Raw genomic sequence first — 72089 nt, forward strand, 5'->3', positions numbered from 1 at the left:
TCAGGGCAGGAGCTTTGGTCCTTGGTCCCTGTGCTCTGTCCCCACAGCAGGCCTGTTGATTTGGACTAAATTATGACTGCTATGATTCATCTGGTCATCTCAAAAACTCATTAAAACCCAGTTTGCCTAAGTTTTAGTTGTAACACGATCCAGTTGCTTTGTTGAACTTATTTTACTGGGGTAGGGGTGTTGGGAAGAGCAAACTGTGACTTTATGATTAATTGCTGGAAATGGTTGGGAGTTTCTTTCCCACCTCCAGTAATTCTCTTCTTCATGTTAAGACCAAATCCAAGCCAGCATTTCAGAGAAACGAGGCCATTCCTGTGTGATATGGAGACTCTTCTACAGAACTGATGGGTACCTTCCTGGGACACATGAGCTTGTCAATGGTACACTTTGGGTGGTGCTTCACAAGTGTGACTCCCAGGGAGGTGCCTTTAGAGGGCCCTGTCTTCTTCACTGAGACCATACAAGAAGACCAGCAGATATGACAAAGGCCCAGGCCGTATGCCACCTCCCACCCACAGCCCTCTCCAGCACCTTCACCTTTTAGGGGCAGCTCTGCTTCTCAGACAAATGTCTCCCCAGAGATGCTTGCAAGACATATCTTGGGACCAGCTCTGGCCTTCTAGATCATTGTGGCTATTACAATGCTAGCTCTTTGGATTCATGAAGATATAAATATAAGGCCTAGACAGGGGTACTTTTCAATCCTGATGAGCCCAGGGATTACCACTCCTCAGGCCTTCAGTTCTATAGGGTAGGTGGAGAGAGGAGCCCTTCCATTCCCCAGGAGACCCTGGGAAGAGATTTATTGTGATCCTTTGTTTGGGAATATTGTTTTAAAGTGTGTTATTTTTGTTTAGGTTGCATTGTTTAACTCTGTGAAGCTGTGTTTGCCTTTGCCTGTCTAAAACACCTGATGGTCTAATAAAGAGCTGAACAGCCAATAGCGAGGCAGGAGAAAGGATAGGCAGGGCTGGCAGCCAGAGAGAATAAATAGAAGAAGAGATCTGGGAGAAGAGAGATCTAGGAGCAAGAGAAGAAGGAGGATGCTAGGGGCCAGCCACCCAGCCACACAACCAACAATGCAGTAAGAAAGAAAGGTATACAAAAATAGAGAAAGGTAAAAGCCCAGAGGCAAAAGACAGACAGGTTAATTTAAAGTTAAGAAAAGCTGGCAAGAAACAAGCCAAGCTAAGGCCACATATTTATAATTAATAATAATTCTCCATGTGTGATTTATTTGGGAGCTGGGCAGCAGGCCCTACAAAAGAGAAAAAACAAACAACAGTCCTTTGTGCCAAGCATTGGAGGATTTCCAGGAGACTAAACACAGGCTAGCATGGGCTCTAACCCCATTCATGACTTGGAGAACCCAGCATGCTACCACACTGCACACTCTGACCAGAGTGTCCCACCATCCATATAGCCCATAGGAAAAGTGACAGGATGTTTACCCACACAGTAGGTTCTCTTTGGTTCTGTTGGACTTTTGCTCTTGCTGAAGGGCTCTGTTTTCTGTACTTGGCCCACATAAGGCTTCACACACAGCAATCACCAGTGTTTGGTACCATTACCTAAGGAACTTGCTAGATAAGGGGCCTCTGCTGTTCCCTCTACCTCCTCAGCTTCTCTCCTCCGTTCTCCTGGATGGAAGCATCTCTCAGAGTGAGCCTCAGCTCCCTTCCACCTGCAGCTCTACCCACTGTCTCCATCTGAGCCTCAAACCCTGGCATCCGTCAGTCAGGCTCATCATCTTCCCTCCCATCCTCTGGATAGGAGCCTGTGTAGTTCCTGGTTCACCCAGTCTGGAACCCTGGAGCTCCTCCATCAGCATCCTACCCGCCTCCACCCAGCACGTTTATCTGTAGCTCCACTTGTCCATCCCCGGGACCCCTGCCTTAGGTAGAGTCCTTCAACTGCTCCACTGGATGGCTGCCAGGCCTGCCTGCACTGGGGACAGACTATATTCCACAAAGTCCAGCACACACAAAATCAGAGCACCTCCCCTCCCATTTCCAGGTGGTTAGCCTCTTTCTTTCCCTCCTCAGTGTACTTATGTCCTCTGAATTTAGCCAGCAGGCCTCTAATCTCTTTTCTGAATTCTTTGTCTGGCAGTTCTTCTAGGTCATTTTCATTAGGAGCTTACACTGGCTGATTTTGTCAACTTGACACCAGCCAGAGTCATTTGGGTGGAGGCAACTTCAGTTGAGAAAATGTCCCCACCTTTTGGCCTTGGCAAGGTTGTGGGACACTTTCGTAATTGATGATTGATGCGGGTGGTGCCACCCTTGAGCAGGTGGTCCTGGGTGCTAGAAGAACACAGGCTGAGAATGCCATGAGGAGCAAGTCAGTCAGCAGCTCCCCTCCGTGGCCTCTGCTTTAGTTCTTGCCTCCAGGTTCCTGCCCTGACTTCCCTCAGTGATGGACTATCAGCTGTAAGGTGAAATAAACCCTTTCCTCCCCAAGTTGCTTTTGCTCATGGTGTTTACCACGGCAACAGAAACCCGAAGGGAGGGCTGTTATTACAGAATTAGTAATTTGTGGGTTGACCTGTTGTCTTGTCTTGTGTTTTCGGAGTGTTTCTGTTTCTACACTAGCTCTTGCTCATCTGGGGTCCTTTGTTGGCTGAGTTTTTGTTTAGGTCCCCTTTCTTCTTTTAGCACCAGTGGACACACTGTTCAGACGGGACTCTTAGTAAGGCTGAGAGGCTGTTTCCTCCGCGGGGCTGGAGGAGGAAGCTTAGCCAGTCTTCCACTGCCCTTAGTACCATTTGCCCGAAGCATCAGCCATAGCCTGCATGTTCAAGGATGTGTTGGCTTCTTGGACACCAAACCAAGGCCCCTTCTCCCTCACCTCTTCCATCTGCACCTCGAAGCCTCACATGGTATTCCACCTTACTAGGCTTTTTACCCTCCTTGCTATCGCTCAGATGTTTAGATCTGTCTGAGGGTCACTGTTGCCAAAAGCAATTTAGGGAAGAAAAGATTTATTTCAGCTGACGACTTTCGGTCATACTCCATCACTAAAGGATGTCAGGGCAGGAACTCAGGCAGGGACTAGAAGACAGAACTGAAACAGAGGTCATGGAGGAGTGCTGCTCCCCATGACTTGCTCATTCTGCTTTCTTATAGAACGTAGGACCACCAGCCCAGGGATGCCACCACCCACAGTGAGATGGGTCTTCCTACATCAATCATCAACCAAGAACATGCCCCCCAAAGCCTCACCTATAGGCCAATCTAGTGGGGGCATTTCCTCGACTGGGGTTCCCTCTTCTCAGATAACTCTGGCTGATTTCCAGTTCACAAAAATAAAAAGATGATAGATAGATAGATAGATAGATAGATAGATAGATAGATAGATAGATAGATAGATAGATGGATAGATAGATAGATAGACAGACAGAAAGATAAAAAAATCCAACCAGGACAGGATCCCTTCACTAAATTTGTGCCTTGAAAACATCATTCTCCAAATAGTGAGACCATTGTGATATGACCAAGTTCTGATGGTACAGTGCTCATGAGTGGGATTGGTAGCCTAACCACACGGTCCCCAGAGCATTCTCTTGTCCCTTTCAAACTCTCCCAAGCCTTGACCTCCTTCAAACTTTCTCAACTCTCTCATCTTTCCTGCCGTGGGAGGACAATGGAGAGATGCTTCCCCAATGCAGCAGCGAAGCAGTCGTGCCTTGATCTTGGAGTTTTAGCAAGATTTGAAAGAAATAAGCTTCTGTTATTCCCAAGCCGCCAATCTGTGGAGTTCTAAGGGGACAAAGATGCTCTGCTGGAATTTCCTCTTCTTGGTGTCCACTCCAGGGCCCTCTGGTCCACATAAGAGTCTGAACCTCATATGTATAGCATATCACCTTGAGTGACTGGATAAGTTCACCTAGTCAACACGAAATCATGACCTGCTAGAAAAACCAGTTAGACCTTCTGGGAATCATAACCCATTACACATTCCACCAAACTTCAGGCCAGGTACATCCCACCAAGTGGATAGTTGTCAGCACCTTCCAGAGAAGATGAACGCCTTTGAGTGGACAGTTAACACAGTCCTATGTGCATGAAATGTTCTACTTTGAACGCTACCCCCCTAGTGTGACGCTCTATCTTGAGGTTGTTGGCACACACCCGGAAAGAGACACTACCCCAGTACATCCACAAGAACATCCGGCACACCCCTGAAGCTGGAACTTTCACTGTGGGTTCTAACAAAAGGGACCGGAAAACAGAAAGTACGGTGGTCTCCGTTGTTCCCCAGTCAAGGGTGCAGTTAACCATGGGTATAGCTTGCTGGCTACTCAGGACCCCTGTCCTTGCTGATGAAATAGGTTTCAGATCACATTCTATGAGAAACAAGATGGCAGTTTGCATCCTCACTCACACTCTTCCTGGAAGACACCTCCACAGATTCCTAGCTTGCCTCTGTGGCTCATTGTTTGTTTTTTAAGTTTCTTCCTCTGCCTCCTGAGAATGTGAGATTTCACACTTCTTTTCTGAAGTTTTGTTATTTACAGCTAGCCCTCGGCTGTGATGTTTACACCAGTAAATCTTCCTGTCTTCCTGTGTACACTGCCAAATCCCTCCACCTCCAAATAATCCAACCCCAAAAGCGGCATCAGAATTTAATAACCGTGATCATAAATCAAAGCGAAGGTTTTATCCTTTCATCCGGCATTCGACATCCCAGCTAAATGAGCAGCCCAATGCTCACAGGACCCATCAAGCAGGGGGAAAGCTTCCTTAATCAAAGGCGTATTTCATTTCTGAAAAATTCATCAGAATGAGTTTGGAGCGGCTGCACGTTCCGAACCTGGCAGCTGCACATCTGGAAACGCACTGCCCCCCATCATTATATTCGGGAATACAAGTGGGTTTGATTTGCATGCGTAAAGCGGCCCCTTCATCTCTTATCTCCCGTGCCATGTGAATGAATTCCGAGGATCCAAGGCCACAATTACTCATGGGGATTAAGAATGCTGCAATATGCAAATGGCCCCTGTGACCCAGGAGCTGCTGGGAACCCAGCAGCTCAAGCACTGGAAATGTTTCATACAGCCCTGGTGTCTCCCCTGCTTCTGCCTGCTGCCTACAGGCAGAGCTTTTCCAGAGCCATTGGATTTGGAGGTCCCAGGGATGTTGCTGAGGTCTGCCCTCGCTGGTAATCCTCTATCCAGAGCCGCAGTTCCTGAAGCCCTCTTAGCCTGACTCACTCCTTCTACTCTGCCCATCACTGTACCTCTCATGCCGTGGACCTCCGGCTGCTCTTGCCAAGTCCTTTTATGCCCATGGTAAGTGCAGCCACCACCAATCAAGGAAAGACCCCATCATCTGTAATGGGCTTCTTCTTCCTATTCACAATGTCCAACATGCACAAAACAGTGGGTGAGTTGAGGAGTCTGGGATTCCCCAGCACCCTCCAAGGGCAGGACTGTAGGCATCCACAATGACTGTCCTCAGTGGACAACGTCCCTGTCCACTACAGTGATATCCTGTCAGGCTGCTGAGTACCTAAGAAAGCTGAAGATATGTGTATGATTGAATCCATCCCACCGGAGAAGGGGCCAGGAGAACCCCCTTACACTCTCAGATCTCAGTTTCCTATTTTAGATGGTAATATTTTCTAGTATGTTTAGTCCCACAGGCTGCTGTGAGAAAGGATAACAATACACACACACTGACCACAGCCAAGTTCTAGAAGTTGTTAATTCTAAGCCCAGTGGGTCAGCCAGGCCACACTCCTATCCAATCCCAGAGCAGAAGACCCTTTTTTTTTCCTCTCACAGTCCCTGTGTGCTCCTGGACTTGGGGAAACATAGCTCTGGGTCTTCCCCTGAGATTCTTTTCCTCCATGTTCCTGCCCAGAGCTCACTCTCTGAGTGACTGCCTGATTCCAAACTTCCCCTTTTACAAGGTCCAGCCATATTGGATTAGGGTCCACCAGAGTGATCTTAGTTGGTCTTATCTACAAAGGTAACATTGTGAAGTACTTGGGGTCAATACTTGCACCTATGTTGTGGGGGATACCAGTCACCCATTAACTTAGTGTGTAGGTGGTATGAGAGCTCAGATACAGAGTTAGCTCCAGGCTTAACACAATGGTCATGGCTGTTCCCTCCACAGCCCAAAATAGGCAGTCTGGAGTCAGCACTGAGGACTTTCTGTGGCCATGCCTTAAGCAGTGGGGGAGCACTATACTGTGGGGGTTGCAGGCTCAGCGGGTCTCTTAGCTAGACATGCAAGCTCAGCTTCTATGCCCTCCTCACTGCCTGCACAGCTGCCCTCCAAAGGCCTGTTACGATAAGAATCATGTAAGAGTCTGAATTGCGCACAAAACCCACTTTCTTCAGAAATTATGAGCCATTCTCCTCCCTGAATGGGCCAAGATTGTGAATTGTTCTTCACTACAGCGGGGAAGAGAAAGGAATGAATAAAGAGGAATGATTCAAAAAAAATGCTGTGAAGAAAAACGTTAATGGCTAGAGCAAGCGTCAGCTAAAAGCATGTTCCATTTTTAAGATTTATTATTTTTACTTATGTGTGTTTGCCTGGACTCGGGTATGTGCATGTGAATGTGAGTACCATTGGAGGCCGGAAGAGGGCGTCGGATCCCCTGGAACTAGAGTTACAGGCAGTTTGGGGCCACCAAATGTGGATGTTCAGAACCCAGCCCAGGACTTCTGGAAGAGCAGCGAGTATTCTTAAACAATAAAAACCTCTCCAGATTCACATTCTTCTTAAAGGTGACAAGATGGAATCTGTGTTAAGGTCACAACCAGGGTTTCCAGGTTCTTGGTGTGGCTCCTGCAGCTCTGATCACACACACACACACACACACACACACACACACACACACACACACACACACGCATACACGCATACACGCACGCATGCACAGAACCTGTGAATATCTTTGAAGAGTCATTCATAAGCAATACAGTGTCTGTCCCTCTGGAAGAAGAGCTGCCCAACCTCCCAGAAAACAGTTCCCCACACCCCAGCCAGTCTTCCAGCCGTGATTAACACTGCTAGTGAATCATGGTCTCTCGGCAAAACAAACTCTGATTTCAAATGGCTTTGGGAAGTGCTGGGTGCCTGACCTCCCACCTGATAGGGTGTCTGAGATCTTATCCAGGACCACACAGTTTGACTGTCTGGAGGTGGCAGTGGTCTCCATCCCGTTGGTTAGCTACCGCCAGAGGGAATAGCGTGGTGTCAACTTGTCTCAGAGTTAAGTCCTTCTAGCAGGTGTCCTCCAAAAGTGACCTGCCCTAGGGGCAACTGGTGTGCACAGACGGCAGCCCTCACTTCATGCAGGTTTCTCCAATCAGAATTGATGTACTACGGGACTATCCTGGACTTTCTCCTCCAGCCATGACCGTAAAGGTTTTCCAACTAAAGTAATTTCTATAGTGTTCTCAAGGGATTAGGCCCTTGGGGATGCCTCGTTGATCTCAATACACTGTGACATTTGTCAGCAGACCCCTCCATGTACTTTAAGCCGGGAGCTCTTCTCTGCCCAGTCTCCCTAAACAGACACACAACATCACAATTCCTGAGTGTGTGGCTCTGATCTCAGCCAACAGAACGAAATGCTCAGTGTACTTCGGCAGAGACTTTTGTCTGTGGACAGATATACTTCTTCCCAAATGCCCACAAAGAAATCTGTCCTGTCCTCTACAGGTTCTAGAATTTTCCACATGGACTGGATGCTATAATGACTCATTTCCTCCTCCACCACTGACTTCCGCTTTGCCATCCGTCTACATACCTGGGAAGACTTGAGGAACTGGCCCGTGGGCATGTCTTTGGAGGTAATTGTCTTGACTGCTGATTGAGGTAGGAGGATACAGCCCACTGAGGGTGGCGCCATCCCTAGGCATGCCAGCCTGGGCTGTGTAAGAAAGGTAGCTGAGAAAACTAGGAGAAGCAAGCCAGTCAGCAGAACTGCTCCATGGCTTCTGCTTCAGTTCCTTTCTCCACGTTCCTGTCTTCAGCTCTGGCCTGGCCTCCTTCAGTGATGGGCTGTACAAGGAAGCTGAAATAACCTCAGTCCCTCCCAGCCACCCCTCCCCCAGCCAAGCTGCTTTTGGTCATGGTGTTTTTTCACAGCAACAGAAAGCAAACCAAGGCATTAATAAAACTCCTGCTTGTAGACAGTGAAACCATGAGAAAACCCCTCAAGGATGCCACGCTCAACTCTGCAGATGCCCAGTGTGAACCATAGTGTCATGCACACTCTGAGAGAATTTCCGTCCCAGGGGAACTCATCTTTGTTCACTTCAGGAGTATTGCAGTCTAATAATTGATTCAGAATTTTGCTTTCTGCCTCCTACTCAAAAGACTGTAGCTAAAAATTAAGAATAAAGTTCATAAACGTCACATAAAATATATACGAGTCACTCCACAGTAAATTTACTTCCTGTCTTTCTCCCGTGATGGTGCTGGAGAGACCAGGGACACTAGTGGTCCACTCAGGAAGAAGATGATGCACCGGGGATGTGCTTTGTGTGAAACATGGGCTATTTTTCTCGGCTTCGTGTCCCTTCTGTTTGCACACTCATTACCCACAGCCATCCGGTGGGGGGCTCTGACTACTGGTGACAGGTGCCATTGGCTCAAAGGGTGTTGGGAATTATGACAGAAACTTTCCAGTGCTCTGACACCAGACAGGAAAGAGTTGATAGCAGCCTTTCCGGAGGTTTACCAGACATTTCCAACACTTACCTAACCTTGCCATGACCCTGACCATGGGCAGGCTTGAAAAGTTGAAAACCTTCAGACTGTCAGCAAAACAGAACCAGGCAACCGCCCCACTAAAGAGGCCGGGCTTGACTTCCGGTGTCTCTGTAGAAAGAGGCGAGTGAAGTCTGTGGTTAAATCTGGAAACAATCCAGCAGCAGACTGGCAGATGGAAGGGAGACAGGGATGGGTGACAGACAGCTGACATGACTCCTTTTCTGCATTTTATTATATATGTGCTGCTTGCTGGACTTCGAAAATGTATGGCTCTTTAAAATTTAATTTAAGCCTTTAAGTACTTCCCCAATTTAGCATTTGTAATTCTGTCATATTTGGGAGGACCTCACGCTGAACACTGTGACCTGTGTACCCCATCATCAGAATCCTGATGCCCCAAACCCGGGTACCTATCATCTGCTATCCACTTGGTGTCCCAGTGTCCACTTACCACAAGGGACCATGACTGTCAGCTTTGGAGACAAAGAGTGTTATTACCCAGGGCACTCACTACCCTGAGGGGGTGGGGCTGCTTCTCCGAGACTTATGAAGAGCAGTGGTACTGCTTACCCCAAACCTGGCTCACCATTTTCTCCCTTAGCTGAGGTCTGGGGCCCTTCCCAAAACCAAGTAGACTTTAGAGGAACAAGATGGTCCCTGATCGGCAGTGACTGAGTGAGACTGTGGCCACACACACACCTGCCCGGCTTAAGTGGGACCCCTTATTATGTGGACACAAAGTAACCATTTCCCTCCTTCAGCTTCCTAGGCATTTTGCTGGAAGCTGCTCAGACATAGGGGAGCTGAGATGATTTTCCCAAATGAGTATCCAGTGCCAGCCGTAGATTTCTTTGAGTAAAATGGGAAAGTAACTGTCCCACCTTGCTGGGTTACGAGGCATTGACAATCAAATTTCTCTAACACTGTGAGCACAGTGTCCAGAGCTCAGTGAGTGCTCAAGACTCTAGGTGGCTGCTCAAGGTGGTCAGTGTCCCTGTTACTTCAGTATGTGAGACATTTTAAAGCAACAGTCAGACCTAATACTCTACTGACGTCACCCAAAGCATGGACAGAAGCATTTTACAGTACAGAGAAAGCGACAGGGGCCTGCAGAAAGCCAAGCCGTCCCTCACAAGAGCATCCAGCCCTATTCCGGGCCCTCATTAATCCCTTCCGATCCTGAGTGATCCCTTGGCTTACACTCCAGAGGACACCACGAGAAACTTCCAAAAGCAGTGCTTCCACAGAGAAATACTGTGTCTGCAGGAGGCCTTGGCTCTGCAGCTCCAATTTCTCTGTCAAAACAAGGAAATGAAGCTAAGCTCCCATGATGGGCCCTCGCTGAACCCTTGCTGCCGGCAATGATCACCTTCCATCTCGGGGGGTTTATAAACCATCAACTTGAATGTCATTTCTAACCCTGCTGTTAGCTCTGAGGTTGGGGACTTGCTGCCTTCCTCTTCTATAAGAAGGCATTATGTCAGAATTCTCCCGCGAACCGCAAGCTTTCCAGAAATAGCTACCATCAGAGGTGAAGTCGTCTAAAGTGGGGCCAGCCCTACCTAGCAGTGGCCTCCATCCTAATTAGCTGAACAGTTTTCCAGTTGTGCGAAATAGCGTGCTGTCTCCACCTCCTTGTCAGGGCTGAGGGAAAGTGAGTTTCTCAGAAGAGTGATTAAAAATATTCTTGGGTTTGGCTTTGGGGAGTTTTTTTTTTAAACTTAATTACCCCTGGTTCCCTGAGAAGATGGATTTGGACCTGTAGAAGCCAAGAGCCCCATGGGGTTCTTAGCTTCATCATCCTCACAGCTCCGTTCTGGCTGCCATCAAATTCAATCCAGAGCACACAGGGCTGGACCCCGAAGGAGAAAAAGGCTTAGTCACAAGGGCTAGTGTGGACCATGTGGGCCATGTGAGTTTCCAGGCCTGGGGAAATAGAAAAAAATCCACAAGCAACATGTATGGAGAACAGCTGACATTTCATCTGTCCTGTACCCATCCCTTCTTCCCACACAATGTTTCTCCTAGGAACCACGGTCCCTATGCTCACAGGCAAGAGCTAGGTCAGATGAAGCTGTCCCTGTTTTGAGTCACAGAAAAAAGCCCTGAACTAGGACAGGTGGGTAAGTAGTCACTACGATCAACTAACCACCACGATCAACTAAGATGTGAGGCACGTGACCTACCCCAGCCAGCCGCCATTCTGAAGCACACACTGGGATTGCTGAAAAAGACGGACCCAGGATCTCTCATCTTTGGGAGACTAAGAACAAAACCCAAACAAAAGTAGGAGCTAGAGATGAGCATCTTACCACCGTCTGGCTAGCTGCAGCCAGTCCCTTCAAAGCTAGATTTAGTCCTCACTGGAACATCCAGCCAGGTGGCTTAAATGTCAGTAACATTTCTTTCAGCCGGATGAGAAGACTGTCACCTGTCACCAGGTTATCCACAAAGTGTAGAGCACCAGAGCCAGAGTCAAGAGCTTTGGTGGTAGTCACCAGTGACACAGTCACTATACCGCTCCATTCCTTGCCAAGCACCTTAGAGTCCTAAGGAGAAAGTTAAGTGTTGCCTTGCTGCATGCAGATGAATGAGATGGAGTCACAAGATGCACATGTCACTTCCAGAGAGAAACCCAAGAGCAGATGAGCTCCTCAAGAAAGTCTTTCTGCTGCCTTACCCACTATGAAAATACAGAGACAGAGCCTCCTTCCACCTGGGTAGATGAAAAAGGTGTGACTTCCTGCCTCAGCCAGGCAGCTGTGGATGCTTATCATGAGCGGGAGAAAAACAGCAAAGCAAAGATCAAGTGTTGTGATTCACTCATACGACACGCTGGGCTTGTTTGTTACTGTAGCCTGGCTTACCAGATCTGACAGATACAAATATCCAGCGAGAATATCAATAATTATATAGGAGGATATCGGGCAAGGTGATCTTATTCCATGTTGTCTCTGGACAAGCTTGTCCAGAACCTCCATGTGAGGGAGATGGTTAGTGGGGTCTTGATGGACGGATCCCTAAAGGCCATGAGGCAAGGGATGTGAACACACTGCTAAAACACAGACAAAGGTAATCATAGGAGTGGAGAATTGAATCTGTTTGTACCCAGGACACACAGGGAAATGTGTGAGAGTAATCTCAGTCAAAGAGGATGAGAGAAATGGAAACTGAAAACAAATACACAAATGATCATACCTGAAAGACAGAAATGAAATGAAGGAAGTATGCCTTGGCATGCAGCTGTCTGGACAGTGTGGTGAGTCAGAGTCCCGGCCCTCTCACTCCTGTGTGCTGTGCTTGAGACCCAGGGTTACTTAGGAGAATGTGTAAAGATAAGGGTGTGGTCACTGGGACCGGACTCTATGAGGCTTGTCCATAGGGTGATGTGAGGTCCTGGCTGGACACGAGCATCCCTGTGACCATCAGTGTACACGATAATGTGTCCTACTGCTTGTGGATTTGGAAACTGTTCGTCATTTTAGCTGGTTGTTACAGAACTTATTTACTACATTACAGTTTCTGTAGGGCAGGATTCAGATGCAGTTAAGCTAGACAATGTGGCTCAAGTTCTTTCCAGAAGTCACAGTGAAGGTGTGACTGGGGTTATGGTCACCTATGTGAAATCTCAGTTGAGGAATCCATTGTCAAGACAGCTCAGTCTCGTGACTGTTGGGGAAAAAAGAAGAAGAAAAACCATTCATCATCCTATGACCTCTCCATAGAGCCATTTAAACAACCATGCAGATGGCTGGATCCTTGAAGAGACAGCGATTCAAAACAGCAATGAAAAGATTGTATAATGTCTTTTAGTTTTAGGATCTAATCCCAAAATTTAGACCTAGTTTCCAAGAATTCACAAGCCTTCATCTCTGATGCCATCTCTTATTAGGATATAGGCAGAAAGAAGAGAAGCTAGAGGCTGAGAAATAGGCAAAACCATGTGCAAAGTAGAGCAGTGAAAGACGATTTCATTAAGGGTAATGACACCAGCAGACCTGCAGATGCCTGGGGGAAGGATCTAGAAAGAAGAAACAACAAGTCTATGGTGATATTTTATTTGTATTAAAATGTTATTTGTATGTTAATAAATAAAGTTGCCCGGGGGTCAGAGCTATTAGCAAGCTATAGGAAAGCAGGGCAGTGGTGGCATACGCTTGTAATTCCAGCACTTGGTAGGCAGAGCTGGGTAAGTCTCTGTGTGTTCAGGGATACAGCCATTATTGGATACACATGCCTTTAATCTTAATACCAATCATGGAAAACCTGGAGGCCTATACAGACAGGCCGTGAGGAGGCAGTCATGTGGTTGGGTTTACAACCAATGAGAAGGCAGGACAGGAACTCTATATAAAGACTTTAACACAGGGGTAGCTCTGGTTTGGAGAGGTAGGACCACCACAGGAGGAAGGGTAAGGTTTTAGCTCTTAGCTCTGACCTCTTGGCTTTCTTCTTTGCATTGGTTCTGTGTTTCTTATTTAATAAGAAGGTTGGATACATCTACATTTGGCGCCCAACGTGACAAGAATTCATTAAAAACCGCTTGGCTTGGCTTGGCTTGGCGGCAGGTCCGATTTCCGGCCTGTGCGGCCCGGCTGACCCGCAGCTGGAGCTACTTGCAACTGCTACAAACAACTCAGGCCTGCCCTGCCGAACAGGGCCCCTGCCTGTAAAACCAAGGCTTGACTCGGCTCAAGCGGCTACACTCTCTCTCTCTCTCTCTCTCTCTCTCTCTCTCTCTCTCTCTGGATTCACACCTCGAACACCAGGTGGCTGTGAAATTCCCTGGGATTCTACTGTTCTACCCAGACTTGGTAAGTCAATTAACATATCTATTTAAAAGAGAATTTTTTTCTACATTAAAAAATCAACGAGAATGAGGAGGGTTTATATGAGCGAGAATTGTTGAGACCAAGGTTGGATAAAGCACAGGGACAAATAGCCAAATGAATGGAAACACATGAACTATGAACCAATGGCTGAGGGGTCCACACTGGATCAGGCCCTCCGAATGGGTGAGACAGTTGATTGGCTTGATCTGTTTGGGAGGCATCCAGGCAGTGGGACCAGATCTTGTGCTCATTGCATGAGTTGGCTGTTTGAAACCTGGGGCCTATGCAGGATTGTTTGGCTTGGCCTGGGAGGAGGGTACTAGACCTACCTGGACTGAGTCTACCAGGTTGACCTCAGTCTGTGGAGGAAGGCTTTACCCTGGAGGAGATGGGAATGGGGGGGGGGGCGTTGGGGGGAAGGTGAGGGGGACGGGAGGGGGGAGAACAAGGGAAACCGTGACTGATATGTAGAACTGAATTGTATTGCAAAATAAATTAAAATAAATTAAAAAAAAAATGGGCTTTATGTGTACATTGGAAGAAAATTGGGCTTTGTTTGAAATTTTAGGCACTCTGACAATGGAACAACTATATGAAAAGATTAATATTGATCGAATTATTCAGTTTATTACTTTTCTTATCCTCATTTTACTATTTAAAAAGATCATCAACTTAAGTGCCAGGATAACAGTCTTAGAAAAACTTGTTAAACCGGTAAAAATGAATTATAGAGAAATTCAAATTCAGACAGAAGAAATAGTGAAGTTGTTTCAAAATTGGATCATAAGGTTACAGAAAGAAAGCCAGTTTTCACACAATCACCCTTAATTTATCCAGTAGCCGTACAGCAGCTACCTGATGAAGAGAATGAACAAAATACTTGGGTTCCAGTTGAAATGTTAGACTTACGAAGATTTAAGGAGACAATAGCATCTTATGGCATGCACTCCCCATATGTAAAGCAAATGTTAAACACCTGGTCAACTTGTAATAGGATTCTACCAAAGTACTGGCGGGAATTGGCACAGGCTGTTCTTGAACCCGGACAAAATCTCCAGTGGAAAATGTAGTTCAATAATGAGGCTAAAAATATAGAAAGACAAAGGAGGGATAGCAGAATACAAGTCTGCCAGGATCAGCTTATTGGAGAAGGCCAATATGCTTCAGTACAAACACAATGTTCATATGATGTCCAAACCCTAGTTCTATGTCGAACGGCAGCTTTGAATGCATGGGACAGAGTTGAAGAACCAGGAAAAAAAACTGAGTCATTTACAAAGGTTATACAGGGCCCCAAAGAATCTTTCACAGATTTTTTACAAAGATTGACTTCAGCAGTACAAAAAATGGTCCTGAATTCAGAGGCTAGTCAGATAATAATTGAATTTTTAGCCTTTGAGAATGCAAATGCAGCGTGCAAAAGAATAATCAGGCCGTTAAAGGCAAGATCTGCACCTTTGGAAGATTGGATTAGAGATACAATTAATGTAGAGGCTTATGACCATGATGATATGTGGGTAGGAAAAGCAATTTCAAAAGGTTTGAGCAATGTTAGATGTTTTAGATGTGGAAAGCAAGGACATCTGAAAAGGGATTGTAAACAGGTCATTCCTAGAAATAATGTTTCTTCAAGGAACATTGGCAACAGAATGCCCCTTCCTTCTGGAGTATGCAGAAGGTGTGGTAAGGGAAAACACTGGACCAACGAATGTAGATCAACAAGGGACAGACAGGGTAACCCTCTGCCTCGAGCTTCGGGAAACTCCCAGAGGGGCCTCAGGCAGGCCCCCACAGTAAATCCAGTTCAAACCTTTCCTGCAGTTGTAGAGGAAACCCCTACTCAAAGCAACTAAATAACCAAATGTCTATTGGAATAAATCATGTTAGTCGAGATGATGAAACAGAGAAAATAGGAAATACAGGAAAAAACATAAAGAAAATTTTTTGGCAAACTTCTATTAATGAACAAAGACCAAAACTAACAATAAAAATAAATGGTGTTTTGTTATCTGGTCTGGTAGACACAGGTGCTGACATTACCATAATTGCACCAGAATTTTGGCATCCAACTTGGCCTCTTCAGGAGGTAAACATTCAACTCTTAGGAATTGGGACATTATCTCGAGTGAAACAAAGTGCAAGATGGCTTGAATGTATAGGTCCAGAAGGACAGAAAGGAAAATTAAAACCATATATGGCTAACATAGCTATGAACCTGTGGGGTCGAGACTTGTTACAACAATGGAATACTCAGATTAATATCCCTCCAATCTCAGAAACAAATCATAAATTAGTACATGTTTCTGAGAGAAATATTAAAAGATATTATTCTAATGAGTGCTCACCAGCCATCCATGTCATACAAGAACAGGGCACAACAACTGATAATCTTCCAAAAACACTAACAGCTCTACCTTTAAAATGGTCAACAGACAAGCCTGTATGGGTTCAGCAATGGCCTTTAACAACAGAGAAACTCCAGGCTTTACAAGAGCTGGTGGAAGAACAGTTAAATGCTCATCATATTGAAGAATCAACCAGCCCTTGGAATTCTCCTGTATTTGTTATAAAAAAAAAAAAATCTGGTAAATGGAGAATGGTAACAGACCTTAGAGCAATTAACAAAGTAATTCAGCCAATGGGCTCTTTACAATCTGGAATTCCTTTGCCTACTCTGTTACCAAAAGGATGGCCTCTCATAGTTATTGATTTAAAAGACTGTTTCTTTTCAATACCCTTACAAGAAAAAGACAGAGAAAGATTTGCTTTCACAGTGCCTACTTATAATAATTCTTAACCGGTTAAAAGATTTCAATGGAGGGTTCTCCCACAGGGAATGTTGAATAGCCCAACTTTGTGCCAATATTTTGTAAAACAGCCATTAGAAGTGGTACGTAAAAAATTTCCTAAATCTATAATTTATCATTATATGGATGACATTTTATTAGCTGATTCAAATGCAGATACTTTAGAAAGAATGTTTGAAAAAGTAAAGAAAATTTTGCCTTGCTGGGGATTACAAATTGCTTCAGAAAAGGTACAAAGAGGAGATTCTATTAATTATTTAGGATATAAAATAGAACTTCAAAAAATTAGACCTCAAAAGGTGCAAATTAGGAGAGATCGACTACAGACTCTTAATGACTTTCAAAGATTATTTGGAGACATTTCTCATCTAAGAACTATTGTTGGGGTAAAAAATGATGAACTGAATAATTTGTTTAAAACCTTAGAAGGTGATAAGGACTTAAATAGTCCAAGAGAATTATCACCTGAAGCTGAGAAAGAATTGGCCTTGGTAGAAAAGAAAGTACATGAAGGGCACGTAGGTCGTATTGATCGAAAGCTGGATTGCATTTTGGTTATTTTACCTTCTAGGCATTCCCCAACAGGAATATTAATGCAAAGGGAAGATATTATATTGGAATGGATATTTTTACCAAATAAACCAAATAAAAAATTAAAAACTTATGTGGAAAAAATCTCTGACTTGATTTGGAAAGGAAAATTGAGACTTCGTCAATTAGCAGGAATAGACCCAGCAGAAATTGTCGTACCTTTAACTAAGGAGGACATTGAAAAATTATGGATAGAAAATGAAGCTTGGCAAAAAGCTTGTAGTAATTTTTTGGGAGAAATTAACAGCAAATATCCCAAAAGCAATAGAATTGATCTTATAAAGAGAGCTGATTGGATCTTGCCTCGAATTGTGAGGAAAAAACCCATATCTGGAGTTCGTACATTTTATACAGATGCCAACAAACAAGGAAAGGCAGGTTACAAATCAGAAAATTTAAGTAAAGTGATTCAAAGTCCTTATAATTCAGTTCAAAAATCAGAATTGTATGCTATTCTGTTGGTATTAATGGATTTTTCAGAACCTCTCAATATAGTAACTGACTCTCAGTATGCTGAAAGAGTAGTATTACATATTGAGACTGCAGAATTTATCCACGATGCTTCAGAATTAACTTCATTATTTATTCAATTACAAGATACAATCAGAAAAAGGAGTCATCCTTTATATATAACTCACATCCGATCCCATACTGGTCTGCCAGGCCCTCTAGCACAAGGCAATGATGAGATTGATAAATTATTGATAGGAAATGTGCTGGAGGCCTCAGAATTTCATAAAAAACATCATGTAAATAGTAAAGGTTTAAAAAAGGATTTTTTCCATAACCTGGCAACAAGCCAAAGAAATAGTAAAGAAATGTCCTACTTGTTCCTTCTACAATCAAACACCATTACCAGCAGGATGTAACCCAAAGGGTACTCAGAGGAATGAAATCTGGCAGATGGACATGTTTCACTTTGCAGAATTTGGAAAACTGAAATATGTACACCACACTATCGATACTTATTCAGGATTTCAATGGGCAACTGCTTTGAGCTCTGAAAAAGGTGATTCTGTAATCACTCATTTGCTAGAAGTTATGGCCATTATGGGTATACCTGCACAAATCAAAACTGATAATGCTCCATCATATGTCTCTGTAAAAATGAAACAGTCTTTTGCTTATTATAATATAAACCATGTTACAGGTATACCACATAATCCTACAGGTCAAGCAGTTATAGAAAGATCAAACAGAACTCTAAAGGATATGCTAAATAAACAAAAAGGAGTAACAAAAACCCCCAGAAATAGACTACATAATGCTCTATTAACTTTGAATTTTCTCAATGCCAATGAGAAAGGAACAACAGCTGCAGAGAGACATTGGATAATAGAAAAAACTACAGAATTAAATCAACCTATATACTTTAAGGATGTGCTGACCTCAGAATGGAAACCAGGATATGTGTTACATTGGGGACAAGGTTTTGCTTTTATTTCTACAGGAGAAGATAAGCTGTGGGTGCCATCAAAATTGATAAAGGTTCGATTTGAACAAGAGAGACCTCTTAATTAGAGGAGGTGATAGTTCATCAACTATCGTAAACATCCAATTTAAACTAACTTACACCAGTAACACATGCCTTTTCATTTAATCAGATAACTTGTCAAAAAGGAACATCCCCAAAAAACCTTGGGGAAAGGTTTTTGTTTTTGTCTTTTAGGAGAATGAAGGTTAAGGAATCTGAAGAACACTGGACAAATGAGACAACTGAAGAAAAGGAACAAATCATCTATCCTAAGAAACAGAGTGAAATGGCGTATGGGTATGTTATCTAAAAAAATTTTATGTCTTCCTAAATGTTTGTTTCTGCTTTTCTTTAAAGATTTAACACTATTTAACTTCTAATAGTCCCAGTTCAATTAAAATTTAAAGCTGACTTTGGAGTCAGAGAATGGCTCTCTCCTTTAAACCCAAGCATGTTGTTAAAAGGAAAATGCAAACTCCCTGTATCATGCCAGAAGAAAAGAGCCATCTTCTGCTATGGGACAGGAGAAAAGCCAAATTAATTAAGGGACTATTCTATTACTAATCTCAACTCTTTGATTCTATTCTGATTCTTTAAACTTTTCTTAAAGTATGAATTTTATATCAAAATTTACAAGATTAATATATATAGATATATATACATTTTAAACTTTGTTAAGATATAAATGGTCATATAGAGTACTAATTCTAAAAAGTCGCATATATAGTCTTTGTGTTCGAGTCTCTTATCAGTTTTTTGCAGGAAATCACGGTCAGGCCTAACATCAACTGAAGTCTCCAGGAAGAAGATGGGGCCCCACAACAACAACAATTCCACGTGGACAATAATAACATCACTAAGCTGACAAACATCATCTACAGATCAGCTTTGAACTACAAAGTGCTCAGAGCAATTTTGAGAGAGCTAGCTGAGATGATCCAGTCTCAAAGACTACTTGAATAAGGATTTGAGATGAACCCTGAATTTTGGCATTATACACAGACTGGATAACGAAGGATATATTTACCTTTCCTAGAATTTGACAATTAACCTAAAATTTTTCTTTCAGGATAAAGATACCTTCACCCATACCCAGCAGGAAGCAATTTCAAGAATACAACGCCCACATTCCCAAAGAGGTAGTGTGGGGTGGTTGGTTTTTTTGGTCTTTTAATGGGTTTTGGGTCTGGGATAATTTTCATTGATTAGGGGGGTTGGTTACAAGTTGTTGTCAAGGGTTAGGAAAAAGGCTAAGCAAAGGAGATTAGATTTAAGGTTCTTATTAAAAAAAAAAGAAAAGAAAAATGTAAATACTTTACATTGGATTGGATTGTTTTATATTATATACAAATTATATATATTAAAATTGATATTGTTAGAAAATGTTATATATATATTTCTAATTGTACCGTTCATCTAACAATGTAATGCAATTTTCTGATCCTTGAATGTTATTACCAACTATTAGGATATAAAGAAATGAAAGTTAGTAGTTAGACATTATGATAGAACTTGTAGTTATATTAGGTATGTTTTCAAGATTGAGTAGATATATTTTAGATAGACAGGTTATCTTCAAACCCTTCAGAGATCTACAGAATATGGCATTTAAAATGTTTTAATAACTTAGAAAATTTTTCTTTTTTGTTATGACTATGAGACATGTCGGCTCCTGGCAGTACCAATCTACTTCAGAGAAAATATGGGCATTGAAGAAACTGCATATGGAGTTAACTTTCATTGTGGCAAAAGTTAGCCACTGGACAACAAAGTATCCTCGAATCAACAGGACAAAATGGACAGACAGGACATAAAACAAAGGACTACTGATTCTTGCCAAAACAAGTGTGGTTATGGCTTTATCAAAAGGCATCTTCAGAGGCCAGGACAATATAGCACCATCCCTGAAGTGGCCTTTGCAATTCGGAAAAGGTACAGTGCCCTTTTCTTGGAAGGCAGCTGAACAGGCAGTGGGCCGATGGCCTCTGATGTGCAATGGAACAGCAGCTGAAACAGTTATTCTTGAAGAGTAACTAAGCTCATGCCTCTCAATAGTAGACTGGCATTTGATAGAGGGATATGGAGAAGAATGGGATGCTGAGATGAAGCCATATATACACAGCCAAGAAGAATGGACAGCTGAATTAAAAAACCATCAACAATTTCCAGAATTTAAAATCCTGAATCATGACATGACACTAGTGGAATTCAGGTGTTTCTGGTACATGGACTACTCTCACTCAATGTGAGGTTGAACTGTTGACCTTGTGTACATCCTACTTCACAAATGAGTCTGTCAGATATGCTAAGCCTATAGGCTGAAGATGATGCCCCAGCACTGCGGAGAAACCTCAGGTGACTGTCCAGACAGCTGGCTGTTTCTGTCAACTCACAAATTTTTTGGAAGTTGCTTGCATGCACTTCCTGTTTTTATTTTTGTTAGCTAATATTATTTCCTTCTTGGGTCTCTGAGGGAGTTGAAGATTAGTTAGTTATAGTTGAAGATTAATTAGGATACATTTTGGATTTACCAAAATAGGATAGATAATGAAATTATTTTCTCTGAATTTGTCAAATACAAATGGACTAGACATTGTTTAGGTATTTATTACTTGTATATGTTGTATATAGTTATTGTCCTTTTGTATATAGTTTTTCTTATAATAGTTATAAGCTTTTTTCCTTTTTATTAAAATAGAAAAGGGGAAATATGGTGATATTTTATTTGTATTAAAATGTTATTTGTATGTTAATAAATAAAGTTGCCCGGGGGTCAGAGCTATTAGCAAGCTATAGGAAAGCAGGGCAGTGGTGGCATATGCTTGTAATTCCAGCACTTGGTAGGCAGAGCTGGGTAAGTCTCTGTGTGTTCAGGGATACAGCCATTATTGGATACACATGCCTTTAATCTTAATACCAATCATGGAAAACCTGGAGGCCTATACAGACAGGCCGTGAGGAGGCGGTCATGTGGTTGGGTTTACAACCAATGAGAAGGCAGGACAGGAACTCTATATAAAGACTTTAACACAGGGGTAGCTCTGGTTTGGAGAGGCAGGACCACCACAGGAGGAAGGGTAAGGTTTTAGCTCTTAGCTCTGACCTCTTGGCTTTCTTCTTTGCATTGGTTCTGTGTTTCTTATTTAATAAGAAGGTTGGATACATCTACACAAGTCTCAAACTCCAGAGGCAAAAAGAATTTGGCATATTCTAAGTGAACAAAAGAGAGAGCAATGGGCGGGGCTGGGACAGATGTAAGGGACACCGATGTCTGCCTGGGGCCAGTGTGATGGGTCTCTAGAGACAAATCCTTCTGACTACTATGTAGATAATGACCAAGTGGTCTGAATAGACACTGGGAAGGTGTTCAGGAAACTTCTAGAGAGCACAGGTAAACATGGAGACATGGAGTGAGTTGGGAGCAACGGGAAGAACAGAACACAGCCCAGAGAATGAGATATTCTACTACAGGTTCACAGCAATCCTCACCCGCGGTTTGTGTCCTCAAAGAACATTTGACGGTAGCTTTTCCCAAGCAGCGACAACTGTTTACAGTTCACTTTATTACATGTTTCTGTAAACAATGACAGTAACAAAGGAAACACGCCGTTCCCTGAACATGGGGCGTCGCAACAGTTTAGGACAGATGTGTCCAGTGAAGGTGTGGATGGACATTGCGTGGAACTGGGTCCCACTGTCTAGGCCTCTAGGGTGAACCACAGTTCCGATGACGTGAGCCTCAGAATGATAGGGCCAAGAGATTTGTCGCCAGTACCTGTGGCCAGACGTTCACAGATGCAGACAGTGCAGTTGGTGGCGTGGTTCACAGAAACTTCCCAATACTTTTAAAATTACACCATTTTAAAGCCACGTCAGAGGGTGCGTGCACTGGTTTTTGAAGCTTTTAATATTTCAGCTCTTTCTGGCGACAGTTTTCACTCCTGACCAGGGGCTTTAGAAAACTCTGAATTCATTCTGTCTAAACCAAGACATAGTAGGACCCAGAATCTTAAAGCCACATGGATTCTGAGAAACAATTTATTTGGAGCCCCCAGAAAACAGTGAGATAAATAACGCAGCAGACATCTGAAATCAGAGAAATGTAGATGTCCCATAAACAGCTCCTTCCTCTGAGTATTTTTGCGACAGCCGGTATAGTTCATGTTTGTTTTAACACAAAAACTAATAAAAACTCCATCCCTCCATGAACCCCAGGATGGCTCAGCTTTCTTACAATTCCTTGTAAGACACAAGCAAATTGGTCAGATGGAGAAAGCAGATGTGGGGAAAGCCACGTCATCTCTTCCTCATAAAGCAGCTTGCTCAGCAGCTCCCAGCCTCAACTCACACTGAATGGACAGCAGGGTTCCTGTCCTCCAGAGGGCAGCTCCTGGGTGTGTCTGTTGAGAGAGTGTTAGCTCAGAGGATGCCTGCGGACAATACCTGGGCTCATCAGATGCCAGTGGACCGCTGCTCTGGCTAATTGGAATTGCTGGTTACTTTGGAACTTGGTCTCTGGCCTCCTCCAAACCACCCACCATCTCTTCATCACCTGGGAACTGACCCCCAGCTCAGCTGGAGTCAGCTCAGCTGTGGGCCCAGAGCCTTTATGTTTTGTGTTCTCATTTGGTTTTGCACCTTAGCCAGAGAATGTTCTGGAATCTTAGGGAGGAAAGCAAGCTGAGCAGGACTGCATGATCTGAGCAGGGCTGAATGACCTGAGCAGGGGCTACATGATGTAGGGGGGTGGAACTCCCCTGGGAGACCCAGACATTTTCGTTTTGATTAAGGCTTTTTACACAGATTCTCAGGTCATCTCAATCCACTCTCCCATCCTGTGCAGTATTGGCAGTGGTGGGGGGGCTACCTACCTGATTTTTAGATAAGAGGACACTGTCACCCAAGGTAAGGGTTTTGGATTTTCCTGGGAAATGGCTGAAAAACTCCTAGAGCAGAGTTGAAGCTACTCACCAGGATCTCAGAGGAGATGAAGACGGAAGACGGAGGTGGTGAGGGAAGTCGGGCAGAAGGACGAGTAGACCATGCTCAGGGAAGATGTGTCAGCAGCCGTGAGTAAGGGAACAGGAACGGTGACAGAGGGGAATCAGAAATCAAAGGTGAGGAATTTTCTAGAAATGATACTGACTTTCTAGAAGTGATGGTTTTCAGGAAGGAGGTATGGGGACTCTGGGAAGCAGTCAAATACTAGTGTGAAGGAAGGGGAAGGAAGGGGGAAGAGGAGAAAGGAGGAAAGAGCACCTTTACTGGCTGGGCCGCCACCAGCCCCCGGGACACGCCTGTTTTTACATGAACATAATATACACAGAATAGAGCATGTAACTTCCACTTTCTAAGTAACAAAGCCAAGATTAAATGTCCACATCATGCCAAAGAGCAAAGTATTAGGAGATGGTCTACACTCCAGCGTGTGGGAGCGTGCTGTGTGTTCACACAAGTGTTTGAAAATGATGTACAGCCAACGAGGCAGGGGCCACAGGAGTCTGTTGACAGGAGGGGCGTTTGCCTGTTTAGGTTTCCAAAGCTGGCCTCCAGGGCCTTGTGGTGGCTAAACGCTGATGGAGCCTGAGGTTAGGAAAGGAGTTTGAGCAGGAGGTTGCTCATCCCTCAGAGGGCAGGGATGACAGATGCAGACCTCAGCTCACACACAGTCTCAGCAGGGAGCAGATGTGACAGACACGGACAGAGCAAGCTTCCGGTTACGGTAGCAGCCTACTGAAGCCGCAGGAAACTCATCATGAAGTACTCCCACTTCTGTCTGGCCCTTTGATATCCACCCAGAGATGCCTTCCAGTGACGTGTGAAGAGAGAAAACAAGAGAGAAAAATGAAGAAATGGCCTGCATCAAGATGAAAAGTTCTTTGTCTCAGGCCACAACGAAGACAGTGGAAAGGCCACGGGTAGCAGAGGGCAATATTCACGTGTTCGTATCTGATGAGGGTTTAATACCCAGCCTGCATGAAGTGCCTCTGTAAACAACAGAAAACACGCCACTTCCCCTGGTTCAATGGGCAAAGGGCTTGTGCAGACATTTCTCTAGAGATCTATAGTTGGTCAGGAAGGAAGGCTCACCACTTGTTATTACAGAATGACAAGTCCAGAGCACAGGGAGATGTCACCTCACAGCCATGTGAGTGGCTGCTGTTAGAAACCGGAGACTAATGAGTATGGGAGAGGATGTGGAGACTGGTGAGAATTCCAGTGACACCGTTGCTGTGGAAAACTCGAAGACCGGACCTCAAGGCATTCAACAGAGGACTGCCACACTATCTAGCAAGTCCACTTGTGGGTGCAGACTCAAGAAGTGCAAGCAGGGACTTGAAGAGTCATCAGTCACAGCAGCATTGGACCCAAAGGCTAAGTGTGAAAGCCACAGAAGTGCCCATCAGTAGATCAATGGAAAGTCAAAATGTGGTATATCCATACAGTGAAATATTAGTCAGTCTTGAAAAGGAAGAAACTCTCACATATCGTGACATGTTTGAACCTTGAGGACGTTATGCTGAGAGAAATGAGCCATATGTAAAACTCGAGTAATATTGTGATCCCACTTATGCAAGGCTCCTAGAGTTGCCAAATTCATGGGAACAAGAAGTGGAACAGTGGTTGCCAGGACAGGCAAGAGGGACAATGGCAAACTGTCATCATTTAACGGGGACAGAGTTTCAGTTTGGGAAGATTAGAAAGATCTGGAAATGGCTGTTGCTGAAATATACACTTGAAAACAGTCCTGATGACTTCAAAGGCCGCATCATGTCCAGAACACAGCACTTTATAGTGCCCCTCCCATCTTCCGGCTCTAACAGTCTTCCATGATACTCCCTGGGCCTCGGAGTGGCTGATAGAGATTGTCCATTCAAAGCAGAGCACTCGAGAGTCCCTGTTCTTAATTTTTTGGTGCATTATGAGTCTCTGCTTTAACCATTGCTCAACTGCTAAAAGTTGTTTCTCTGACTCAGGTGAGAGCTGTACCACTCCGTGAATGAGAGAGAGAGAGAGAGAGAGAGAGAGAGAGAGAGAGAGAGAGAGAGAGAGAGAGAGAGCAGGAATCATTATAAAAGGGGATATGTTAATGAAGGAAGAGCTATGATCACAATATGTTACATAAAAGTAAGAAATTGTCAAAAAGGTTAATGATAACATATTTAATATGATTGTATTTCATCAAAGACCTTGAAAACATTGTCCAGCATCTTCCTAGCCCTGTCACCTGCTTGCAAGTCACAGACCTCAGGGTCAATACAGAAAGGTATTCTTAGGGAACAGCAGGTGAGGCCCATTTGGAAGACACAGTAGTCCTAAGAGGGAGGAATGTGTGTCATGTACAGAGAGAACCACAGACCAGGAACCTCATTTGCTGTTGAGGGGCATGTACACCAGGCCAGCCACTGTGGAAATCAGTGTGGAAGGTTCTCAAAACACTAGCCGTGGACCTTCCATGTGATCCAGCTACACTCCTCCTGGTGTTTACCCAAAAGACTCCAAGTCAGCACATCACAGAGACCCTTGCTTATCAGTGTTTACTGCAGCTCTCTTCATGGAGGCTGAGTATCTAACAACCAAGGCACAACCAAGGAAAATGTGGAAATGGATACTACCTGAGACAACCATATTAAATGAATGTCTCAAGAAAATAAGTATCTCTTTATGGTATCTCTCATGTGTGGGTCCTAGATTTTACACAGACACATAAAAACATGTGTGTTGACATGAAAGGAGATGGAGAGCCACCAGGGGCTTATGGGGACGAATGGTGGGGAGCGGAGGGGGCAGAAAGCAAGCATGGGGGGTGTTTGTGCTTAACACGCCACAGATACAACCAACAAAAGTTCAATTAATTAATTAAAAAAGAAAAAAATGACCCAGCATCCTCCACAGATGGAGGAATGTCACTCAGCCCCTTAGCAAGTTGAGTGGGTGACAGCTCCATAAGAACCTTTGGGCTTATTTTCCCATGACCTCTGTGACTGCAGGGACAGCACACAGACCTGGGGACACAGTATTCCTGTGCATTTGTGACCAGCTCTTTCCCACCAGTGACTCACTTCACAAAGGTCTCCAAGGCTGTTAAGAGACTCATTATTAGGCTTTCTCTCAGAACCAACACTTGGGGCTTGACCAGATGACCAACAGAGCAGTGACAGCAGAGTCTCAGAAATGTTTCTGAGAGGCCCTATCCAAGGGTGTTCCAAGAGTGGGTCCCTCAGTTTAAAAATCCCCTCGGCTTGAACTGTTCACCTCAGATGCAGAAAGCAGAATGTGGCTTGCCAGTAACACATCCAAATACATCTTCAAAAGGAAAAGAGTTGTCAAATTTTTGCAAATCTGGTGAGCTGTCAACTACAGTTTGGAGCAGAGACCCTTCTAGAACACCCCACCTAAAGGGTCCTGTGCTGGGAGAAAGCAAAAGTCTTCCTTCGCAGTTTCATCTCCACTGTCTGAAGCGGTTAAAGCAGGCATGCATTGCTTCAGAAACCAGGGAGAAAGGAGCATATCCTCTGAAGGTGACAACAGCCAGAGCTGGCTGCAGACCCTGGGTGTGAACGTTCCCGGGAGCACATTCATTATAGTATCTATCAGAGAACATGGCTGTGGTGAATTTGAATATCAGATTTCATGTGAACAGATGTTAAAACTAACGAAATAATATTTGTCCTGGCAACTTCCCCAAGGATAAACATGATTACTGATTAAAAAGACAGAGTGTCAGTCTGTAAGTCCTGGGTCTGCTGAAGCAGAATGCCTAATCGGCAGCCCTGGCTTCTCCCAGATTCCCCTCGCAGGAGTCCATAGAGAAATGCATATAACTCAGGGTTGAGATTGGTTCTCAGGAAGAAAACAAAGGCATGGCTAAGCTCCAAGGAATGGCCCTGGAAGAGTCATAGGTGAAGACTGACAGGATGGAAATATCTCTAGTTATTAAGGTTTCAATGTCCCCACCCAACCCGGTTGAAACCTAATCCTTGTTGTGAGAGATTAAGATATAGGACCCAGTGGCATGTTTCACAGTTGACTATGCCATGGTTGCTATGGTGATGGGTTAATCATCATCTGTGCAAGCCTCCAAGCATATCAGTTTAGCCTCTGAGCATGCTTAACAGTGGGGGGCCCATTCCCTAGGCTTGGGTCTTCCACTGAATGAAAGGGAGAGAGGAGGCTGAGCATCAGCATTCCTTGCTTTTTCCTGACAGGGGATGCAGTTCCACCAGCTGTTTCAAACTCCCTCTGCCTTAATTTCTCCACCGTGAAGAACTGTGAACCAATATAAACCCATCCTTAAGTTGCTTTAGTCAGGGCATTTTATCATAGCAAGTAAGTGAGATAGCCAAGGCTGGACTAAACCATTCGTGGGCTGGGTTGTCTGTCTGTCTGTCTGTCTGTCTGTCTGTCTGTCTGTCTCTCTCTCTCTCTCTCTCTCTCTCTCTCACACACACACACACACACACACACACACACAAACACACACACACACACACACATTATAAAAGCTGGTTTGCCTATGTCTCACCACCATATGACTGCATGGCACATCTTCTATGCCTTGACTACAACAGAGGCCTCAGCAGATGACAGCCCCATGCTCATGGATGTCCCAGCCTTCGGAATCAACCCTGAGTTAACTAAATCATTCTTTAAGAATTACCCGATCTCCAAACACAGAGAAAGGCATTTGTAACAGGCTTATGGCAACTGTTCTGTCCTAGGTGGATGCTGTGTAACTGACTTTAGCAGCCTGTCTGCCCACCTGGATTCCATGGGGACTTTCCCAAGCTTGAGAATACACAGCCCTGTCCCTACCAGACTTTTGTGAGCCTGGAAAAGGGGATCTTAGAGAGTATTGGAGAAGAAGGAGAGCACCAGTGTTCTTAGAAAGTTAACGGAAGTTCTACCAAATGTCTGGAAAGGGAGCTTGGGAGACAGCTCGGTTTTGCCACAGAAGCACGAGGACCTGAGTTTGACGCCCAGAACTTATGTTAAAAAAATGAAGTTCGGATATGGTGGTCTGTGCCTATTATCCCAGTGCTAGGGAGGCAGACACAGAGGATCCATGGGGTTCACCAGCCAATGAGCCCCAGGCCAGTGAAGGACCCTGTCCCAACAAATGGGTGACATCTGAGGAGAATGCCACCTAATGCTAACCTGTGGCCTGTGCAGGCAGCACGTAATCATATAGACCAGCACACATGCCAACACACACACACACACACACACACACACACACACACACACACACACACACACACACACACACGTGGGAAAAGAGTTCCTGGCTGTAACACTGAAAACAACAAGTTATAAGAGGATTCTAAAATGTTTGCAATCTTTCCTTAATACGTCAGAATTCCTCCACTCCACAGCTTCTATGCTGTGGCTATTTTCTCCAAAACTGGAAATAGACATGAAATGAGCCCTTTGTCTAAAAGTCTCTAATTTAGAGTTATAATGGTTTTGTTTGTTTCGTTGGTTGGGGAATTTTTTTAAGGTGCCAACATAATTGTCTCTATAATTGCTGTCGAGAGTTTACTGGATTCCAGGAACCTTCTGAACTTCAAACAGAAAAAAAGAAATCCTTGCCTGAGAACATACAAGTTGCTACAGCTGTTCTCTCTAAAAATGCCTGTGACTTGTTTCACCAGTGGAGGAAAGTGCAATATACTTTTTTTTAAAGCCTAGAACTCTTGTAAAAATAGCTACTTTGTCAACAAGGTTTTATTGGGTTATGAGACAAAGAAAAAATCCATTATTTCCACGTCTTAAATGCTTAAATAATTTATGTCCTTCGAAGTAGTGCCCATTAAAACACAGGTATGAAACTCTGTTTCCAGATACATGATTACACTGAGAAAATGGTCACCATGTAATGCTGGCTGACGGCGGGCAGAAGAAAAAGCTGCCTTCATAGTGTCCTTGGGATCATTGCATCCTTTCAAATGTCAGTACAGTTTACCAAACCTATGCTGTGTACCGGTTATCAGGTACAGGGAAGCATTATTTACATAATTAGTCTTTTCCAAATCTCTACATGGTAGGAAGATATTATTCTCATTTTCTCAAGGAGAAAACAGGTTCTGGGAGAGCCAATCCCCAGGACTCTAATTTGGAAAAAGCAGCATTGGAACTTGACACTCAAAAAGGTTCCAGAAGTAGATGCATCAGCATCCTCCAGAAAAGCCTCAGCATCCCCAGAAACACCAACATCCCGATCCAGAAACACCAGCATCCCCAGACATTCAGCCTCATACTGACCTTCTCACGTAGAGCATGAATTTTCACCAGCTTCCCAGGCAGCTTGCACACACAATCAACTTGGAGCAACACTATAGCTCTAAGCCACTCTGGTGGGAACTGAACCCTGGGGGAGCGCATCAGAGTGTTAGCGGTGATTAGCTGCGATTTCAATCATCTCATTTACTAATGTATTCACCGAACAGCTCCCATCGTATGTTCCATCTATAAGAGAAGTATTGGAATGAGTGAACCAACTAGACTTGTTGACACAACAGCATGTAGCTCTGTAAAAATCTTACATGAGAGCCAATTCCCCTCCATCCCATCCACCACCAGCAGCAGCAGCTCCAGATTTAGGAAGCTCCATTACAGCTTTGGGTATAAGCAAGAAAGGGTAAGGCTAACCTGGGGATGATGCCACCAGCAGGGTGTCACCCAGCAAAGATGTGTAAGAAGTCTGGTGTCCACCCACCTGGACAATTTGGGGATCAGGGGAGCCAGTATGTACACACTCCTCTGGGCCAAGCTGTCCCTTCCCAGGTAGCTACACTGTGAGACCAGTCTGGAGAGACAAGGAAGAATTTCACGTTTCCTCCAGTTGTTTCAGCTGATGAGCTGGCGAGAGAATCAGAGGATGGGCAATGGTGTGTAGTCGTAGAGAAGAATTACAGCGCTGTTGCAGTCTCTTGCTAAAAGCCTGGCCCGCTGCCGTATGGTACCTACACACCTTCGCAGCCCTGTCTGAGGCCACTCTGCCTTTGCAGACAAGAAAAACAATGAGTGGATGAGTGATGATGATGCCAATCCCTATTCATCAAAGCACTGCGGGGTGGGGGGGGGGGGAGACAGCAGGGAGTGCTGGCCTTGTAAATCCACCTTAGGGTCCGATGCTGGGCTTGCCAACTTGTCTGAGCACCTTTTCTAGTCCTTCCTGACCAAAGACCCCATGGGAATCCTTATGACAGCTGACAGACAGAACCCAAGAGAGGGAATGTGTCTGACCGGCCACTCACCTGCTGCAGGCCCAGCCAGAAGGTACCTTGAGGGGGGTTTGCTTTTCATCTAAGTGTTCCTATGCCTCTCCAGGGAGAGTGAACATGGCCCTGACTCCCACTGTGCCAAATGAAGGTCATTTCAGGGAAAGGATGTCCAGGGTACTCTGACTCGCCGCTGTCCACGGGCTCAGTACCCTGTAGGCTCCCTGGAATGTGCTCAGCTCTTCTTTGGAGATTGTCAGGCAATGTGCCTATGTGAATGGCATGAGCCACACAGGAGAGGAGCCAGGGCAGTGGAACATCGAGTATAACTGTTAGAGTCAGGTTACCAAAGAACTCAGAAGGATTGGTGCAAGTCTCCCAGGGCTACAGGCACAAGTCTGGTCCTGTGATCCGAAGTACCCGCTTCTGCTGCTGGTGGAGATAACAAAACGTAGCTGCCCTCGGAAGGAAGATGTGTGGGTGGATGGCTGGCTCCTAGAAATCCATATTAAGGAGCCCCCTAAGTTACAGGGTGATTGGGAGCATAGGGAACTTGTAATACTGCAGAGACTGGAGGTGGCAGCCATGTGAAAGGAGGCTAGAGGAATTCCAGGAGCTGCCAGGAACCGGGCTAGGGAGCTGGGGGCTAAGGAGAGTGGAGATTGTTATTTACTAAGCGGCGCGGTGTTATTCATTAAGCAGCGCTGTTTACCGTTAGAGAAAAGCCACGCGGTACAGCAAAACCCACTGTTAAGAGTTTATTAAAGGGAAGGAACAGGAAAGATGTGCATAGGCCTATGGAATGACTGTGCAGGAAGAGAGGGGAGGAATATGTGGGGCCTGCTTTTATAGATCCCCCCCTCCACCTTCGCACATGCGCATATGGGCTTATGTAGCTATGCCACGCATGTGCGTGGATTAAGTGACCACGCTGCCCGTAAATTGCGTGATCACGCAGCGCATGGGCGTAAGGCCCTGGAATGACTAAGCATATTGCCAGCACACGCTCGGTCATGTAGCTGGGGGAGGGGCTAGGAATTCTAACAGAGACAGGTCTTCCTTGAGAGTTTAGTAGGTTGTGCAGTGATGATGATATTTTGATTTCACACTTCTGGCCTAGAGAGCTATGGAGAAGGCGCGGACTGCTGCTTTCAGCCACTGAGTTGTGGTATTGGTTAGAGCAACCCTAAGATGGGGCTGAATGGGCCGAGCCAAGGAGAGATTTGAATTAAGAACTAAATAGGCAAGGACAGAAAGACAGATGGAAGGGGCCCAACTGACAAGAACAGGAGGTAGAAACTGGTCCAGCGGAGTAGACTCCAAAGTTCTGAGACTATCTGTTACCAGAGGCCAAGAATTCCAGGAAAGAGTTCTGCCCAGCTCTGCTCCTCCCAGCCCTGGTTCTTGTTATGTTTCCCCTGCCTTCCTGGGAGCTCTGCTCCAGGACAAGGCCGATGCAGGAGGAGGCAACCGAACACCTTGTGGTTGGGCGAACTGGATTGACGGTTCCTCCTCCTCCTTATGCCTCACCTGTTTCTGCCCTAAGTCCTTAAAAAAGCCCCAGACTAACAGGTGGATGGTACTCTACTCTCCGGGGACCACTCTGGATATAAAGCAGTTCTGAAGTCTCTCTCTCTCTCTCTCTCTCTCTCTCTCTCTCTCTCTCTCTCTCCCTGAACTTCACCCTCTGTGGTCGCTGAATTTCATTCTTCAAATTTGCAAGAAAAGAACTTGAAATCGGAGAGCTGCTGGTTCAGGATGGCTTTGGTGGCTGAGGCGGTTTGAATGAGATGTCCTCCTTAAGTATCAGACACTGAATACTTGGTCCCAGGGAATGTCACCTTTGTTTTTTCCTGACCCAATTGCCAGTTTTCAGAGAGAGAGAAAAAAAAAGAAAGACACATGGCCACTGTAATCCAGCCTTAAGATGGGCAGGGAGCTTTTAACATCAAAACCCATCCTAGGCATCCCTGGTGGTGTTAGGGAGTGACTGGCTTTGATGGGCCCAGGTCCCTGCATGAGACACCAGACATCTGCAACCTGAATATTCCCAAGCCAGAAGCAAGTACTCTAGAGCCTGGGAATCAGTGGATCAAATTTCTCTTTCTTTCAGAGGTAGGAGGCTGAAACAAAGTGGCATAGAAAAACGGACTGATTTTCCATTTCAAAACCCCAGCTTATCCTGTCCAGGGTGGTCTCCATTCAGTCTACCCTCTGATCCTGTTTATCAGGTTTGCTTTTAAAGGTCCCTCAAAGATTATTTATGGGCGTAGGCTTAAGCCTTTGGAGACGGTTCTTTCAAGAGACAGACGGGTTTAAAGCCACTGTCACCGGGCCTAACTGATGTGGTCACGTGGCAAGGCACAGGGAGAGTGGGATCTGTCTCACTAAAGGATAAATATGACGGAGATTAAAGTCATTATAAACAAGAGGGATTAAAAGCCCAGAGTTGGCCACAGCGGGATCAAATGACCGAGAATAAAGTCTCCTTGGGAAGTTTTAAAAAAAAGTGTCAGCAGAGCTCAGGGCTGGTATCTTGGGTTATGCTCATAAAATCAGCAGTCATGTACTAGTGGGACAATAAAACAAAATGGTGACCGACAATACAGGCAACAGTGTCACACCCAGGCAAGGAAGAATTGCAGCAGGCAGCCATCCCCTCCAGGAGTTCCAGCTGGACACTCAGCCAGCTGCATGCAAGGCTGTGTCCTGTCATTTCTACTGGCTCCCAAATGTTTGAGGGCTTTAAAGGAAACGTTGGAGGTTTTCTCTCCTGGCTTCCTGGGGTGCAGCCCAGCAGCAGGTACAGACCGTGCCCACAGACACTGCAGCTGCTCTAACCTTTCATGGTGTGCTGAGGAGGGGGCAGGCACTGGCAGAGTGTCCTCAGGGGCCACAAGTGCTAAATGTGGTTGGTCTGGGTGCCTGACCCCAGAGTCCTGTGCAGGGAGCTATGCGTGGGACTCATTGCTCTCTACTGGGCAGGCCAGGAAGCTGGGGTTCTCCTGCCTCTTTTTAAAATATTCTGGGGGGAAAAAAGCAGAGAATCTTAACATTCTTGAAATATTTGCAAGTTTTTAAACACACAAAGAGAGGGGAAGGGCTATGTGTAGTCAGTCTTACCGCCCTCAAGAGCATGTCCACGAATGATCCAATGCAGGAACTTGAGAGCTTTCTGGAACATTCCAAGGTACCTCTGTCCCCCAGGACCACAATGGCAGAAATGCCAAGAAGGCACTGGATTGAGTGTGGGAGCCTGTGCCCGGCAGATGTTTTGGGGAGTGCAGAGACACTTGACAACATGACCTGAGACATGAGACAGCCATTTCCTTATGGCTTTCTAAATTCGACCATGCATATGCTTTCAAAACTCTGTGGCTGCACTAGGGTGTCTTGGTGAACTGTGTGAGAAAAGAGGCGTGATGGGACTGATCACCACACCTCATTACTTTCAGACATTCTACCTTCCATTACTTAAAATAATTCACTCCATGGTGACCCCATAACCATGGTCTTGGGCAGGACAGTGGCCATGTACCATGTGACCTTCTGAGAGTCCCTGGCTTAGGAATTTCATTGTGAAGATCAGATCCACACCACATCCGCGTGTGTCCTAAATCTGTGCTTCAGGCCAGAGCAGGCAATGGAGTCTTATGAGGCTACTGGAAAGCTTACCCTAACCATACTGAAGTGTGGACCTCACTTATCATGCTTCTGAGAAGAGGTGAACACGGCACATGGAAGCCACATGTGGCCAGCAGAGGGTCCACCCTTGTTATTTACAGTAGCTGACAGCCTAGACAATATGAGGCTACGTTTGGAATGTAAGAAGAAATGCCAGCAGTCACGTAGCCCCATTCACATCCTCTAAGAGAGATACAACATGTATGCACATTTTCAAAAACACCAGAAGCTCTGGGCAGCACATAGTTCATTCAGTAATTCATGCAGCCTGCCCAGGCTGTCAGCTCTCTTGGTGCCTGGTGAGATCTTAATTCTTCCAGGAGGAGTGACAGAGTAAGACAAAAGCTCTGTATAAATGACAAAACTCAGAGATTCTTAAAATTATTTATACGAGTTATGTATCACCACTAACATTTGCCGATTTCCAAAAGCTAATTTTGGAAGAGTTGATGGACTTTGGACTATTTTGATGCATAAAAATCTACTGGATCTGGCCACAGACATCTAGCAAATGGGATGCATATGCTGCTCATTTCTTTTCCTGTGTAGAAAATCCGCATAATAATTTTATCTCACCTACATCCTGTAAGAGTAAGGCTGGTCACATGGCTCAGTGAGTGCAGATGCCAACTGCCCACTCTGATGACCTGAGTCCCATCACAAGCCCCACATGGTGGAACAAAAGAAATGATCAAAATGATTCTACAAGTTGTCCTCCACATACATGACACTATAAAGGCACACACACACACACACACACACACACACACACACACACACACACACACACACACATTAAAATGAAACAATATTTTTAATGTAGCCAACCACCTGGGATTCAAGTCCCTCTGTACCACTGTGAGCACAATGCCTGGTCACTGCTAGGAGACAAGTCACTTTGATGAAGCTTTTTTAATACAGATAAGGAGTTGGAGAGATGGTTCAGTGGCTAAGAGCATCAGCTGCTCTTACAGAGGAATTAGCTTCTGTTCCTTGTACATGGTCTCACAAAGGTGTGTAATACCAGTTCCAAGGGATATAACACCTTCCTCTGGTCTCTAGGGGCACTGCATGCACGTGGTGCACAGACATGCATGCAGGCAAGCACATCTATATACATAAAATAAAAATAAATACATCCTTTTAAAAATGCAGATAGGTCCACCACTCTCATTTTTTTCCTTAAAATTTCAATATTCTATCTACTGCAAATATCCAGAACATATGTAAAGCAAGGGGTAAAGATTCTCTTGAGTTGAAAACATTTAATCTCCTGAAGTGAAACCAGCCTTTATTCTCTTGTTCCCAAACTGAAGCCCGGGCTAGGTTAGAAGGTAGATGAGGGGACATTGCAATTTCATTGTGGAAACAACATGGAACTCTCTGGAGTGGGCTTAGGTCTCAGGTAGGGAGAAGAGAGATAAGGAGAGCATAGAGGTGACGGGCATGTTTAGTCCCAGGCCTGCACAGTAGTCATGCCTGTCAGAAGAACTGTGCTCACTCCTAGGCCTGTACAATACTACATGTCAGTCAGGACATCATAGTGCCCCGCAGCCATGAGCACAGAGCAGGAGAAACACAACAAGTATCTTGGGGGGTAGTAGGCAGCATCTTACTCCCAGAACCAGAAGAAGAGATGACCTCTAGTAGATCATGGAGTCTGCCCTTCCAACACACATACTAACCTTGTATGATTCCAGCTTAAGTAAATACAGACTCAGGCTCCTCACTTTTCTTCAGGCTCCTGGGCTTCAGGTTGACTAGAAAGGTGATGGGCAGAGGTATTTTGAACTCATGGTTCAAATTCTTGTTGCCCTTAACATCAGCTTCCACAACTCAGCCATCTGGTCAACCAGACTCTTCTCCATAAGTTACCAACTCATGTCTCTCAGAGAAGGAAGTATTAAGAGCACCCTCCTCCAAGTGTCCCTCACTACCACTCTGACCACATGGCTCTAATGCTGTGTCCCTCACTCTGAAGAGACTTCTGTCCCCTCTAAGGCTGGAATATGAGCCTGAAATGTGGCCCCACCCTGCCCAGTGCTCTGGGTGGGAATTCATGCTAGCACCATCTATGCAGTGTGGTCTCAAGCACACACCATGCCAGCCATTCAACTTTCCATTTAACCCATATTTTTAAATATTATTATGACAATATGTGAACATAGCAAAGACTATTCCACACAGTACAGCATGCTGCTAAAGACTTGCAATCTCTTCATCCACACCCCCTTTTCCCCTTTCCGTATTTTTCCTACATCCTCTGTAGGAATCTCTGGTTCACATTATTCCTGGGCCTGTCATTACAACATTAAGCTCTGAATGTGGACATCTGTTTGCAGGCACAGCATCCACAAACAGCAAGCACTGGCTCTCCTCTCTCTCCTCTGCAAGCTGAAAGACACGTGCAATAAACTCCACCCCTCCCTCATTCTAGTTTTTATTAGGTCTTTCATACTTCTCAAATTCATACTCGGCAATTTTAAAGGATAGACTTCAGAGTCCTCAATATTGATCTATAATCTGCATGGCATAGAAGCATCAGTAAGTAGAAAGTCCCTCTTTTTAGATCAGCAGAATGTCCTGTGTCTGGGATGAAGGCTTCGTGTTGTATAAGTGAGGCTGTGAGTGACAGGATTGAGAATCATTGTAAGTGTCCACATTTGGTAAAAGTAAGTGTAAAGGGACAAAATCAGTGAGTAGCATCAATGTGAAGAGCCAATATTGGTAAGAAAGAAAGCGGGGATGGAGAGAGAGGAGGGAGGGGGGAGAGGGGAGCATTAGTGATAAACGAGATAAACAGTGGAATGTAAAGGCATCCCTTGACAATGCAACCACAGCACTCCACATCCATTCAAGAGAAGTGGAAAGCTACCTGCTCGTGAACACCTAAGCAGAGTGCTGATGCCAGCTCCATTTCTGTTGTTAAGAACTGAGATCAATCCACATGTCCATCACTTGGGGAGTGAATGACAGACTGCATAACATCCACATGGTAAAAAGGAAGAACTACTGATCAATGCAAACAACTGGTTCCTCTCAGAGCCTGAAGCCAGACTCGAAAGGATGCCACAAGACGATCCCAGGCAAACGATGTTCCAGGAACAGGCGACCTGTGGGGACAGAAAGCCAACCAAAGGTTTCAGAGACTGGGATCGAGGCATGAGGGAACATGTTGGAGTGGGCTTGAGTGTTCTAAGCATTCACAGTGCAGGCAGCCATTCAACTGTGTGAATCCTCAAGACTCGTCAAACTGTATGACATAAAGCAGAATTTTACTACATGAAAATCCTACACAATAAAACTGACTTTAAAAGAAACTAGGGAAGTCTGTCAAATGCAAGCATGTGGGGCCTGGGGGAACACTGGGAGTCAAGATTGCTGCCATAGCTCGTCGTGGATCATTATCTTGTTTTCCATAATTTATCAGCATTCTTAAGTAGTTGATTGTGTGCGTGTGTGTGTGTATTAAATGTGTGCGTGTACAATTGCACCAGAAGACAACCTTTCCTCCTCTCTCTCCCCCTACCCTTTCCCCCTCTTCCTCCCCCTACCCTTTCCCCCTCTCTCCCTCCCCCTACCCTTTCCCCCTCTCTCTCCCCCAACCCTTTCTCCATCTCCCTCCCCCTACCCTTTCCCCATCTCTCTCCCCCACCCTTTCTCCATCTCCCTCCCCCTACCCTTTCCCCCTCTCCTTCCCCTACCCTTTCTCCCTCTCTCTCCCCCTACCCTTTCCCCATCTCCCTCCCCCTACCCTTTCTCCATCTCCCTCCCCTTACCCTTTCCCCATCTCCCTCCCCCTACCCTTTCTCCATCTCCCTCCCCTTACCCTTTCCCCCTCTCCCTTCCCTACCCTTTCTCCATCTCCCTCCCCCTACCCTTTCTCCCTCTCTCTCCCCCTACCCTTTCCCCATCTCCCTCCCCCTACCCTTTCTCCATCTCCCTCCCCCTACCCTTTTCCCCTCTCCCTCCCCCTACCCTTTCTCCATCTCCCTCCCCCCACCCTTTCCCCCTCTCTCTCCCCCTACCCTTTCTCCATCTCCCTCCCCCTACCCTTTCTCCATCTCCCTCCCCTTACCCTTTCCCCCTCTCCCTTCCCTACCCTTTCTCCATCTCCCTCCCCCTACCCTTTCTCCCTCTCTCTCCCCCTACCCTTTCCCCATCTCCCTCCCCCTACCCTTTCTCCATCTCCCTCCCCCTACCCTTTTCCCCTCTCCCTCCCCCTACCCTTTCTCCATCTCCCTCCCCTACCCTTTCCCCCTCTCTCTCCCCCTACCCTTTCTCCATCTCCCTCCCCCTACCCTTTCTCCATCTCCCTCCCCCTACCCTTTCCCCCTCTCTCTCCCCCTACCCTTTCTCCATCTCCCTCCCCCTACCCTTTCTCCATCTCCCTCCCCCTACCCTTTCCCCCTCTCTCTCCCCCTACCCTTTCTCCATCTCCCTCCCCCTACCCTTTCTCCATCTCCCTCCCCCTACCCTTTCTCCATCTCCCTCCCCTACCCTTTCCCCCTCTCTCTCCCCCCTACCCTTTCTCCATCTCCCTCCCCCTACCCTTTCCCCCTCTCTCTCCCCCTACCCTTTCTCCATCTCCCTCCCCCTACCCTTTCTCCATCTCCCTCCCCCTACCCTTTCCCCCTCTCTCTCCCCCTACCCTTTCTCCATCTCCCTCCCCCTACCCTTTCTCCATCTCCCTCCCCCTACCCTTTCTCCATCTCCCTCCCCCTACCCTTTCTCCATCTCCCTCCCCCTACCCTTTCTCTATCTCCCTCCCCCTACCCTTTCCCCCTCTCTCTCCCCCTACCCTTTCTCCATCTCCCTCCCCCTACCCCTTCTCCATCTCCCTCCCCCTACCCTTTCTCCATCTCCCTCCCCCTACCTTTTCCCCATCTCTCTCCCCCACCCTTTCCCCATCTCCTTCCCCCACCCTTTCTCCATCTCCCTCCCCCCACCCTTTCCCCCTCTCTCTCCCCCTACCCTTTCTCCATCTCCCTCCCCCTACCCTTTCTCCATCTCCCTCCCCCCACCCTTTCCCCCTCTCCCTCCCCCACCCTTTCCCCATCTCCCTCCCCCTACCCTTTCCCCCTCTCCCTCCCCCTACCCTTTCCCCCTCTCTCTTACCTCCCTCTTTCCCTCCTTCCTTCCTCTTTGCCTGCTTCCTTCTCCACCCACCCTTCCTTGCTTCTTTTCTTCTTCCCCCTTCTCCTTCCCCTCCCCTCTCTTTTCCTCTCTCCCCTTCCTTCCTTCATTTTCCCTTTGTCTTAGAGTTTCTATAGCTGTGAAGAGACACCATGACCAGGGCAAGGAAAAACATTTAATTGGGGTGGTTATACTTTCAGAGGTTCAGTCCATTATCATTGTGCTGTGACATGGTGGCCTGCAGGCAGACACGGTGCTGGAGAAGGAGCTGAGAGTGGAGAAGAAGCTCCATCTTGATCTATAGGCAACAGGAAGTGAACTGACTCACTGGACGTGACTTGAGCATATATGAGCCCTCAAAGCCCACCTCCACAGTGACACACTTCCTCCAACAAGACCACACCTCCTAATAGTGCCACTCCTTTTGGGGGCCATTTTCTTTCAAATCACCGCACCCTTCTTCCTTCCCTCCCTTCCTCCTCCTCCCCCACCTTTCCTTCCTTCCTGCTTTCTTCCCCTCCTCTTTCATCTCTGCCTTCATTCTTTCTGGAAACCTTGGCACCATAGTCAGAGGGCAGGGCTGAGTCAGGTAAAGTCCCAGCCAGGACAGAGTGTGGACAGAGAAGGGGATGGTGGAGCCCCAGGTGGCTTGGGGGTCACGGCTGGAGCTAGAGAAGGAGTTGATTTGGGAGAGGATAATGTGAGGAGTCCAGCGACAGTTTCCTACATGAAATCAAACCAACAGATGTACTAAAGAGACCAGGACAATAGAGTGACAATGTGGGAAACAGTGAGTCCCGTGGCCTTGGAGTAGCACTGGAGTGTCTGTGAGGACAAAGACACATCTTCTCCTGCTCTGTGCACCAAAAGAGCAGAAGGGCACCAACACCCTTGGCAGTGAGCAGCTGAGTGCCCTAGTGTCAGCCTGTGCTTACCACTCTCTACTGAGAAGAGCAAGACCCGCTCAAGTGATGTCAGGTCCAGAGACAGGAGCCTGGACATCTCGTGTGATAGAGTGAGGTACATACCCAAAGATGAGGGTATTACGAAGACGCAGCAGCCACATGGAAGGGGCAGCCGCAACCCAGAGTCAGCAATGATGTAATGAATTATAGCCTACTGAATAAAGCAAAACTCGACACACGAAGACGCATTCTTTAGATTTGAATGACAACTAATACATGTGAGAAGTATGACAGAATCAGAAAGTCCATATATCTATCTGTGGACTACCATAGTATTAATTCACCCTCTCCAAATCAATAGACCCATAAAACCGGTGGGCTAGCTTGGAGGGAGAGGATTTGCACACATCTCCTCACAAGCTACTTATTGATTATGGTGGGGAATGTAGACCATGCAGACAAGGCTGATGCACTGCACCTTAGCCACACCATCAGCATCAGCATCTCCAGGGATGGGATGGGGGACAGCCACTGCAGGGACCCAGTGAGGACCACAGAGCATTGGATCTAGGATGCTCCAACCAGACATGGACACACGGGCCTGTGAAGAAGCACCTGACATTCCAGCTAGAGGCCCTGCCCCAGAACGACCAGTCTGCTGACTCCAGAAGTCCCCAAGTTCATGGAGGTCTAGGAAACCACTACAGCACAGAGACAGAAAGAGACAAGACAGCTGAGTGTAAGCCATGATTGCGGCTCAACCCTCTTCATATAAAGAGCAATTTGGGGCACAGGAGAGATGGTTCAGAACTTAACAGTACTTCTTACTCTTGACCAGAGTTTGGTTCCCAGCATCCGCAATGACTGGCTTACAGCTGCCTGTTGAAGATACAGGAGATTCTTCTGGCCTCTTCTGGCCTCAGGTACCTGCACACGTTGAGAGAGAGAGAGAGAGAGAGAGAGAGAGAGAGAGAGAGAGAGAGAGAGAGAGAGAGAGAAACTCTGAAAGCCCAAGAATGGTAAGGTACCCACCCTGTTTCCTGATGGAAATGGCTGTTGGTGGCTGTGCTAGAGGATGACCTGTGCTTAAGAAACCCATCGGGCTGGGACACTCCCCTGTGGTACCCTCTCTGGTGGCTCACAGACAGCTCCTTGCACAGTTCTTGCACCTCTTCTGTTCGTATAGAATTATATCAAAAATAAAGAATAAGCTCGAGTTATTGTAAAGAATCAACAATGATAATAGTGGATTTAAAGAGCCCAGTCTTAAATCCATGTAGCTTTTGACCTAGAAATACAACTGCAAGACTCATATCCTATGGATGCAATCAGAAATGTCCGCAAAAATTGAGCTGTAAGCTGTTTATAGAGGGTTATTTATTGGTTTAAAAATGGGAGATAACCTGAAAAAAGAGTATAATAGGATTTAGGGACATAAATTATGATCTAAGCATGAAATAGAATATTAATACAGCTATTATGGAAACTGGGGAAACCAGTTAACGGCTTGGGAAAACGTTTATGGTCTGTATTGAGTAGGGAAGCAGGTTAGAAAACAATTTACCCGTTTCACCTTGTTACTAAAACAGCAGCAAAACAATGTGTGTGTGACGGGGGTGGGGAGCTTCCGCTGCAAGGAAGCCTGGGGACTCTCCCGCTAACGCACCATGAGCCTCCAGAGCTGCCGTGGTGACCGTGTTCCCCGAAGGTGTTTGATTACAGTTCCTTTGCTTTTAGCTTGGACTTGTCCCGAAAAGTCCCCCAAACTCAGAGGGTGCAGGTTCAGGACCTCCTAGTGGCCTTTCCTATGATTCCGTGACACCCATCTTCTCCTCCTGCGCCCTTATCCCGAAGGTGTTCTGCTGTGTGTCTTTGTAAGTTACTCCACGGCACCTTTCAAACACAGAATATCATTTCTCAAGGCAGCCACCCAATGTAAACATTAGTTTAACCTGCAGGTCTGGGACTTTGGGGAGGATTTGGGGAAGGAGGTGGCCTTAGGGACATCTCTTTTTTTCATGTGGCATTGTGTTTCATGCTGAGGGAAAGATGGGATTGCCACTCTCTGGGGGATACCCACCTACCTTTTGCCACAGCTTCTGTGTCTCAGAGTACAAGAACCATAAACCCACTCTAACACGTGAATGGGTTTGGCTTGAGTCCTGTGTCATTGTGAAGTTCAGGAGGGTACACAGGGCCAGCAGGTTGTCAGTCACTACCCACACAGTACCAGGTGTCTCCAGAGCTTTGGGACGGGTACCTTTGCAGCACCTTTACCCCAGTCCTCTGGAGAGAATCCTTCCCCACATCACTTGTGATGGCTGCTGGCATGGGGAAAGCATTGCCCCAGGGTCTACAGAAGACTTCAAAGGCCTTGTGACAATGTTCACCCAAGAAGCATGAAGGGTGGGCTCTCAGGTGGGGGTCAGCACGTCCTGGCAGGGGTCTCCAGAAGCCAACAAAGAAGGTGGGTTGCTAATGACAGACCTCCTGTGTGTGTTGGGACCTCAGAGGCTTCCCCTCCTCTTTCCAGACCGTAGTCAGAGCAGGGGAGGCACCATGGCTCAAGGATTGGAGAACATGGTTGTCTTTTATTAAGCCCCCAACTCTCGACTGGCCAGGGTAAAAAAAAAAAAAACACCAGAGGATTTTATTTCCTGCGTTAATCACCAATTCTGAAAGAGGAAATGTGGTGGGTAGAAGCCTTACCCCTAACCTTTGCTCCCTAGGATTACTCCCATGAATACATTACAGGACACCAAGGACTTTGCAGATCTGGTTAAGGTTACTAATTAGCTGACCTAAGAACAGGGAGACGACCCTCCGTTATGTGGGTGGGCCTGACCTTCATCACATGAGTTCTTGTCAGCAGTCTTTCCTTAACTGTTGGCAGAAGAGGAAGTCAGAGAGAGCCGGAGCATCAGAAAGGTGTAATGGGAACTGTTGGTTTGAAGATGAAAAGGCCCATGTATCAGGGAAATGGGGGCGTTGGCTCCACAGCACAGAGAACCAATAGCAGCCAGATTGCTTTTAATACTGGGAACCATGATCCCAGGTCCGACCTACAGAATCGAATTATGGGGTGTTGGCCCTTTTTCCCGGCAGCAAATGTAAGCACACCATTGACCAGAAGGAGAGCAGAATTCCAGCAGACATGGCTGCCTCAGTGTCATGGTCATGGGACGAAGTTCTTACCTGACGTCAAGAGCAGTAAGGAGACATACTCAGAGTAACACAGGGCCACCTGAGTGAGACAAGAGGTCAGCTGCCGATAACCTCCCTAAGCTACATAGTCACTCCTCCTCAGGTACGGGCAGGCTGAGCAGGTCAACAGACACCAATGTGCCCTTTAACTAAACTGACGAATCACAGAGCCCTTCACAGATGGATGCTTTAGCTTTTCAAATACAAAAAGCTGAGCTTAGCTGATGTGGCTAACATAAGGGGTGGGGGGCTACAATCCCAGATATCTGCAGTGGACACATTCATAAAGAGGCAAGGTTCACAGGGGTGGGAGGTGACTGCTCAGTGGATAAAGTCCTTGCTGTACAAGATGAGGGTCAGAGTTCAGATCCCTCAGCACCCATATAAGTTCCAGGACAAGAGGACACCTGATGTCAACCTTAGGCCTCCATACACATGTACATAGGCAAGAATATCCATGCACACAAAGGCACATGTGCATACACACATATACACAGGGGTTTGATTTTGGTAGTTAGAACAAATATTGGTAGTCACAATCTTCAGTTTTAAAAATAAAAAACTTTGCATGGACTGACGACCTCCAAAACCGGACCCTTCTCGAGTGAACAAGAAGGTAAAAACACATCAGTTTTGATTGCCAGCACCTAGGAGAGAGGAGGATCGTCACTGCTGGCAAGCCTTTTAAAGAGCCTTCTAATTAATTCAATGCCCTTTCCTCCAGCCTGATGGGTTAAGGGGAAGTGACAGATGTCATGTGTGCTGGCTTCATGGAGCTTTTGACTTTGTTCCACTTGATTTACTCATCAGATACAAAGTAAACAGGCCTCTGCCCCCAGCCTGGAGGGGATTTGTGGAGCCAGATCGCTGGTTCACTCGGCTGGGACTCCCTTGATGATATCTGAGAAAAATAAGGAGAGCAAAACAAGGCTTTCCAGAGAGCTGTGGACTGGGGTGGCATTCCCAAGGCAAGCAGGCACAGATTCTCTGTAGTCTGAGCATGCAAGCTGCCCTGGGACAGAGTTTCACCCAAGGCCCAGGCCTGGGTCAGAGGAGACGTGAGACCCATGGAAATGAATGCGATAGGCTTAGGGCTCAGGAAGGATGGGGCTCAGGGGCCTCAGTCTCTTCCTGTTTTAGCAAGTCCAGGGAGATGAGGTAGAAACATCGTGGGGAGGTCTTGTCTCTGCCTGTACCCAGGATTCCTTTCCCTGGGGGCTTGGGGGAGGCAGTACTGTACGCAGCCCATGAGCCAGGGGCTAAGGAGCCCCCAAATCACACTTCACTCCCACTATGCAGAGGCAGCCCTTGCAGCAGCCTCCAGAGCCCAGGGAACATGTTTCTAAGAACACAAGGCAGGGCCAGGCAGGCCCAGGAGTATGTCCCATTGTCTCTGCCTTGTCGCTCAGGCATTCCAACTGTGTCTTCTGTGAGGGGAGGTCTCTGGGCACTTCGCTGGACTGGCTGGGTTTTCTAGCAGGGTCTGGATCCCACCTGTCCAGAGAGCCAACAGGTAAGGAAGTGCGTAAGGCAGGGCAAATAGAAGGAAGTAGGGGAGAGGTTGCGACCACCTGGAAAGGACAAGGGTCCCCTCTTCGCCTGTGTCCAGCCAGCTGCGGTTAAGTGAGAGCAGTGTTCAGTGATTCTGTCAAATTGGGAATAGACATAAATTCAAATTGTATGTGACATGGAGCAGAAAGTAAACATCTGCAACTGTTTCAGTCTGGGTAGCCCAAAGCACACCTCAGTGTGAGCAGCAGCCAGCTCAGGGCGGCATGTTCACAATCGCTGTCCAAAGGGTGAGGTCCATGGGCCCCAGCCTCTCCTGGTCACCTGCAGGCACCAGGCGCAGAACGGCAGATCACTTAGTCTGCCTTAGATCCCACGGCTCCTGGGCCAGTCCTAGAACTTGTCACTGGACACAGAAGGAATGGAGGACTACATAAAGAACAGAGGAAAACCCAGATGACCAGATACAAGCAGAGAGAAGTATCCACTCAGGGCTAGGAAAGGCTCTTCATACATGTAAAGAGGAAAGCCAACCACGGTCTGATGTTCAGCTGGGCAGACAATGCTTTGCTTCTAATCTATGGTGCACACACACACACACACACACACACACACACTCACACACACACACACACACACACACTCACACACACACACACACACACCACACACACACACACACACACACACACACCACACACACACACACACACACACACACACACACACACACACACACTCACACACGACTCTGACCATCCCCTTTCTTTAGGTTCTGTGCCTGCCCCTCCTCCACTCCTGTATTCACTACTTCTCCTTTGTTATGATAAAATACCATGACCAGAGCAAAGTAGAGAAGAAAGAGTTTATTTGGGCTTGAGTCCAGAGAGATCAAACTCCATCATGCTAGAAAAACATGGCAGCCAGAGCAGGAAGCTGAGAGCTCACATCCTCCAACTGCAAGCAGGAAGCTGAGAGAGCAAACCGGAAGTGGGGGGAGGCTGTTTTTATCTCAAAGGAGATACACTTCTTCCAGCGAGGCTGCATCACCGACTCCAAACAGCACCATCACCCGGGGACGTTTCTCATTCAAACCACCACACCTTCCAACCTTAAAAAAAAACAGAATGTCAGTAAAGTATGTGATGGGATGTCTTGAAATGCACAAGGTTTCAACCGTCAAGTATATTAACACACTAGAGTCTCACGTAGTACTCTCTTTGTGTACGTGACAAGGACACCTTTGACGTGTCCTTTCAGCAGCTTTGGGTCCAAAAGTCCAAAAGCAAGCACTCAAGTCACCTTCCCATTTGCTGCTTTAGCCTCAACGGTGATTTTTAAACTGTAACATGTTCCCAGTGACTTTATCTGTAAGGGGAAGATGGCAAATGGCTATGGGTGACTTCATGAGATAATACTCAAGATGTGCTTACAGCCAGCTCTCAAACACAGGAAAAGATAAGGAGTGGAGAACTGAGCCATGGAGGGGCTGCTGTGCGTAGCTCCCTCCATCTTGGAGGAAATTTCTTAAGACATAGGATAGAAAAGATAAGTGAAACAACAGGGTATTTTTAGGACAGGATGTTTACAGGGAGGTGAAAAAACAGATGTTCTAAGGGGAGCTGAAACCCTCCATTCTACAGGGTAGAACCTTAAGACAGGAAGTAATCAACTCAGAAGAGCTTCAGGAAGTTCCTGAAACCAATCGGATTCTCTAGGCCCCTCCCTCCCATGAGTAAATAGTAGAAACTATTGACAGTCACTTTCAGACAAGCTAGACTTCACAAAGACTCTCAGACCAGCTGAACTGCATAGAAGAAACAACAAACAAACAAACAAACAACAAAAACAGCCAAGCTGCCTTGAAGACTCCTGAGCCAGCTGAACTACATGGAAAGGACGCTCTTCAACCTGCCTGCAGGCCGTGCAGTGTGCTCTAGGTTTCCAGCTTTGTGTGACCTGTGACCCTTTGGTGATGCCATTGCCTTTGAGTTATTTCTTCAGCTCCCCCACCTCTTCAGCACACCCCTCATCTGCTCATCAGATGGGCTCAGGGTCCCTTTGCAAGCCTTCCCTCTCCTGGGAATTCCCTCTTCTTCCTGCAAGATACTAGCAACCCTGGAGGCCTTACTTCCATACCCCTTCCCCAGGGAGCCCTCCCTGCCCCATGATTGCTTGATAGGCAGGCCATGACTTCCTCAGAATTCTTCCCACAATTGCCATCCAAAGCAACAAGTGTGTGTTTCTGATGATGGTGAGCACAGATCAGGGGAATTAAATAACCCAGTTAGCCAAACACAATCAGAACCTCTGTGCAGTGATACCATGGACCTAGACACAGGCAGTATAAGAAGTACATTGCCACTCTGCCTTTGGTCAGGCTGCATCTAGAAAACTCCAGTTGTCTATTCCTCCTTAGAAAATGATGTGACGTAACCCACCCAGCTCTGCTGCCTGGGCAAGGCACTGATGTCCTATCTACTAAGTCTCACGAGCCTGGTGGTATTCCCCTCCACACCATGCTAAGCCCCAGGTAGGGGTCTCCCATTGCATTCCTGCTTCCTAGCTGGCTGCTAAGTGAGGAGTCACAGGGGAAGCCTCAGCTGTCACCCATGGAGCCCGCCCAGGAGCGAGTACATGTGTGGAAGAACCACAATGCAGTGGGCTCTTCTCTGGCACCAATCAGGCAAAAACCAGAGAGAAAACATTTACTGTTAACCTGGGTGAACCTGTCAAAACATTTCCCAGGCTTAAGCATCTGTGATTTTAAAGTATCTCAGGCTTAGTATCCAGGACTCGGAGGAAGAACAGGGGAGGGACTGCAGGATGCTCACAGCCAGGAAAGAGCAAATGCTGGGATCGGACAAAACACAGCACACTGAAGGGGCGGGGAGGTTTGCAAGGTCCTGCTGGGATTCGGTACAGAGAGGAGGGGAAATTATTTAATACCAGTATTTCCTAATCATAACTTCTTGCTCGTTTGAAACACCCCACGGGCCACTCTGCTGGAAAAGGAAGGTGATGGAGTGGCGGCTGCCCTGCTCTAGATGACACTTCTGAGAGTGTCCCCCAAGCCTTCTCTGGAGCTGGGCAGCATTCCAAGAAGGAAACCCAGCATCCACAGGCTGAGCAGAAAAGATGGGAGGAAATGGAGCCTCTAGCACAGAAAGCCAGCCAGGAATCCCTGAAAGTGGTCCTGAGGACAGACCAGGAAGGAAGAGACCCAGTGTATTTTGGACATCCCTCTGGTGACCAGGGGGTTAAATGCTTTCTCTTCTGGTTTCCTCCAGAACCTTCACACACACACACACACACACACACACACACACACACACACACACACACACACACACCTTTCTTAAAGAATTAACTGGCTTGTGTTTGTGTTTCCATATTTGGTTTTGTTGTTGCTGTTACTTGTTTTCATGTTCAGCTGACTCCTGAAAACACCCAGGAAGGGTGTTCTTAAAAAGGACGAAAGCAAACCAAAACCAACCAGTAACTATGATGGCATCCCTCCCGGACAGACCCATGATGACGGTGGGGTCCCAGGCAGCGCAAACCATAGGCAACAGGAGACAGACTTGTATAGGTGACCAGGTCCTGACTTCAAGGTGAGTTCAAAAGGTCAAGAGGTCAATTTGTAAACCTAGCCTTCCCCTGGGAAAACAGTTGCGTTTCTGAATTCCATGACATAACAAGGTTAGAGAACTCCACGCTGGGAGCATCTGAAACCAATTATGGACACATCACCGATATTCAGGAGTTTTGATGTCCTCTCCAGCACATTCCACCAGAGTTCCGTAGGCACCAAGGGTCTGGCTGTGATACCCAGCTAGTGTGCAGCATCTCAGCTTGTCATGCACCAAGATCAGATAAAGCAACCACGTTGATGAAGACTCGCAGCCATCAAGGTATAGTTGAGGCTACAGTCACCCACCCCATGGAGAAACAGCTGCTGTGTCCTCTCACACAACAGACATGATGGGTGCCCATGAAGCTATAAGCCAGCAGGAAGCTTGAGGATGGAGCCATGTGAACACAAGGCCTTTCTTATTTCAGCTCTCTGGGGAAGTGCTGTGCAAGGGTATAGCATGTGTCCATTGATGTTCCAACTCTGGCGGATTCTAGAATTGGCCTATCAGGGGAAGTCGGTCCCGCTTCCTGCTTCCTCTGTCTGGCTCTAGGTTCTCAAAGTCAGCCAGCACGTCCTGCTCTCTTCCTTCAGTGCTCCATGCTCGCTGCTCTAGCCTTTCCCTCCGCCTGATGAACTGATTCTCTCGCTGTGCATTTGCAGAGAGAAGATCCTGCCTGGTCCCATTTTACTGTCTTTACAAGAAACAAGATTAGAACCTTCTCCAGGCTTCATAGCTCGGGCACCACTTATGCTGTTCAATATTTCTTGATCTGTGAACTAATATGGGGAAGCCTAACACATTTGGCTTGAACAAAAACAAAAACAAAAACAAAACAAAAACCTGGAAACAGTATCACAGACAAACACAAAACATGAGTTGTCTCCAGTCAAGGAGCTAGAGTGCTTGCCCGGAGAGATCTTCCAAGCATGGCTACCCTTGTGCTGTCCCAGGAGGCTGGCAGCATCCTACACACCATACTCCATCTTAAGGTGTGAGCTATCACCACAGAGAAGCTGAGTTCTGTGGGCTGGAAGGTGCCCCTGTCAGACATACAGACTTAAGGCCTTCCAGACAATTTTGTGGGAACCAGGGTGTTGTAAGAATTCCTTCCCTGGGGAGACTCAAATAACATCTATTCCTCCTCACCAATTGCCAACGACAAACTAGAGTCTGCTTCCACCAGAGCTCACCCCAGGAAACCCATAAATTTATAGGCTTACTTGCAGAGAGTGAGTACGGAGTTACAGAGAAGATCAGTTGGTGTCCGGCATGCAGGATGCCCTTGCCAAAGTCACAAAGATAGAGACCTCTCAGTTAACCCTCTATAGCTTAGGTACTCTAGTCCCTCTCCAGACCCTCCCAAACCACATGCAAATAGGACAGACTTGCATACAAATGGCTGTGAGGAGCAGCTGGAAATGCAGGTAAGTATCCAGTGGCCCCCTCCTTCTATTGAAGAATCTGGACAGTCCATAGGCCCAATTGTGATGGGCTGTTGCAAGCAGGCACAGGTAATCTGATGGAAATGGTGACTGTAGAAGCTTGGTGGATAGGGCCCTACAACATTGCTAGTCTTAAAGCAATTGGCCTCCTTAACCCAGGGCCTGCACAGCCTGTTCACAGGACAAGCTGGCCTCCTTAACCCAGTGTCTGCATAGCCTGTTCACAGGACAAGCTGGCCTCTTTAACCCAGGGCCTGCATAGCCTGTTCACAGGACAGGCTGGCCTCTTTAACCCAGGGCCTGCATAGCCTGTTCACAGGACAGATGCGTCCTGGTGCACTGAGAAAAAGTTAGGCAAACCAGTTAGGAAAACTGTCCTGTCAGTTTCCACTTACAACTGAGGATGGATGTCTGCTTAAGGAGTATGGAGCAGACACTAAAAGCTGTGCACAGTTCCTTCTCAGAGGATGAGGGGTTGGGGGAGTCAACCAAAGTGAATTCAGTCAGGAGACGCGTGTATGGGATCGTTTGTGTGGATTTTGAACTGTCTTGAAGTACAGAGTGACATGATCTTGGGCTCTGCATTGATGGGCTTACTCATCAGTTCTGCATGCCGTTGACGTGACATCCTTCATGGCGGTGGCCTTCCACACACGCATGGAGTGTCATCCCGCTTTTCAAAGTCTTCCTGACTTCATCCCTTTCTCTTTTGTTTTTCTTACTTACAGTGACCTGGTAGCTCCAGGTTGTTCAGCCCACCAGGACATCTTAGCTGTGCAACCAAACACCAGAAGAGGAAACCGTGTTGCTATTCTAGAAGGCAAGGGGTCTGTCTCCTCAATCTACAGGAATTCCAAGCAGTCTCAAGCGCCCACCTTAGCCTCCAAAGTCTATAGCTAGTGACCACACATCTGTATACTGTGTGGACCTATTTCCCAGCATGCTCCCTAGAGGGACTGCTTAGAAAGTTTATCAAGGCTTCTTAGAGACAGAAAGTCTTCTTCCTAGAGAGCCAAAAGATGCAAATTCACACCCCTGGGTTTCCCAGAAATCATCTCCAGCCTTTGAAGATACTATCCAATGGCCGGAGAATGGGACTTCTATAAGGAAAATAAATATCTTCATCTTCAATCCAGTGAATGAATGCTGGTTTATTCTTGGGTGATAAGGCCTATGGATCTATAAATCACTCATGTTTCTTGTAGTGATTATGTTATAAAAGACCACCCAGGTCAGTGAATGGGAGTTTTTAGCTAGAGACAAAAAAAAAATAGCAATTATGGCACAGAGGCTGATTTCCACTCCACAGTCTCAGCACTGCAAAAGTACCCTACTTAGAAGTGTGGGTACCTGAGGACAGGAGAGGGAGCCAGGAAGGGTGGGGTATCTTTGCACACAGGAATGAATGACCAGGACTCCAAGCATCTGCTAGCCCTGTTCTGGCTTGCATGAGTATTCTGCTCATTTTTATTCTTCCAGGCAAGTAATTAGCTGAAGCCCAGGAATGAATAGAAATCAGGCAGCTGCTGAAGGAATGTGTGTGAAAAGGAAGAAACTCAGAAAAATTCAGCAGTGTCCATCCAGGCCCCTCCACACCTGGCTATGAAGAGTGCTTTGCTTTTTCCTCAATGAAGAGATCCCTCTCCCTTTGCATATTTGACTGTGTTGTGTTTCCTTTCATTCTTTTTGGCAGAGAAAAGAAATGCCTGGAAGGGCTCATTAGAGCCTGATAAATGCGGGGGCCACTGGCTTTTGTCTCCAAGCCAAGGGCTCCCTCCCGGGCTGGCTGCTGACTCAGCAGTATGCACAGGCATTCTCTCCAAGAGAAAGAACGGGCCATGGTCAGCCTCTCATACTTGTGGTCACAGAGCCGTGCTTCATAAATGTCTCCAGCTAACGAAGTGCAGCTGACGCGAGAGCACTTGTGAATGGGATGCACCGGCCATGCTTGTGAAGCGATTTTTGCATTCGCAAACGCATTCCAGTTATTCTCTGTGGCAGGCCTGGGAGTGGATTCAATTTTGGTAGCCTGATATTCTTTCAGTATCAATGGCGGAGGAGGTCAAGGTGTAACTCAGCAATCTGAAGCAAATTAAAACCCAGAGATGTAGAGTGTGACGAAACAGCTGCAAGACCACTCAGCTCTGAGGGCTCTGGCAAAAGCACCATTAAAAATCATGGCATGGGGGCTGGCGAGATGGCTCAGTGGTTAAGAGCATTGGCTGGTCTTCCAGAGGACCCAGGTTCAATCCCCAGCACCAACATGGCAGCTCATGTTATGGAGTTATGTCTGTAACTCCAGTTCCAGGGGCTCTACTGCCCTCTTCTAGCCCCTGTGGGCACCAGGCATGCATGTGGTAAACAGACATACATGCGGGCATAACACTATATACATGAAGTAAATAAGATTTTAAACTATTGCCAAAATATCTTTAAAAAAATAGAGTGGAGAATGATTGAAGAAGACACCTGATGTTAACCTCTGGACTCCAAGGTGCGAGCGCGCGTACACACACACACACACACACACACACACACACTCGTGCACGCATGCACGCAATGGCTCAAATGAGTAGAGACAACACTGGTAACCTCACCAGGCTTCAGTGGGTTTTGTTCTCTTCTCCTTAGCCGTGAACTTGAGTCTTAACAGTCTAACAGGACTCTTAGAGCGGCAGTCAAGTGTCCCCCGCATAACACAGGGGACAATAAATCTCCTTCTGCTGATGACACAGCTTTATTGTCATGAACTAAGAATGACCTCCAATGATCCAGTCACAGCCGGGAGGAACGGCTCAAGTTGAATCCTGTTAAACCTAAAGCCACGGTCTTTGTCGGCCCCCTCCAAGACGCCAGTCACTGTCCCACAAGGCTGAGAGCAAATCAGTGTGCTCACATCAAGGATTTGGTGGGAACTCTGTACCCTTGGCTGTCCTGACACACATGAGAGAGACCCTCCAGGGCTCTCCCCAGTAACAAATGGTGACACCCAGCCTGAAGATGTTTTAGGCCCAAGTTGTGACTAACTGGTTCTGCTACATTGAACTCTGAGGTCTCCCTGAGGACCAGTGCCAAAGATGATTACAGAAGAAAATTCTCAGATTGTGCCTGCAATGGCTTCTCCCATGTCCAAGACAGCAGCTTCCAAATGGGCCACACTCTCAGGCTTCGGAGCATCATATCTAACGGCAGCTGAGTCCTTTCTGCATCCCTCTGGAATGCTACATCCTGGGAGGCAAGCCACTTAAAGCCAGCCATTCATGGCTGAGACCCTCCTCCTCAATGCTGGGGGCTGAAATGGGGCTGAATAGCTCCCAGGTGCCCTCCATCCTGAGTTCTGTCTCCTCTTCAGCTCTGCAGGTCATCGGGTGAAAGAGCAGGATGGGCAGGGGCTTCATGGCTGGGGCTTCTTCTCCAGTGGAAGCAATCCCAGGTCAGGGAAGAAGGGAGGCCATGGCTAGTACTGCTCAGCTGGAATTTAATCTTTGGAACACAATTGGACCACAAAGACTTGACCTTAGCCAGGCTCTTGTTTACTGCGTCACACGTTCACACTGTGGCCCTGGGCTTTCGTCAAGGTTTACTGCAGGAAACTGTTGTAGGAAAACAGTTCTTAGATTTCTGGAGGAAATGTTATCTGGGCCCCTTCTCGTGGTGTTGTCTAGTGGCCCCCAGGAGACACCGTCTTCGTGTGTTTTTATTTTAATAACTCACTGCCAGAAGACATCCTCAACCTGAGGAACTTAAGTGCTTCCTACTTTCCGACAATAGAAATCATGATACGGCCTGTTCCCCACCCCGCTTCTGGAGTGCTCAGACACAAACTCAAGAGTTCATTCCAGCTGGATTACACATTCCGGAGTACATGCTTTCTGCTCCCTCTTCCTGTCATGATACTGTCTTATTAACCTTTGGAGGTACTGGCCCTAGAACATAGCCTCTTTTTTGACAAGTCTGTGATGTACTTGCCAAAGCCACGAGGAATAACTTCTTTATTGACTGAGTGCTGATAAAGAACCCCCCCCCCAAAAAAAAAACCAGGAGACTGGCCCCCATTCTTTCTCTTCCTACAGGGAGTGTGCTGTCTGCTAAGCCAGAGGAGATGACTCTGCTGTCCTTGAACTTGTGACCTCTGTCATGTGGTCCCTGCTCTGTTCCTCCATCTGGGTCCACAGCATAAAGCAATTTGTCTGCATTCTCTGGACTGAGGTCATGCTGGGAAGAGAGCGGGTGTGGCTGAGCTGCTTCTGCACCTTCCTGTCAGCACCATGGGCTGACACTGAACTGAGCGTCCCACGTGTCTCCCTCCCCTCCCACTTTGCAGGTCTCTGGGTGGAAGGGCAGGTTTGTGTTAGAGCTTCCTGCCCGAGCTCCTTCTCAAATACAGCGACCCATCTTTGCCTGCAGCTGCAAGACCAGTCTGGAGGCACACCAAGATTCTGTAAGATGCTACATTTTCTATTACCACAAATTGAATATCACTATTAGCCATTTACATCAAAATGATCCAATTCCCAGTAGATCATGAAAAGCCTTTGAGATGTCCTGTTCTCAACAACAACAAAAGAGAGTACTAGCTCCTGACTGAATCTCTATTCACACCCCAGGAAGAGTCACACAAAGGGAGAGCAGGGGAGAAAAACAGAAACCTACACCTTGCCTGAAAAACCACGTGGCAGGATTGGAATGAGTTCGGGGCCTGGGGCCTGGGATCTGCTGCCTCTGCATCCCGAGGAAGGCACTCAGAACATATTAGACTGTCCAGTGAGCCCAGGCAGCATGACCTGGGGGGATGTGAGTGAACAGAAAGACTCAGGAGAGTGGAAAACCAGGAACAGGCACACATCAGTCATTTAAGCAAGGCAGTGATGGCTAATCTTGACTTGGCTGGATGTGGATTCAACTAAAAAGGGAAGCCACTGGGCACTCCTGTGAGGGGTTTTCTTGATCAGATTATTTAAAGTGGGAAGACCACCTAGTGTGGGAGGCACCTTCTGGTGGCAGCCTAGACAATGGGACATGGAAGAAGAATATTTTTTTGCCTGCTTGCCCTCACTCTTGTTGGCAAGTTCTTCTGTTCTGATGTTGAGGCATTCCACACACACACACACACACACACACACACACACACACACACACACACACACATATGCGTTCGTGCCCACACACACGTTCTGTTTCTTTGGAGAACTCTGACTAATACAGAAAGGAAAAGTAAAGGTGATATGGGGACATGTGACAGGATACTCGGTCATCTATTAAGCATAAGGCCATGATGAAGACACACAGTCGTGGGCTCCCTGGCTTCACAATGCAAATCCCCTTAGACTTATTAGCACACAGACTTGTTAGCACAGAACGTCACCTGTCATTTCCATTTGTCAAGAAGGGAACAGCGCATGAGTTTTCCCCATCGTTGGAGCTGTGTGGCCCTTGTAGAGCAAACCTCCTGACCTCTCTCCAGAGCCAGGGCAGCCTCATGGGCTGCGCAGGTCACAGACTTTGGCTCCGAAGGATGGAATGAGTTTTGAAAAGAATTCAGCTCTGAAGGGAAGTGAAGATCCCAGGAAGGGATTCTAGGAAATGCCCCTGGTGAGTATTCCAAGAAAAGGTTTCTTAGAGTGAAGGGTCTTGGGAGTCCTCCCGGGGACAGCCTCTTTCTGAAAGACTCCCAGCTTTCAAGAACATCTGAAGACCCCACCAAGAGATATCTCTTTCTCCCTTCATCTTCCTTTGTGTGTAAATCAGGACCTTGTGGGAAGGAGGCAGGCTGCTCAATTTTCGTCAGTTTGACACAAGTTAGAGTCATCTAGGAAGAGGGAACCTCAGCTGAGGGATTGCCTCCATCAGACTGGCCTTTGGACATGTCTTCAGGGACATTTTCTTGATTGATGATTGATGGAGAGGGTCCACTCCACTCTGGATGTTGCCATCCCAGGGCCGGTGGTCCTGGCTTGTACAAGAAAGCAAAGTGAGCAACCATGGAGGGCGAGCCAGGAAACAGAATTCAGTTCCTGCCTTCGGTTCCTGCTCTGACTTCTCTCAGTGATGGAGTGTGACGTGGAAGAGTAGGCCTAATAAACCTTTTTTCCCTTAGTTCACTTTTGGTCGTGGTGTTTATCACAGCAATTGAAAGCAAATTAGAACAGGAGGGAAGGTCAGCTCCGGTCCCACAACAGAGTTCAGTTCAGAGTTGCGGGGCCTTCTCCACTGGTGACCTGTGTGTGTCAGGGTTTGGGGAGGTGCAGCCAATCGGGGAAGGCAGTGGTGCTGGTCCATCTTGCTGGGTAACATGGTGAAGCTGAGTTTGTGCATGTTCTCTGTGAGGATGAGGAGTACTGGCAGAGGTCACCTGGACATTCCATGTGCTGGGGAGATGGCTCAGTGGGTGAAATCATTTGCTGTGCAAGCCCCATGACTGGAGTTCAAATCCCCAGAATGCACATAAAAGCTGGCGTGGTAGCATGAACATCTGAATTTCCAGCACATCTGTGGGGAGACGGCAAGTGGGGATAGGAGACTCCCCAAATCCCACAGAGAGTCAGCCTGCTTACACAGGGGAGAATGGAAGAGAGAGCCTGTCTCAAACAAAGAAGTGAAGCCCCACACCTGAGTCTGTCCTCTGACCTCCACACAAGTCACACACACACACACACACACACACACACACACACACACACACACAAATGTTCACATCTGTGCACACACATGAATGGCGGGGGATGTGGGCAGAAGCGACAGCATTTGTGATACTAAGTATAATCAAACTAAATGATTTGCTACCTTTCCTCAGAAACCACTCCATGATTTCACTTGCCCTTCCTCAGAGATTTTATGTAGAAAACCAAAAAGGAAGCAAGAGCAGTACAGCTAATGAAAACTTAAGTCATCCTACAAATCACAAAAGAAGATGCATGTCCTGGGCCGTCACCTCTCTCCCCTTCACAGTAACAGCCGAAATCCTTCCAAAGCCTTCAGCCTCTCCATCTCCACCCGCTATGTCCTAGTTTGAATTTCTGTTCTTACAAACACCATGACAAAGAGCAACTTGGAGGAAGGGAATGGTTTATGTGGCTAACGGGTTCCAGTCCATCATCGAAGGAAGCCATGGCAGGAACCTGGAGGCAAGAACTAAAAGCAGAGCCATGGAGGACCACTGCTTACTGACTTCCTTCCAGACTCACAGTCAGCTGGCTTTCTTGAACATCTCAGGTCTGCCTGCCCAGACACGGCGTAGCCCACAGTAGCCTGAGTCCTTCGTCAAATAGCAATCAAGAGAATGCCCCTGGAGACACGCCCAAAGGCCATCCCTCAACTGAAATTTCCTCTTTCAGGGTATGTCTAGGTTTGTGTCAAGTTGACAAACTCTAATCATCACATGCTGGTTCCCACCTGCCTCGTCCACTCTCCCCCGGCCATTCTGACTTTCTCCATCACAGTCTGGGTACCTGCATCAACCTGTCCCCTAATCAAGAAAACTTTTCCGTACATCGTCCCATGATGCCCTCCATCACTGCCCCTGTCATGGCTGCTTCCCCAACACGTGGCTACAGACACTGGCACTCCTCCTCCATTCATCTTCTCACTCAACATTGAGCACAACTCAACGTTTTCATCACTTCCTATGTCCCCCCTCAACCCCCACCCCACCACCTCCACTAAAGCTCATGAAGGAATCATCTTTGGCTTCTGAGATCTTTTCCCACTGCTGCAGCCCAGCACTGAGAACAGCCCTGGACACACAGAGGCACTCATGAAATACTTGCTGAATAGAAGAAGAGACCTCCTGTAGGTCCTGGACATGGGCACATCCATATTATTGCAGAGGTTGGCCTCTTGGATCTCAGTTTGTTTTCCTTGGTTCTTGGCCATTGAACAGTCATGACCCAAAGAGACACCATTTTAGAAAGAGAAGAAACAGCCTGAGAACTGGGCAGCGCTCATTTCTCAGGCTCTCATTGTAAGGCTCAGGTAACCTTCAAAGTCTACCTACAGTTCCTCTCTTGACTCTCAATGGCAGCCAATAAAGCAGTGATAGCTATCACTTGTGGGCACTCACTAATGTGTCACATGGTGCTAACGATCCTTGAGCTTCCTGTCAGGGGCTCAGAAGGGGATGCTGTCATTATGGCTAGTCTACAGAAAAGGAAATGGGTTCTCAAAGACAGTGACTCCTTAACCAAGGCCACAGCAGTGCATCAGCTAAGCTGAGTTCTTCAGTGTTCACACATTGTTCCTAGGGAAGACAGTGTCCAGGGGAAGGAGGCAGTGAGGGGTACATCCCTGCCAGCTCTAACGATCTCTCCTTGACAACTGATCTGTCTATTAACCCACCTACTCTTCCACCCACTCATCCATCCATCCACACATCTGCCCATCCTCCATCCCCTCATCCACCTACCCATCCACACACACACATCTGCCCATCCTCCATCCTCCCATCTACCTACCCGCCCACACATCTGCCCATCCTCCATCCTCCCATCTACCTACCCACCCACACATCTGCCCATCCTCCATCCTCTCATCCACCTACCCACCCACACATCTGCCCATCCTCCATCCCCCATCTACCCACCCACACATCTGCCCATCCTTCATCCTCCCATCTACCTACCCACCCACACATCTGCCCATCCTTCATCCCCTCATCCACCTGCCCACCCACACATCTGCACATCCTCCATCCCCTCATCTACCCACCCACACATCTGCCCATCCTTCATCCTCCCATCTACCTACCCACCCACACATCTGCCCATCCTCCATCCTCTCATCCACCTACCCACCCACACATCTGCCCATCCTCTATCCCCTCATCCACCTACCCACCCACACACACACATCTGCCCATCCTCCATCCTCTCATCCACCTACCCACCCACACATCTGCCCATCCTCTGTCCTCTCATCCATCTACCCACCCACACATCTGCCCATCCTCCATCTTCTCATCCACCTACCCACCCACACATCTGCCTATCCTTCATCCCCTCAACCACCTACCCACCCACACATCTGTCCATCCTCCATCCACTCATCTTCCCATTCACACATCTATTCATCTGCCGTCCAATTATTCATCCAGCCATTTACCCATCCACTGATCCATCCACTCTCTGACTTTCCCGTCTAATGAAATAGGTGTTATGGGCAACTCAGTGTAAACATATCCTTCCAACAAGAGAAGCTGGTCACAGTGCCCATCCCCCTGTCAGTCTATCGTGGGTGACATCTTCGTCTTCAAAAGACAGTACATCATGACTCCATTAGCTATACCAGTGACTTGGAATTTGAGATGACAGGAATTTGGCCAGAAAACAAACACATGAAATTCAACCAGCAAGAAACCCAAGAGCCCAACATATTTCTTGTACAGACGGTATGGGAGTTGGCCGTGCCATCAGAGACATCCAGTTCCTAAATAGTTTTTAAAATTAAATTTTAATTTGTCAAAAGAAAAGGCCCACAGAGTACATAGTTTAAAAGGAAACGTTGTTCTTGGGAGGCGGCTCAGTCAGCGAAGTGCTAGCTGTGCCAGCGTGAGGAGCTGCCTTTGCTCCCTAGCATCCAGGGGAGAAGCTGAGCACAGCAGGTAACACCTGCAATCCAGGGCTGGGGAAGCGGAGGCAGGATTTCTCCCAGGACTGCTGACCAGGCAATCTAGAGAAATGACCAGGCTGCTCTAGAGCCCTGTGAGAGACCCTGCCTCAAAAACTAAGGTGGGGATGATGGAGGAAAGCATCCAGTGTTGACCTCTGGCCTCTATATGCATTCACATACCTGTGCATGTGGTCATACACATGTGTGTACACATGCATAGAAATGCACAAATACACACACACACACACACACACACACACACACACACACAGAGAGAGAGAGAGAGAGAGAGAGAGAGAGAGAGAGAGAGAGAGAGAGAGAGAGAGAGTCACAAAATCCTCAGTGACTGCCACGCTATCCCAGGGTCCCAGTGCTGACTCCCAAGCCTGCTGTTCCCTCTGTGGTCTGGGTACCAGCACAGATGCTGGATCCTCTGTCTCACGTGTTTGCTAGCCATCACCATGCCTCATCACAGCCCACAGATGCACACATCAAGCTCCAAGCAACACCCTCACCTCCGTGTGTGCTTTCACTCACTCAAAACTAAATACTAACAGGTAAGCAACATTCAAGCCTGTGGTTAGATGTTGTCCTTATAGCTTGAACCTGGAGTCCATTAGGAGCTGGGTCTTAAGGTCTCGTTTTTGGGTCCCTTGGGCAGAACACACATAGACACTTAGAAGAACGCTACAGACACAAAGATTTCTATCAAAACAAAGCCCAAACTTTGACTCTCACATACCACTTCAACTGTGTGTGTTCGACGTCTCTACAGATAGGCACACTCATCACTATGGTTAGTTTCAAACATTTTCCACAGTCTGAAAGAAAAATTCAGTAATCTCCAGAATAATGCCTTAACTTTCCAAGCAAGTGTTAATCTTCTCTATTTTTCCCATCTAAGTGTAGCTGGAGTTTTCTCCAGTCCTGCTCAGGTCCCTGCAGTTCCGCAGCCCACTTATAAAATAATCACTCAGAAGCTCATATTAATTAAAATTCTTCAGCCATTAGCTCAGGATAACTATTGACTAGCTCTTACATCTTAAATTAACCCATTTCTATTAATCTATAAGTTGCCACGTGGCTTGTAGCTTACCGGTACTTTTACATCTCGCTTCCTCTGAGTCTGGCTGACGACTCCTGACTCAGCCTTCCTGTTCCCAACCTTCTCCTCTCTCTTTGTCCTGCCTATACTCTCTGCCTGGCTACTGGCCAATCAGCACTTTATTTATTAACCAATCATAGCATCACATTCACAGCATAGAGAACGTCCCACAGCATCTAAGTACTATCCAGGCCTGACCCTGCTTAGCTACTAAGAGACCAAATGAGAGCAGATACATCCAGGGTGGTATGACTTTTTCTCCATAGATCTATCTATACAGCATATTTTATAGAAATAGAACTCTATGTTTTGTTTTAATAACTGTCTTCTTTACTTTCAAGTTTTACCATGTGTCAATGTTTCATCACTTTTTATGGCTGACTAGTGTTTCATTGTATGGTTATACCATATGCTATTTTTATCCATCAGTAGATGTGCATGGTGTGTTTTCCTTGAATCAGTTGATCAGTGTAACTGAGGCTGCTAGTTCATACCAGGCTGTGCTCTCATTTCCCTTGTGTGGATGCCAGGAGGAGACTTGCTGGGTCATAAGTACTCTATGTTTAATCATTAGAGGGGCAGCCAGACTGTTTGGCAGCCTGGGAATCACCATCTTTTCTTCCCTCTAGAACACGGGATGAGGATTCCCACTCCTCTGAATCCTTACCCAACCTTGTTACTGCCTGATATATAAATTTTATTTGTTGCTGAGCAACACTCAAGGTTCAGAGACAACCTCAGGATGTAAGGAACATGTTCAGAACCAAAGGTGAGTATCATAACTCTTCACATGCCTTGAAGATCCAATCTGTCCATATTAAAATAGTATATCGAATATTGGATGTCTTCTGCGTGTTCACCTCCATGTCAAGGACTCGCCAGCCATTGCTTTCTTTTTATCTGCCAGTCTTCTTTCCTCAGATCCCCGTTCACACTCATGATTTTCTGCTTTGGAATCCGTGTGTGTGTGTGTGTGTGTGTGTGTGTGTGTGTGTGTGTGTGTGTGTACACAGTTGTGAACATTCGTGTGTGTGTGTGTGTGTGTGTGTGTATGGGTGTGAACATTCCTATGTGTGTATACAGATGTGAATATTCGTGTGGACACAGGTGTAAACATTCATGTGGATGCACAGTTATGAACGTGTGTGTGTGTGTATGTGTGTGTGTGTGACTTGTGTGGAGGTCAGAGGACAGACTCAGGTGTGAGTCTTCACCTTCTTCTTTGTTTAAGACAGGCTCTCTCTGCTGTTCTCTCCTGTGTAAGCAGGCTGACTCTCTGTGGGATTTGGGGAGTCTCCTATCCCCACTTGCTGTCTCCCCACAGATGTGCTGGAAATTCAGATGTTCATTCTACCACGCCAGCTTTTATGTGCATTCTGGGGATTTGAACTCAGTCAAGGGGCTTGCACAACAAATGATTTCACCCACTGAGCCATCTCCCCAGCACATGGAATGTCCAGGTGACCTCTGCCAGTATTCCTCATCCTCACAGAGAACATGCACAAACTCAGCTTCACCATGTTACCCAGCAAGATGGACCAGCACCACTGCCTTCCCCGGTTGACTGCACCTCCCCAAACCCTGACACACACAGGTCACCAGTGGAGAAGCGGTGGGCAGCACCAGAAACACAGGTGTTTCACATCAATCCATGCCAGCAAACACTGGAGAGGACGTGGGACAATTGTTATTTCAGGTGCCTTCTGCGCATCCCTGTCCATCTTTCCTTCTGGCCTGTGGGAGGAGAGGGCCCTAAGATGCAGGTAGTCCTCATCTTAGCGACACTCAGCAAACACCACCAAGTGAAGTATTTTGTGAAAGGGATAACAGCGTTCAAGATAAAAACATCAACTGACACTCTGCGTCCCGTGTCTTCTCTTTTAAAAACCATGGCCACAGACAGAATTCTTTTTTGAGGAATTGTTCTTGACCTCTGCCCACTGAATTTTTTTTTTGTGTATTAATGAAAGTTACAAAAGAGCACGGCCAGGCACCCTCCCCTCCTGCGTGGCCCCCGCAGTGACCAAGGCCACCTGCAATTCAGTGCAGCCTCAGTGAGCAGAGGGAGGATCGGGAACAAAGACCACGCCCCTGAGAAAAGCGATGTGCTGCGCTTCCCAAGGAAGAATTTTGTCTCAAGTCAGAGCTCCAGCCATGGTAGGTGTGAAATAACAAAGGCGCCCCGTGCGCCAGCAGACTTATAAATCACCGATTAAACTCAACCGAAGGGGTCTTATTTACTGCACGCTTGTTGGGGGGATAGTTTTAATGCCACAATGAGAATTATGAATTTCCGAAAAAATATAGTATGTGACAGTTCCCAAACTCATGTGACTGTGGAAGCCATATTTTTACAGATTTCTATATTACAGAGCAGTAACAGACACTGAGAACAATGAACACTCGAGGCTTTTCCCAGGGAGAAGACAGGCCTGCCTTCCTGGGTGGTGTCCTGTTGTCTTGCATGAAGTGCTTATTGGTATACTACAGCCTCAACAATGTTATTGCCTGAATGATATCAATGCCCTGGCTTGGGATCCTTCATGTGAAAGTTTTGTACTAAGAATTTGTTTCCAAAAGCTTTATTTGGGAAGAAAACTCCCAGTCTCTGCGCCCCCCCCCCCCACACAATGCATTTTAGAGCGTCTTTATCCCTGGGAATTCCTGCCATGCCCCTGGCAGAGCAGGACTGGGATGAGACATTGTAACCTCAGAGGCTTGCTGGCTGACCTAGCCGTCACAATGTTACTTCTGTGGAAAGATAGGGGAGATAGCCAGGACACCAGTGCCTCATTTTCATGGTGTAGAAGAGCAGGCAGTACTGGCGCCAGGGTGGCCTGAGAAGAGGTCATGGTAGATAGACTAAGGGCCTGGCCAGGACACGGACTTCCCATTCCCATTAACCCAGAGGCACCGATGTGAATGACACAGACTTTGAACAAACTTGATTAAGTAACATACGACACAAAATTGGGTGGACAGGACACATTGTCCAGGAGTCAGTGTCCTTGGCCACCACAACAAACGCCACACTGTGAGTGGTTTTAAACAATGGGAATTTGTTTCCTTTTAAGTCTGTGGCCCAAAGTCTTCATCAAGGTGTTGGTTTGTAGGCCCCTACTCTCTTCCGCTTCAGTGAGGATGCTCTCAGCTCTTCTTGTCTCTGCACATGGCCGGCATCCCTGGAGTCTCACTTATCTGCCTCCAGCACCATCCACCACGCTTCCCTGCATCCCTGTCCCTGGGTTTGGCGTTCCTTGTTTTCGTAAGGACACTGATCATTGGACTGGACCTGCCCACTCCACTGTTATCACTTCTTTTGTTTGTTTGTTTAGTTGGTTGGTTGGTTTTGAGACAGGTTCTCTCTATGTAGTCCTGGCTGTCCTGGAACTCACTTTGCAAGCCAGGCTGGCCTCAACTCACAGAGATCCTCTTGCCTTTTCCTTCCAAGTGTTGGAGTTCAAGGCATGCAGCATCATTCTTAACATTCTCATGTCTAGAAAGACCAAAAGACCTCATTCACAGTTCAGGGGGTTAGGATTTGGACCTGACATAACTTAGTCTAATAACTCAGATTCTTACTAGGGCCGTCCTGTAAGAATCTTGCTAGCAAGATCAAGGAACTAAACATAGAGGGGAAAAAGTTAGTGTTGGGTCTTGAGAAATGGCTCAGAGGTTAAGAGCACTTACTGCTCTTCCAGGGGACCCAGTTTTGATTCCCAGCACCCACACAGTAGCTCACAACCATCTGTAACTCCAGTTCCAGGGGATCAGATGCCCTCTTCTGGCCTCCACAAGCCTTCACACATGTGGTACACAGATATACATGCAGGCAAAACCCCACACACATAAAAATAAATAAATCTTTTTAAAATTAGGCGCTAATTTTAAAGTATGTACTTAGGCTCAACACATGTCTAAATGTGTTTCAGAATGAAAAAGACAGGACTGGAAGGCGCCTTTGTACACTTCAGTTAATGACAAAGCTCCTGTGATTGTTTCCTTGGGAAGCAGTGCCTAGGCACCCGGATCCAAGGCCAAGACAACTCTGCTTCACACCAGAAAGAGGAAATCCAAAGTGTCTGGTCTATCCAGGACACAAGACCTTAGGAAGAGCAAAGCCATGATGCACCAGCAGTACCAGTGAGAGGGGACAGTGACGGGGAGGCCGGGGTGTCACTGGGACTCTATCCCAATGTGGAGCCTTCTTCCTTCAGGCAGATAAGCACAGAACAGCGAACCTGATTCCTGTGTGTGCTGATGGACAGCAGTGGGGATGTGAGTTCAGCACACAGCTCAGCTGAGGGCTGCTGGGACTGAGGAGCCTCACGTGGGTTTCTTGTGGACTTGCTGACGTCTCTCTTATTTTGCTCGTTGTATTGCGGCTGCATGTGCCGTAAGTCCACAGATGTGTCAGACTGCATGGCCCCTGGATGAAGAGCAGAAAGCGGAAACAAAGACAGAGAACCAGTGTGTCACTCTTATCATCCACAGCTGCTGGGAACCCAACAGAATGTCCTCAAAACACCAACCAAGCATTACCCTCAAGCACTGAGTGCCCAGAGCTGTAAATTCAAATGGGGTCAGAGGGAGGGGTCTGGAAGGGCTGCAGGGATGCGTACCCACGAACCACACGTGTCCAAGGATGGCTATGATGTGGCCCAATACCTAACCATAAACTTACATAAAACATGAGATTTCCTTTTTGTAACTTGATTGTGTAATTCTCAAGTGTGAACTTGGTAGGTGACGTATTGGCAAAGTGTCCGAAGGTTGGCCATGCCTGGCGCAGAGACAAGGGAGGCCCTAGCTGTACTCCTGCAGACTCCCGGGTGTGGCTTGGATCTTGGGAGCTCTGCACACAGCTTCCCAGCACTAAATGCAACTGAGACTCAGGAGTAAATGGATGTGTGAGCGAGCAAGGTTCAATGAGTGAGCAATAGAGTTTCTGCAGAGTGGGCGTGTAGAGCATGAGGGGTAAATGACAGAGATGAAGGGTTACCCTGATCTCTGGACTCGTCTGAAGCCATCTGGAGGGGAGATGTTCCTCCTCTGAACCCTGGCTTTCAGGAAAGGAGGTGGGGTAGCCATCAGGATGCAGCTGGCTATCTTCAGCCACTGGCCCTCAAAGGAGGCATCTCCAGGAGAGCATGGAGTGTTTAAGAACACCCGCTTACCCAGTCTCTTCTCTTTCTAACGCTTCCACCCACGGACTTTTCTCTTTGACTCTCCACTGCCCTTGCCCTTCAGAACATCTCTTCCTGGCTAACTCTCGCGTGCCTCTCTTTCCCAGGAGGGAACTGAGGCAGCTCGGTGAGATCTGGAACTGGGCTGATGCCTCAGCTTGGATGTCGCCTATGTCACCAAGGGTTCTCCTGGTGGGACAGTGGACACAACAACTCCAGCTTGCCCTTCCCTGCTCATGCTAATGCTGCCTTTGGAGTAGAGAAAGAAAGAGAATTCTCTGACCATCAACCCTCTAAACAAAAGTCGCGTGACATGACCCTAAACACTCATACCCATTGTCCTAAAAGTATGGTTCCATAAGTCTGACCTTTCCTGGACAAGGGGCACTTTGTCAGGGTCCGCCCACCCCGAGTAGCTTCTGGGGGTTCCTGATGGGTGGATTATCAGGGCCTTGCCTCACACACACATGCCGTGAGTGAGCCAACTGTCCTTCATTCTCTCACATGACCCTGTGAGGAAGTCAGTTCTCAGAGTCTGAACATGGAAGACCCTCAAGGTCACTCACCAAATACATGGCTGACTCAGCCGCCCAGAGCACCCACTCACATTCTAGCACCAGCTGCCCTTGCCAGGCCCCTGCTCTAAATGCCCTGAAGGCCTAGAGTCTCTTTCTTAGGGCCAATCCAAAGACAGACAGCGAAGGTATGGCTCCTGGCAGCAGAGGCCTTGTGCATCCTTCCTCTGACCAGGATGGCTCCCACAGCTGACATCACTTCCTGCTCATCAACACCCTAAATCAGAGGTCAGCGCCATGCAAGAGTAAACAGTTCCGGCTTTACGGACCACACACTGTCTTGGTTGCAACAACCCAACCCAACCACCAGAGCAGGAAAGCAGCCCTAAGCAACTTCAGTGAGGGCATGGTGACATCCCAAGAACATTTATAAAACCAAGCAGTGGCCAGATTTGGACCATAGTTTGTACCTTGTCAAGCCCACTCAAACTGAATCTGCACCTCTCTCCACAGTGGGCACCTCCCTTTTTCTCCTACATGATACCCAGTACACCTGCTGGTGGATTCATTGATTGGTGGCACACTTAGAGTTGCCCACGTGCTAGTCACCCAGCTCAAGTAGAAGTCCAGAGAAGCAGCTAATGACACTTAAGCTTTACTCTCCTGGGCTGAGGAGACCAGCCAGCGGGTAAAGTCCCTGCTGTACATGCTTGAGGACTTGAGTTCGCATGTCAGAGGCATGTAAAGGCAGACACGGTCCATGTGCACCTGAAATCCCAGCAGTCCCATGGTGAGAAGAAAGACAGAGGCAGGAGGATCCCTGAAGCTGGTGGCCACACAGCCTGGTGTGCGCAGCAGCCAGCAGACCCTGTCTCAAACAAGGAAGGAGACAAAGACCATCTGAGGTTGTATTTGGACCTGTACACATGCACAGGTATACATGTACATGTTACATACATACACAACACACACACACACACACACACACACACACACACACACACACACACACACACACAGAAATAAAAGTTAAAAATAAAATGTGAAGTCTTTGTGGTTGTTTAATCTGAAATTCTAATTTCACCTTTGTGAACCATTGGCCATAGTTCCCAGAGGACCTGACTCCCTAAGCACCTCTCTCTTTCTGTCTGTCTGTCTGTCTGTCTGTCTCTCCCTCTTTTTCTCTCTCTTGCGCACACTCTCTGTTTCTATCTATCTATCTATCTATCTATCTATCTATCTATCTATCAATCATCTATCTATCTATCTACCTATCTATCTATCATCTATCTGTCTATCTATCTATCTATCTATCTATCTATCTATCTATCTATCTATCTATCATCTATCTATCTATCTATCTTAAACTGCAGATTTAGCTGGGCTAAAAATGGGAAGGAGGGAGATCAGCATGAGATGTCAGGAAAAGCTCCTGTGACTTCATGGGACAGTGCCCAGGACTGTGTGCCAGGCCAGACCAGACTGGGCCAGTGGAGCCAGCAGCCTCAGATGACCTGGAGAGCCCCAGCTGCCCCCTCCCCGCATCCCAGAAAGAAGCCAAGAGAAGACAGCTGAATGCAGTCCCGTAGCAGTTGCTGATGTAACGGAGAGGGGACCTTGCAGAAGGCACTGCCCCCTTCCATAACCACCTCAACCTCTGCTCTTTCCACAGGGGGGATGCTGATGTCTCTGCCTCTTCCTCTACTTCTCCCCTAATTGTTTCATTTGCTGAGCTGGTGATAGGAACCATAATGATTAGTGTCTAACGAACAGTTAACTAACAGCATTGACAGTGTAACGTGAATTGCTTAAGAAGAAAAGCTAACTTTTAGCTGGGATTAGGCGAGTCCCAAAGGGAGGGTGACAGGCTGAGAAGAGGTGGTTTTTAGAGTCATCAACTCCCTTTTGCAGTGGGAGAAACCAAGGCAGTGGGGAATTAAATGTCACCCACATAGATGTCACCATCGTGGAGGAAAGCTCCAGGGGAGGGTCAGGATTCCGACACTGGAGCTTGACCCCCACATTTCACCATCCTCTGCAACTGGCCTGCGCAGCTTAAGTGTGTTTCCATTTTGTACTCTATTCCTCGAAGTTTGTTTTGACCATATTTTCTTCTGCTTGACTATTACGGAAATCTCTGAAAATGTGAAATAAAAGAGGAAATAGCTTTACTACCAAATTTAACAGCTTCTCGCCTTATGGTGTGTCTCAGCACAAGTATTTGTGGACACACTCAGGCATGGGTTTACATTAAACTCATAATTCACTTTTTAACATCACTGAGACCCTCTCCTGATACTTTTTAAGGTGTACATCTGTGCCCACTTCATGATGCAGGCCACTGTGCTCATCTGAGGTATGGGGCATTCCATTCCCACTCGGCCCCCAAGACAGTGCACAGGACTTAGTCAAGGCTTACCCAGCAGCCTTCACCTGGTGTCTCAGACACAGTGACCCTGGCAATACATCCCGTACAATGTAATGCTCGTGAGCGCCCCCATACCACCCTTCCATTCCCCACCCGCTCCCCACCTCTGCTCCTCTGAGACTCCAACCAGCTGTTAGGAGCCTGTCATCACCTGCCTATGGGAAGGACAGCCAATCTGAGCAGAGCCTGCCCAAGCCGGCCAAGGTCATTCAGGAGAAAACCCCTCTGTAAGCCACCATCAGGCCACTCTCAGGCTCCCTCTCACATTTGCTGAAGGAAGGATGCTGGTCCCAGTATCCCCATCTGGCTTCTCTGGCTACTGCTGGCCTTTTCCAGCCAGGGTTTTATCTCTGTGCTCCCCACCACACACCTACTTCCCCCAGATCCTGGCTCTAAGACCTGGACAAAGCTGAGCAGTACATACTACCCTTAGCTAACCTGCTCTGTGGATAGGCCTTTCACAGACATCCTTAATCCACAAAGGCCAGGCACACTATAAGCTTTTTTTTTCCTCAGCCCTGAGCCTAAGGGTCAAGAGTCATGATCAAATGACCACGTCAGGCTCTGTGCAGAGAAGTGCCCACTCTCAGGAGGCTGTTGTTTTGTCCCAGAATGCATCATGGCTAATAACAGACAGAAGGCAGACACTGGGACAGATGAGTGCATGAGAAGAGAGAGGGAAGAAAACCCTGAGGGGAGAAGAGACAGCTTGGGGGTTGGATGGTTGCCCAGAGCAAAGATGCAAAGCCAGGAATGTAGGCAGTGATTGACAGGGATTGTGGCCATGGGCACCTGTCTGTCTGCTCATGACTTCATCCACCCACACTCAGAGTCTCTAACTCACAGTGCCTTGCACACCACAGATACCTCATAATGTTAGAGTCTTCTGTGTTCCTAGAGCTTTGAGGACTCTATCCAGCCTTCACCCACATATCAATATTGACGTTTTTCCCTTAAAGTCTCTTTCTGGGCTGAGAAACCAGTTCTCTGCGTCGGAACTCCCAGCACATTCCAAGCAACGGGTCCACCAACAAACAGTCTGCCTCCTCCCTCATCTGATCCTTACCTCTACTCCCCACCCACCCCCAGCTCAGGGTACACAGAGAAACAGCCAGCCACCAGCCTCTAGAGCCCAAGCTGCATTAGGTGGTTAGAATCTAGAGGCATGGTAAGCCTTCTCCTTCCCAGGGGGCAGAGCTAGTCCCTCTGGGGCCCCAAGGACCTTCTGCCTTCAAAAGGTATTCTTTTCTCTGTGATCTCACCCTCAGAGGCCTTCATCATCACTGAGAAGAGCTGCCTCACAAGATGGGGGCCAAAATCTGGACTCTACTTTGAGCTGTGCTAGAGTGAGTCCTGGAGGATAGGGCGGAGCCACGGGGACACGGGGGTGTCGCGGGCAGAAAAGTAGCAAGGCTGTGGATGTGCTGACTCTGCAGTGAATCTCTATACTGTTTATTTCATAGACGGGGTCTGGGACAAATTGCAATATTTAATGCACAATTATGGTTTCAATAAATTGCTCCCAGATGGCTCGGGAAAAGGGCCTTAAGTGAAAACAAGAAACGATCAGATTTTAATGAAGGTTTGTTTCCTTTGCCTGGTTTCCTTCATAAATCCTGACTGAATCTGTGGTTCAGGAAGCAGGGCTGTTGCCGAGATGTGAGTGCACATGAATGTCGCTGGATACAGAGCGTGCAGAGTTAGCGTCTCTACAGGTGTATGGGGTAAGCATGTGTGAACTGCGTGTGGACATCATCCAGCCTGCTCTGGGTACCGGTCCCTGGGCTGGGCTTGTGTCACCCTCCTCACAATTTTGCAAGGCAGCATTCTTCACATTTTATAAATGAGAAATTCAAGCCCTGCATCTGTGAGACAACTTGTCCGAAGTCCCTTCATTACCAAGACCCGGAACCGGGACTCCTACCATTTACTCAGTAAATAAGTGGGGATGTGTTTGTCTGTCCACTGCTGCCTACCGCACCTCACAGGACAAATTCAGACTCCTGCCGCTGTGGTCCTTGGGTTCGCTCATGGATCCAGCACACGTCTGGATCCACACATGTCTTGCCCCTTTGTGAGGTCTTGGTTCTGCACTCAGATGCTGTAATTTCCTCCATGCATTCACAGGTACGTGGAAGAGACAGAACTGTGGCCACCAAAAGCTTGTTCTGAGATCTGAAGCAAATCCTTCATCAGAAGCCAGGAGACCAAACCACTGACAGACAGGATCCTGCTCCCTCCTCACTGAGGGCAATAAATTGCTCCTGCTGTACACAAATGCGGGCGACTCAGTACATGCATGCACAGCTGTGAGCTGGGCAGCCTGGAGGGAGCAGGCCACACTTTCCTAACTCCCAGTGCTTGTGTGAGCATTCCTGGCACTATGAGAATAGATTTTGTTCATGGAGGTATTGGCAGGACATCCCCATGTCAGGTGTCACGGGAATATTGGTCCAGCATCTCCTCTTCAGGTGTCATGGAGCTACTGACCCAGCATCTCCTCTTTAGGTGTCATAGGGATATTGGTCCAGCATCTCCTCCTCAGGTGTCATGCTGATATTGGCCCAACATCTCCACTTCAGGTGTCATGGGGCTATTGGCCCAGCATCTCCATCTCAGGTGTCGTGGGGATATTGACACAGCATCTCCACCTTTCTTTCCTGCGTTGGCTGTGATGGATCTGATGTCTATCTTGCATGTCTCCCAGTACTTTCCAGGGAGGTGTAACATGACAAACTGACTACTGAGCAGCAGGTGTGGTAAGTGAGCAAAAACTGGGGACCTGATGAAATCAGTGTGTCTTAGCTCTGCCACTCAGATGATGGTGGCTGGTGCCTCCAGATACATTCCTCGCCATCTTGAAACCATGACTTCCTTTTCTATGCACTGACATTGCAATCACTCAGTTTGGTCAAAACACCAATGTGTACCATTACAGCCACCCAGACGCTTGTGTCCATGACACACCCACCTCATCCTAACCTGTCCATGACACACCCACCTCATCCTAACCTGCCCCCATGGGGTAAAAACACCTAGAAAAATCAGGGTTCTCT

Source organism: Peromyscus californicus, unplaced genomic scaffold (assembly GCF_007827085.1).
Source record: "Peromyscus californicus insignis strain IS unplaced genomic scaffold, ASM782708v3 Scaffold_21__1_contigs__length_65335640, whole genome shotgun sequence".
NCBI classification, from domain to species: Eukaryota; Metazoa; Chordata; class Mammalia; order Rodentia; family Cricetidae; genus Peromyscus; species Peromyscus californicus.